Source organism: Schistocerca piceifrons, unplaced genomic scaffold (assembly GCF_021461385.2).
Source record: "Schistocerca piceifrons isolate TAMUIC-IGC-003096 unplaced genomic scaffold, iqSchPice1.1 HiC_scaffold_2510, whole genome shotgun sequence".
NCBI lineage: Eukaryota > Metazoa > Arthropoda > Insecta > Orthoptera > Acrididae > Schistocerca > Schistocerca piceifrons.
The window spans coordinates 1,219,910-1,291,998 of NW_025728455.1; the positions used below are offsets into that span (position 1 = coordinate 1,219,910).

Genomic DNA, 72,089 nt, shown 5'->3' on the forward strand with positions numbered 1-72,089 from the left:
AATTAATTACGAAAATCGCAAGATGGACGCTAGACGCATAGAAATTGTTTCCGCGGACGAGCTTAGTGAAAGTGACACATTGCAAAACATGTCCGACAGTCAAATGAATATTGAACTTAATTGTGAGGATGTTCAAGACATAATTTTACCGGATCGATAAAGACAACAACCCGTATATTTAAACAGATATACAGGTGAATGGACAGTGAGTATTATGCGACAAAACGTGACATTGACAACGTCAACTTCAGAACCAGACATCAATCAGACACGACAAAATGACGAAACTAAGACACAGGACTCTGTCTGACATGCTCAACCAGATTCTGAAGTTACTTGGTGACCAAAACAGAAAATTTGACAAAAGATTTGACGCTTTAGACTAGAAAAATGACAATTTAAAACGTGACATTGGGAAATTTGACACTAAATTCGATGAACTGACACGGGACATAAAACAAAATTTTGAAAAACAATCGAGACAAATTTGGACTTGACAGAAACCACCAGTAGTCTTGGAAAGAAATTTACTGACTTATCAGACAAGGTTACAAGACAAGAAAAGGTATTTGTGGAATTGAGTGACGAGACAAAAACTGACTTACAACGATGTAATGAGAAATTGTTAACAGTAGTTTTTGAACAGCAGAAAACCAGTACCCAAGTTGACGAATTACGACAGTCACACAATTCCGTAAAAACAAACCAAGAACACTTAGACCTGACGATTACAGACCTTTCAGACAGATTAATTGATGTAACATTGGAGCAGAAATCCTTACAGGAAAAGTTAGAAAAACTTGAAGACAGAGCAGATATAGCATCTTTAAAGAATGACACAACTCTAGCAGAGAAACTTGTACATGAATGCAAATTATGTGATGATTATTTAGATGAGAAGTTTGAGACAGTGACACAGATCATTTTAGATAAGACAAAGGAACAAGTAAAGGGAGAAACAGATAATATTCAGAAAGAGGTACGTAAATTTAAAGAAAATGTAATACCAAGTTTGTCAGTGATACCAAAACCCATAACAGGCAACCAAAACACAAATGAGAATTATAATAATGCTAGACCCAGCACACAGCCGAAAATAGAATTACCAATGAGTGATACAGATCCCAATGAACCATTTTCAATGCTACCACAAGATTAAAATTACTATCAGACATCACCACATACTATGCACAGTTTGACACAAAATGCAGGACCCATAATACCATTGGGAGTAGCTGATGAAACATTAGTACGACATGGATACTTTCAGACATTTTCATGTGATGAGAAAGACAAAGTGCATCCGATTGTTTTCATCCGCTCTTTTGATGGTATTTTCCCGAGACATTGGTTAGAAGCCGATAAAATTCGATATGTTACAAATTTGTTACGTGGAAGAGCAGCTAAGTGGGGAGCAGCAATGAAAAGACGATGTTTAACATTTGAACAGTTTGAACAAGCATTTCTTGAGGAATTCTGGTCGATCACAGAACAGCAAAGTTTAAAACGAGAGGTATACAATCCAGAAATTTACAACCCGAAGAAAGAGACTTTACGTCAATACTTTGAACGCTACCTAGACAAAACATTATATTGGACAAAACCAGCTGATTTACCAGACGTAATTAGAACACTTAAAAGCCACTTACCATTTCCTTACCGTGACAAATTAATAGGAGTGTCCGAGAACAACATAAAGAGTTTTTTCAGTTATGTTGATGAGATAGATGTTGTTTACAGAGATGAGATCAGAAATTTCAATCAATTTTATCCGATCCATCCAAGCAATTCGCGTATGCACAACAGAAATGACAGAGGCTATTGGAATCCGCCTCCGACACCGCAACAAAACACTCAAACAATTCGCACTACAGTGGGACAAATCCATTCATTATTAGGAGAAACAACTCGCAGCATTGGCAAGGAAACAGTAATTATTACTATAATGGTTATCCGAACAGTAAATACAATCAGAACAATAACAGTTATATTCCAAATAACAACAACAGAAGAAGGAACCGAAATCATAGAGATCAAAGAAGAGAGAATAACAGGTACCATCCAGGATATTTTCAGAGAAACAACATCCAACAACATCCAAACATGTATTGCAGGAATAACAGTAATGACAATACCAGTTACAGTCATGGGTGAAATAAAGTATGAGGAAATCACAATGGACCACCGCCACGACACATGCAATACAGCAGCCCTCAATTCCTACCTAACGGAACTCCCAATGCGACGCGAGGTAATGTCAACAACCAAACAGCTGATACTTGGGTGACACGCGACAGAAATGTAAATATTATTGAGTTGGGCAATGACCCCAACCCGCAGCAACACCCGAATTTGCCGGAAAACGAACGACGACCGAGCTAAGCGCTCGAGTTACGGTCGATAGGGAGCAGAGCGCAACGGAACCGACGATTTGTTTTCTCCGACATGATGACAGTAAAAAAATAGAAAAAGAATTATATCAGGATGTAGTTTTTAATAGTACCAGTAAAACAAAGAAGATTATTCAGGCTATAACACGAGTTATGATCGGTAGTTATGAAGTGGAAGTAATGTTAGATACAGGAGCACCAGCAAGTGTCATTTCAATGTCCTTACATAATGAACTCAAACAAATAATGAACATACAAACATTGCCAGTACAGAATTGTCACATTATAAGTGCCACCGGTAACAAATCCAAGAATGTGAAATTTCAAGCGCTAATTAACTTCACATTTTCAAATATACCACTCAATTACAGTTTTCTGGTAGTAGACAAATTAGTTATGCATTGCATATTAGGAATTGACTTTTTGAATGAATATCAAGCAATCATAGATTTAGGAAAAGGGAAATGTCATTTAACCGTAAACCAACAACAACTGACAATAGAGTTAACACAGGGTAAAAACTTAAACAGTAAACAAGGTAAGTTTGAAGAGTTACATTTTGTGTATCCACCAGCAACAAACGTATGCAATTTAACTTTTAATGAAGCTGTATCTCAGGGAGTTAAACCTAATGATGTATATGACAAATGCACAGAATCTGAATATCTGACGAAGGAACAACAACTTGAATTACTTGACGTTTTGCAGCAATTTGCTGAGGTATTTGTGGAGGAACCTGGAATTATTACAGGCTATACTTATGAGATGGATGTTAAACCACACAAAACATACTGTAGAACATATTATAATATTCCTTGATCAAAGAAACCCGCAGTTTTGAAAGAGATTGAAAAAATGCAAGCTTGGGGTATCATTGAAAGGTCACATTCACCATATTGCAGTCCGATACTAGCAGTTAATATAGAGGATGGTAGTGTAAGGTTAGTGCTGGACGCATGAGAAATTAACAAAGTTATAATCCCAATCAACACACGAACTATAAATTTGGAAGAACGACTTTTAAAATTTCATAATGTACAGTATTTAACCAATATCAGCCTCTGCTCATCATTTTGGCAGGTGAACCTCCATAAAAACAGTCGTAAATACACTGCATTTCAATGTGAGGGACGTAGTTTTCAATTTTGTGTTCCACCCTTTGGTCTACGAGTGAGTGCTGGAGTATTTATTGCAGCCTTAGATGCTGTTCTTGGACCACAATTGTTATCGCAAATCACAGTTTATGTTGACGACATTGTCATTGCCACCACTACTTGGGAAGAACATGTTAAACTTTTGAAGCAACTTCTGACTAAATTTTCTGATGCAGGTGTCACTATCAGTTTATCAAAGACTTAATTAGGGAGGAGAGAAATCAAATTCCTTGGTCACATCATATCAATTGAAGGCATTTATCCACACTCAAGAAAAATTGATGCAATAAAGAATTTTCCATCCCCACGGAATCATAAACAACTCAAAGCCTTTCTTGGTCTATCTTTATTCTTCGGGAAATTTGTACCCTACCACCTTCTTAACAGTCCACATCTTCTATCTTTACTCAAAAGAAATAATATTTGGAAATGGACAGAGTTCTGTCAGACAGATTTTGAAGCGATTAAGAATGCTTTAATAAATGCACCGTTGTTATGTCATCCTGACATGACGTCAGACTTTTGCCTAGTAACAGATGCAGGTTCCTATGGGCTCGGAGCATTTTTATTCCAAATTCATGTAGAAAATGAACAAACAGTCATCAAACCTATAAGTTTTGCTAGCCGCACGCTCACTGAATGCGAAAAGTCATATTCTGTGACCGAGCGCAAAACACTTGCCATAGTATGGGCATTTCGCAAGTTTCGCTACTTTCTATGGGGAAATCAAGCTCAAGTTATTACATTCACGTCTTGCACGCTGGTGTGCATCACTACAAGAATATGATTTTGATATTATATACATAAAAGGAGAATCCAACATTATAGCCGATGCTCTATCTCGTTTGCCACAAGGTCTACAAGAATTTTCAGATGTGACAGAACAAACATCAGATTTCAAAATTTTACTCATGTATGATGGTACATTTGCACCTTACTACAAAAGCATGTGCAGGAAGTTAGCCATATTGCAGGACAATGATCCCAGGTGGATCCAGATAAAGAATAAATTACGTGCAGGAACAGACCCACATCTTGAAAAATATTACACATTACACAAAGAAGTATTATTTCGCTGACGAAACCCTGAATCACAGCATTGGTGTGTTTGCTTACTTGAAGCTCATGTTGATGATTTTATTTTATTTACACACAGAACTTGGGGACGCTATGGTGTAACCAAATGTACAGATAAGATTATGCAATATTGCTATTTTCCAAATTTAAGGCGAAGAGTATTGAGTAATATTAGGAAATGCATCACATGTCAGAAAGCCAAATATTCTAATCGCACAATCATGGATGAATTGCACCCAATCGTACCTAAGAGACCATTACAGCTAATTTCTTTAGATATTGCAGGACCCTATCCACAAGCACGTGGAGGAATTAAATACATCCTTGCTGTGTTAAATGTTTTCACAGAGTATTTAAAATTATATGCTTTACATTCAGTTTCTACCACTGCTATTACCAGACGTCTATTAACAGATTATTTTGTAAGAATAGGAAAACCTGAAGTTATGATCACAGATAATGCAGCATATTTTACCAGTTTAAAATGGAAGACTTTTATTGAAGAACAGAATGTTAAACATATTTTAATTTCAAGATTTCACGTGGCAGAAAACCCAGTAGAAAGAACATTTCGAGAATTTGGACAGTTTATGAGAACACACATACCAGAAAAACACACAAAATGGGTAGAATACCTAGCACCATTTGAACAAATAGTGAACAATTTAACTCACATTTCTACTGGATACACACCAACTGAATTAATTATGGATAAAACAGAAAGAAATGAATGGACAGACCCTCTACCTAAATTTACAGCAACAACAAATCATGTTAGTTTAGAAGAAAAGGTAAGACAAGCTTACAAAACATTATGTGACAAAGCTAAGGAAAGAAAGCAGAAATATGACAGAGGTGGCAGGAAAGCAAAAACATTTCAAGTTGATGAGTTAGTTTTACTAAGAACACATCCTAAACCCACAAAACTGAAACATTTAAACAGGAAATGGCAGATCTTATACTCTGGACCATACCGAATTGCAAATATTCCACACCCTGGCTGTTATTCATTAGAATATCCATTAACACATAAACCCAGAGGTGTACATCCACACAGACATTTGAAAAAATACATACAGTAGAATGTTTGTTAATGAGAAGAAGATAATTAATATGATATACAGTTATGATGAGCCTACATTTAAGTGATACATATACTTACAATCTAATGAATGCAGGTAAGTCTAGAAAGCAATGTGAACCATCCAAAGCTAATAAGATATTTGGTTATAAGAGGAGTTGCTATTGAGGCATATACACATTAGAGAAGGCATATACACATTAGAGGAGGCAGAGAACTGAAGAGAATTATTTTCTTTAGGAGGCATGTGATAATAGTAATGTTGATATGAGTGATGTGAGTGACTGAAAGTGATGAGTGAATATAATTTTAGTTTAATAAGAGGATAAATAGTAATATGAAGAGAGGTAAATGGAATATAAGATGAGAAAAGGGTATTATTATTATTACTATTGTTGAAGTAAAAAAAGTACATGATGATGAATAAGAGGAATATATATATATATATATATATATATATATATATATATATATATATACACATAATGCTGAGGAATAAGTGTATGTTATTTTGTGAAGAATGAATAATGGATAGGTGAGAATGTTATGAGTAACTGAGAATTTTTGAGAGGAGAGAAACTAGATTTGAACGCTATATCACATGTACTCATGGAATACAGAATGAAAGTAGTGGAAAGATTATTATTTATTGAAAGATTGGTATGCCTGAGATAAAAACTTATGTGATGTCTCATATATTCTTATAACTAAAGGTGAAAGTATAGATTTATGTGGAAAGAATTATTTACAACAGCCACTGTTGGAAATATACCAGAAGATTTAAATCTATAACACTTTAACACTAATCTAATGGGAACTTGTAATGAAATTTTTGGAGTTATGTAGGCTTGACACTTCAGATTGGAAGAATTATTTAAGAGAACATATTTAGCAGTCATCTAATGACATAATTAAAGGTCATCTACTGAACTGAACTAATGCACCATTAAATAGAAAGGAGAATAAGGAGAAAACAAAACGTCGGTCCTCTGTTGCGGCTCATACTTTCATCCATCCAATAGAAAAATTTATACATGTTGATGAAATATTTGACATTATATAATTCATGATTATCTGACAGTATGGAGAGACATACACACATTTATTTATGAATAGAATTTTACAGGTACCATAAGGTAAATACAGAATGGATATACAGCATGGAACGCAGCAGCAATTATCTAAGAAGATTTATTCATTTATTAAGTAAAACATTTATTTATATTGCTTGATACTCATGAAAGGAAGGAGATGAACTACACAAACTTTATAGGAACTTGATTGACTTGAACTAGATATATACATATATATATATATATATATATATATATATATATATATATATACACTTACCACACTGATGTACGTGCTTGTAGGATCCTAAGATGTTTAGAGGGTCACCGCTCTTAGAAACGGTAATAGAGGGGTACCACTCTTAGAAACAGCAATAGTGGGGACACCCACACTTAGAAACGGTATTAGGTATAGGAACTTTTACATTATATTAAGTTAACATGTATTTTATTCATCATATTTTATTTTGTGTAGTCCACTGTAGGAGATGACTTTACTAGTATTTATGAAGTAGTTAGCAACCATCCCATGAACCTATCCTCCTACAGAGGGCTGTCTTGAAGCTTGAAATACGCGTAAATTTTATTCCAGGAGGCAAGATGAATTTTAAGTTGAATATTCTGGCGAGTTGCCACAATTATCTTCAAATGTTGCAAGTGTAACGAAATGGAAAGAAACAAAATAAGAAAAGAAAAGAAAAAAAGAATGAGCTAACAAATAAAATGTATATTTCAATCTGAATGTAATGTAATTCACATGTCAGCACAATGATATTGAATGTAACGTAAAAATTTACTATATTTTTCATTTAATTCTGTATATGTACTATATGACAACAATGTAACTATCTTATGTAATGATTAATTGTAAATATTTGTATATTTATGTACTTACTATATCATGAAATGTATTTTAAAGAGATATTAATGAACTGCAAAGGACTTGTGCATGTAGCACATGATTCATATAAATGGAACTGAAAATGCAAAGAACAAACCAACATGATGGAACACTTGTCAAGAAATATTTACGTAGTGTCAATATGCCTTGAAGTGTATGGTGTAGTGGAACCAGGCAGGTCTTCAGGTTGGTGTAAAAGACAAGCTGATCACCTGTCGTAGGCAGTGAGGTGTTTCCTGCGCCCTCATTGACCATTTATACCCCAGTAGACACCACCAAAATTCGACTGCTGGAGATCACAATTTCATGTTGACACATTGAACAAACTTCGGATTTTCTTCCATTGTAAACATGAATCATGTGAACTGAATTCAAACGCTGTGCTAAGCATCGATAATACGTTGCAATTCTAAGACATTAATGTTACAACTCCTAAAGAAGATACACACCAAAAAGACTGTATACAAAGACTGATATGCAAAGAGCATTTTGCTCAGAAATGTTTTCTGTAATATGTAAATTTCTTATTTTCTCATATATATGTATCTATATAAATTTTCTATACTGCCACGCTCTCTTGCAGAGCGTGTCAGTAGAGGAGGCATTGTAATGGTACTTTTAACTTCCGCGCCTCCGCCAATACAAAGATATAATTTACGATCGCACATGGAGAAGAGCGCAGCGCCAGCGACCGATTTTTATAAATAATTTTGTTCGTCTTTATATTTTTGCGTAGGTTTTTTGTTTTTAACAACTAATTGATTACACTCTCTCTCTCTTGTCTTCATACGAAAGACGTATAATTTTCGGCGATGTGTTGAATGTGCTTTTTGGGTGGAAATTAAAATTACATTACAAAGTGAGGATGTTTCAATAGTGATTCGAGGTGGTTATCGCCAAATTTGTAAATTGATCATGACAGTGACAACTTGAAGAAGTTTTTCAACAGACGGACAAAAGTGAAAGACGAGTCGTCCTACAAGAGAAATTATGAGGACAGCCATGAAGACTATATTGTAATTAATACTGCGTATTTAACAAGATTATAAGGTAAATTTCAATTAGTTTTCTGATGCTATTTCCGTACAGTCGCTTTTTGTAGTGTTGCCGACCCAGTCTGCCATGCACAGTCAAATTACAGCATGATCTCAATCAATAATAAGTCCGCCTTATCCGTAACTGAAACCACCAAAATTCAAGACATCAATCAGATTTTCTATTTTATATTTTTCACGGCAGAGCCCCGAGGATGAAAGGGAACACTACATTGTGAATCACCTCCACTGGGTGTAGTCTGTGTTTTCTGTCAACTATTGGAGGGATCTTCGACATATTATAGTTAAAACAGAGGCTAACTCTCCGAAATTTTGTATAGAATTGGGTAGGGATTCCAACGGGTTCTGGAGCCTTCCTCATCTTAGAACACCTCGAACACTAATATCTGTATGATTCATCTTTGCAATGTGTAACGTGACATCCTTCTCTAGCTTTACTTTTCCTCCATAGCAGTTGTCGATATGAATACTATTTTTCGAATTTTGAACGTGTCAGGTTTATATGAGTTGCTTTTCTGAAAACTTTCACATAATTTCATACAGAGTATTTTATATTTCAAGCTAAAATGTATGAAAATGAATTACTTTATAGAATGTTTTACTCTATGTTATAACCCATAAGTACTAGTTCTGAGAGCACAGTTAATTTATTTTTTAGAAGCATTTGCAATCACGAAGTATTGGCATACTTAAAATTTATATTATTAACTATGTAATACTGTACTGGCTATTATGTTTATTTCTGGATTCATTTATGAAATAATTATTGAAAGTAATGATGTAACAGAAATTAGTAGAAATGCATTTATTATGAAAACTTGTAAACCCTTTGTACTATAGTTATTTTCCACAGAGTGTGCGAGCCGTAAGCATGCCTCTGATACGATTGGACGTATTTTTGTATTTTGTGTGAACAATGTAATTTCGGCTTTGTCAATGTGACCAAAAGGCTGTGTGATAAACCAAAATGTGAGGAAATAGATTTACATAAAAATAAAAATTCTGCAACAAAAATCTTCAAATTTATTTACATCAATCGAACCGTGAGGACCCAAAATGTGATATTTTCAGCTTCAGAAATCAGACCCCACCCCATAGACAAGACGAATAGGAGCCAACTCTATATGACAAGCTAAGAAAACAGAAAGTTTTTAGTATTCTTCGACCCTTTCAGATTTTTCATAGAAGACTACGCTTATTTTGGACAATTGCTGCAAGTAAGATAGAGGGGCGTAGATTAGAAGTGGAGTGAGAATTAAACTGGATTTTCATTTGCAAATGAACATCTGAAAGAGAAATATTTCTTCTTTTATTTCGCTACTCTCAATTTCAGCCTCTTTATCGTGTATGAGTGGTTGGAGAGTAAGTTTGGTGCCATTAACAGTCTTTACATGTATGACCAAAATTTTTTTGGGTTTTGTGAGAGATCTCTTTCAACGTTCCTCTTCAGTAGGCGTTGAAAGCGTCATGCATTGCCCTCTCGGCAAAAATGTGTTTAATTTAGCAACTCTATCTCTAGACCGAATCTTTGTTTAACGTTTATTATGCAGTAGTCTGTTTCTTTAGACGTTTTTTGCTGGGGTTGTATGCTGTGGAGTGCGTTTCCCACGATGAAACGTTATACTAGGTACATATCTATCGAACACATGGTCAAGTAATCTTATAAACGTGAGCCAGAGTGCTTCAACATGCTTAGAATTCCTAATTGAGATACAACGTTGCTATCCCACCAACTGCCAGAGATCGAAAAAGGACCTGAGTACTCAGGTGTTAAACTCCAAAGAAGTCTGCCCTGAATGTGGTGTGACAGTGTTCATGACTCTAACTCTCCAGAGGACCTCAAACACTAACTGGTGGAAAAGAAATGTCACAGTGTTGAAGAGTACTTCCCACATTAAATTTGTGTATATTGTTATTAGTAATCATTGATGTTAGAGCATAGGGAAAAAGGTAAGGAAGTACATGATAATGAATGTTTTCTTTTGTGACATAGGCTATATTACGTATACACCTTGTAATCCTACAGGATAAAATAAAATTCGATACAATTCAGTCCCCCTCCATGAACCATGGACCTTGCCGCTGGTGGGGAGGCTTGCGAGCCTCAGTGATACAGATGGCTGTACCATAGGTGCAACCACAACAGAGGGGTATCTGTTGAGAGGCCAGACAAACGTGTGCTTCCTGAAGAGGGGCAGCAGCCTTTTCAGTAGTTCCAGGGTCAACAGTCTGGATGATTGACTGATATGGCCTTGTAACAATAACCAAAACGGCCTTGCTGTGCTGGTATACCGAACAGCTGAAAGCAAGGGGAAACTACAGCCGTAACTTTTCCCGAGGGCATGCAGCTTTACTGTATGGTTAAATGACGATGGCATCCTCTTGGGTAAAGTATTCCAGAGATAAAATAGTCCCCCATTCGGATCTACGGGCGGGGACTACTCAGGAGGACGTTGTTATCAGGAGGAAGAAAACTGGCGTTCTACGGATCGGAGCGTGGAATGTCAGATTCCTTAATCGAGGAGGTAGGTTAGAAAATTTAAAAAGGGAAATGGATAGGTTAAAGTTAGATAGAGTGGGAATTAGTAAAGTTCGGTGGCAGGAGGAACAAGACTTTTTCTCAGGTGAATACAGGGTTATAAATACAAAATCAAATATGGGTAATGCAGGAGTAGGTATAATAATGAATAAAAAAAATTGGAGTGTGGGTAAGCTACTACAAACAGCATAGTGAACACATTATTGTAGCCAAGATAGACACAAACGCCAAGCCTACTGCAGTAGCACAAGTTTATATGCCAAGTAGCTCTGCAGATGATGAAGAAATTGATGAAATGTATGATGAGATAAAAGAAATTATTCAGGTAGTGAAGGAAGACGAAAATTTAATAGTCATGGGTGACTGGAATTTGAGAGTAGGAAAAGAGAGAGAAGGAAACATAGTAGGTGAATACGGGTTGGGGGTAAGATATGAAAGAGGAAGCCATCTGGCTGAATTTTGCACAGAGCATAAATTAATCATAGCTAACACTTGGTTCAAGAATCATGAAAGAAGGTTGTATACATGGAAGAACCCTGGATATAATAAAAGGTATCAGCTAGATTACATAATGGTAAGACAGAGATTTAGGAACCAGGTTTTAAATTGTAAGACATTTCCAGGGGCAGATGTGGACTCTGAAAACAATCTATTGGTTATGAATTGTAGATTAAAACTGAAGAAACTGCAGAAAGGTGGGAATTTAAGGAGATGGGACCTGCATAAACCGACTAAACCAGACGTTGCAGAGAGTTTCAGGGAGAGCATAAGGGAACAATTGACAGGAATGGGGGAAAGAAATACAGTAGAAGAAGAATGGGTAGCTCTGAGGGATGAAGTAGTGAAGGCAACAGAGGATCAAGTAGGTAAAAAGACGAGGGCTGTTAGAAATCCTTGGGTAACAGAAGAATTATTGAATTTAACTGATGAAAGGAGAAAATATAAAAATGAAGTAAATGAAGCAGGCAAAAAGGAATGCAAAAGTCTCAAAAATGAGATCGACAAAACTGCTAAGCAGGGATGGCTAGAGGACAAGTGTAAGGATGTAGAGGCTTGTCTCACTAGTGGTAAGATAGATACTGCCTACAGGAAAATGACAGAGACCTTAGGAGAAAAGAGAACCACTTGTATGAATATCAAGAGCTCGGATGGAAACCCAGTCCTAACCAAAGAAGGGAAAGCAGAATGTAGGAAGGAGTGTATAGAAGGTATATACAAGGGCGATGTACTTGAGGACAATATTATAGGAGTGGAAGAGAATGCAGATGAAGATGAAATGGGAGATACGATACTGCGTGAAGAGTTTTACAGAGCGCTGAAAGACCTGAGCCGAAACAAGGCCCCGGGAGTAGACAACATTCCATTAGAACTACTGACAGCCTTGGGCGAGCCAGTCCTGACAAAACTCTACCATCTGCTGAGCAAGATGTATGAGACAGGCGAAGCACCCTCAGACTACAGGAAGTATATAATAATTCGACTCAGCTCAATTCAGTTCAGATTCATCTCTGCTCAGTTCAGATTCATCTCAGCTCAGTTCAGATTCATCTCAGCTCAGTTCAGATTCATCTCAGCTCAGTTCAGATTCATCTCAGCTCAGTTCAGATCCATCTCAGTTCAGTTCAGATCCATCTCAGCTCAGTTCAGATCCACCTCAGCTCAGTTCAGATCCATCTCAGCTCAGTTCAGATCCATCTCAGCTCAGTTCAGATCCATCTCACCTCAGTTCAAATCCATCTCAGCTCAGTTCAGTTTCATCTCAGCTCAGTTCAGATCCATCTCAGCTCAGTTCAGATCCATCTCAGCTCAGTTCAGATCCATCTCAGCTCGGTTCAGATCCATCTCAGCTCAGTTCAGATCCATCTCAGCTCAGTTCAGATCCATCTCAGCTCAGTTCAGATTCATATCAGCTCAGTTCAGATCCATGTCAGCTCAGTTCAGATCCAGTTCAGAAATATACAGCTTCTCTTTCCCTAAATTTAAAAGATTCCTAGCCCAACTGACTGTAGTTGAAACAGTTAAGCCTTTGACATTACAATTGAAACAATTTAACCCACTGCAATTACCTTAAGTTCAGAACCCAAGAGCTCATTTCTCCAAAGTTTTAAATGGTGAGATGATTCAAATTTCACTTGTTCTAAAATTATAATGGTGAGAAATTCACTTATCCTAAGTGTAATATGACAGAGAGCCCTCTGGTTGTCAGACCTAGATCGCTTATACCATACTGTATAGCTCTCTGGTGTAGCTAGTACAGTTGGCACATGAGACACTATGTTTGGGATGGGGATAGGAGAGGTAGGCACTCACGCCTTTATTTAGACAGCAGGAAGGGCCTCCAGGTCGCAGTCTCAGGATGCATCAGAAACCACGCTGTGTCCTGTGTGCCCACTGAGCCGTGCTGCTCCACTGTTGGAACCTCCCTGACTGTCAAAGGCAGCACATGCTGCACACCCACCTGTGAGAGGCACCACTCAGGCCAGCTGCCTCTGTGCAACTCAGAGCTGCTGCTGCCATACAGAACCTCCAACATGCTCTGCATTGCTTCTCATAGTCTACTGGCCAACAGGCAGGAAGGAGTCCTGTGCTAACAGGAGTATCTCTGCACGCTGCAATGTAGGTAAACAGCTGTTTGGGGACAGGCTGAGTATAGTGCCACAGTAGACTACACAACTCAGAATTTCAGATCCAGACAGTTTCTCACCTCTTTTTCCTCTGGAATGCATCGCTTTCAGACAAACTTTTTCTGATGTCTCAACCAAGTCTCAGTTTTACAAGTAGTGTGCAACCAGAATTGACGATTATGGCTGCACACTACAGAGCTGCAGCCAAAGAGAGAATCTTCAGCGCTCAAGTGGGTCACATGTCAAGTCGCATAACAATATATCATCTAGGTGACTCACAGTGCCCACATTAGTACACCTATTGTGATGAAGTGGCACCACACACTAACTCTAGGTGCATGCCATGCTCTTAATCCAACTACTTGTCCTTCTGACAGAAACTGTATTAACCTCAAAGAGATTGATTTCAAGTTAGTTTTACATTTTATTTCATACGTTATACTGTCCACCAGCGTTCCATATGAATATTCCAGAAGAATTTGAATATGTTAATACACTTTAGCAACGACTTTCAAGCAGCTATAAACCATGATTTTCGATTGTGAGGCTAGCTCTCCTTCACTCATTCTTTCCATACACCATTCTTGAATGGATCAAAAGAGAGTGTGGGGGCAGTAGCCACCCTACGTCAGCCTATGCTGACTCTCCCATATGCTGACTCTTCCATCACTACCTTTTCTTCAGTACTACACAATGCCATAGTGCCACTGCACTGCACCTGCTTGTATTACTGGAGTTTCTGCCTCTCAATCTATTGTAGACACCCCTTTACAAGATAGGCTGTGCCATCATCTCCTAAGTATTTCTCTTTCCCTGAACAGTCCCTAGACCCTATGCTAGCCTCAATGTTTGACAGTGTGAGAAAACGTCATCGTTCCGATGGCCTGACAGTGAAATTAATCATACTTTGCTCTCATTTCCCAGTATGTAGATGAAAAGAACACATTGAAGGCCTCTATGAGGGGTAGGGGTTGTTGGCTGATTAGGTGATAGAAGAAGAAGAAGCAGGAGTTGATATAGAAGAGAGGGGTGATACAATATTAGAATCAGAATTTAAAAGAGCTTTGGAAGATATCTCTAAAATCACTGGGGGAAGTGGCAACAAATCGACTGTTCACACTGGTATGTAGAATGTGTAATACTCACGATATACTGTCTGACATTCAGAAACCGGTATCCACACCATTTCGAATTTCGCAAGAGTCAGTAACTCCGAGAATTCACCTTAACAGCTCATGTGTCCAAGTTCTCGACAGGAATAGTATACAGAAGATTGGAAAAGAAAATTGAGGATCTGTTAGATGGTTTATTTTTAGGAAGGATAAAGGCACAAGGGAGGCAGTTCTGATGTTGCAGTTGATAAGGGAAGTGATACCGAAGAAAATCGAGACATTTTCATAGGATATGTTGGCCTAGAACAGGTATTCGACAATGTAAAATGGTGCAACATACTCTCAATTCTGCCAAAGATATGGACAAGCTACATAGAATAACAGGTAATATACAATACGTACAAGAACCAAGATGAAGGCTAAGTCTGGAAGACCTAGAATGACGAAGTACACAAATTAAAAAGGATGTAAGACAGGGGTCTAGTATTTCATCGTTGCCGTTCAATTCATAAATTGAAGAAGCAGTGATGAAATAAAAGAAAGGTTAAAGAGTGGGACTAGAATTCAAAGTGTAAGGATATTGATAATATTTGCTAATAGTAGCTCTATCCTCAGTGAAACTGAAGAAGAATGACAGGATCTGCTGAATGGAATAAACAATCTACTGGACTACAAGATATGAATTGAGACTAAATCGAAGAAACGCGAATACAATGAGAAGTAGCACAGATGACAATAGCAAGAATAGGTTATCACAAAATACATGAAGTCTAGGAATCTACCATCTAGTCAGCAAAATAACCAATTATGGACATAGCAAGGAGGACATAATAAACAGACCGGCACAGATAAAAAAAGACATTCCTGGACAAGAGAAGTCTGCTAGTATCAAACATAGATCTTAGTTTGAGGAAGATTTATGAGAACGTACAATTCGAGCACGGCATTAAATGGTAGTGAGACATGGACCGTTGGAAAACTAGAACAGGACAGGATCAAAGCATTTGAGATGTGGTGCTACAGAAGAATGTTGAAAATCAGGTGGACTGATAAGGAATGAGGTGGTCATCCCCAGAAAATACAAGCAAAGGAATGTATGAAAAACACTGACAAGATGAAGGGAAAGGATGATAGGACATCTGTCAAGATATCTGGAAGTAATTTTCATGATACTGGAGGGAGCTGCAGAGAGTAAAAACTGTAGAGAAAGGCAGACCTGACTAATCCAGTAGGTTGCGGTTTCTACCTAGTAGGTCACAGGTTTGATATGGGTACCACTCAGTAAGGGTGTGCAGTTTGAGTGAAGCAAATCAACATTTGTGTCTTACTATGTGGAAATTTTTCCGACAGCTTGCTTCAGTTATCTAGTAAACGAAGATTTCATGTGTAGGACACGCTTACAGCAAACAGTCAACATAATGCAACTTAGGGACACAAATATTTCAGTTAGTTATTTTACAGTATTTGAGGGAGTGACACTGCACGTCGCCATAGACCAGAAAGCAGATTTGTGGAATGTAGAGGTGAGCGTGTACAAATAGAGAAAAATTAAACCATCCCACCTAGTCAGATGTTAGCTCTGACATGCCTTACATGCCCATAGCGTTCTTGTTGCACATGAAATGCCTCCATCATGGGGATAAAACTATTGTTCATGTAGACTGCCAACAAAACTGTGCCAAGTGATGACTAAACCACCTAGTGCTTCCATCATTCGTTTGACGTTCATTTCCTACCCCGCCCATTACTTTGGTTCATATTAGTTCCTCAAAGTGAATTCTATTAGGCGAGTGTCACAACTGCCCACCCTAACGGACCCCATACAAGCTGAGCTCTCACTAGCAGGGTCCAAGAATCTATCACTGGATAGACTGTTGTAGCTCCTTCGTCACTTAGCACGGTTTTATGAGCAGTCTAAGTGAACAATGCTTTTACCCACATGATGGAGAAATTGCAGGTGTTCAATCGAAAATCCATTCAATCGAAAATTCATTTTAAGACCACATTTAATAAGGAGTCACCATATTACACCCTGGGATGGTTGTAACAAAGCTTTGCTTTCTTAATGAGTCATGAGTTTTGACACTTTAGACGTTCACTTTAGGCTCTAGAATTCAGAGTTAAGCTAATCTGATAACATTTCCATTGGTTATACAATTGATCAGTTTACAACTTCAATGTTGGTATATCCTACATCGTCTCTAGCCTTATGCAGTGTAATTATCACTGTACATTAGACCTATAATGGTGGTTGTGTTGTCTAATAAAAGAACCTCTATACAGCTAATATGACCCTGAGGCATTTTCATCCCTTCTCAGAACAAAATTTTAATCGATTTTTAAAATTTTGGAGAATTTCTGTAAATTTCTTTACACTAACAATGTACGAGTGTAGCTAAAGCTGTTGTTGCTCCGACTACAAAATATTACGACTCTTCAATATTTGACTGAATGTCCAATGGCCGACTACATGAAGGACATCAGTTCGCAGAAATGAGGAAACAATATGGTCGGCAGTCTTGTTTTCTGCAAACTGATTCATTAATTCAGCGCCTAGATACTGATATCATGACAGCATAATACACACATCAAAAAATGTTTTGCATCACCCCAGTTTCCAGAACTCCTTTTGTTTTCTGCAAACTGCCAAGTTCTATCTATCTGCATAGCTATTCCATAAAATGTAACAAGTACAATTTTCTTCCTTCTTTAGGATTGGGGTGGCATATGTATCTATCGTGAAGTGCTCCTTTTCGTGACCTAGTTGTCTACAGAAGTACGATACGTTCTGGTATCGGCTGTAGAATTCCTGCAATCTGTAGTTACAAAGACTGCCAACTGGGGCAGTGTGGGTGCTGTCAGCAATGGCGCCTGTCTGTCCAGAGTTGCTACAAGCGCTCATCTGACGATATCTGGATAGGGGAATGCACAGAAGGTTGAAAGAAGGGAAATGTGTAAAGTAGTGAGATCTGCCAAGGCATCCCATACGTGGTGGTATTCAACACTGTCTGTCAGATCGTAACATGTTTCATGTCAGCAGCATTACAGCCAGATGAAGATCATGAGATTTGAGATTGAGCTTTGCTTCTCTGTAGTTAAACAAGAACTGCTTTTACAATTACAGATGACCAGCACATAAGGTAATGCGAATTATGCTACCAGTATGACACAATAATAAAATATATGAACTATTCCATTATTGCAGCAGACGCAGAAATAGATACCGTCTTATATCATAGAAACATATTCTTATCTTTTAATCTGGAAATTTGGCTGTGTCCTTTTCTTTTATAAGAATTTAACTGATTTTTATTCTATTGACGATGATGCTTCAGCTGCATTATGACATAGGACCATGAACAATTATCATTATAACAGTTGTAAGATTGTGCTGTATAGAATTGCTTGTCTAATCATTTGTGTGTCAAGTCTGTGTGGCAGGCACCTTGCATGAATGGCTGCTTAACCCCAATTGCCTCGCACACCACAGAATACGAAGTCTCTGATAATGAGACCACTGTATTTGAGTCCTACTTAAAGGTGAGTACAAATGATGGACTGCAGTATTCACCTTTGCATTCTTTATTTAGAACAATATCAGACAGATGCAGAGAGTCATTTCAGCATTATTGCAGAGATGTTTGTTGAACTGAATCCTTCACGATAGCATCTCCACGAGTTGCTGCTTGCCGTTCTGCCTGGCGATGACACAGGGTTCGTGCCCGTGTGCGTCCCTGGCCTCAGTGTCAGCTCCTGCATCGAGCAGCACGGCCGCCACCTTTGTGTGGCCGCATCTTGCTGCACAGTGCAGCCCAGTGCAGCGGCGTGTTCTGCCTGCTGTCCCCGATATCCACCTCTGCTCCACCTTCCAACAGACATGTTACTGCTTCCAGTTGTCCCCTCTCAGCTGCCCAGTGCAGAGCAGTTCACATGTCCTCGTCCCTCGCCCCCACTTTCGCCCCTGTCGCAAGAAGCACCCTGAGCTCCTCCACCGCCCCCTCCTTAGCTGCCTGGATCAGTCCTCGGCTAATCTTCTTTCCAGGAAGGCTCCTGCACAAAACATAAAAATTCTCACACCTTCCTGAAAACATACACTTAATAAAGAAAACATACAACCAAAAATGTATACATATGTCCAACAACGACCCTACTATATTCCCCTTCTATGATACGAAACTCGTATATTAAGGTATAGTGGTTCTGTCTTCAACCACTATCCATTAAAAGTTTGTTTATGCAACCTCTCAAGATTTTCATCTGTCAAATTCCGACACGCTGATTGCTGTAACTAATTTTCTTTCAACTTGGGGTGCTGTTTCTTAGCAGTCATTATATCCGCTACAATAGATGCTTCAGGAAGCTTACACTAGTTCTCAGTGAAACTATCAAAGATTACACACAAAACAATTGACATTTACATGTTAAAGACTTTCCTGACGTTAAAGCAAAATCCTTCAAACCTCTTATTGGTATATTTGGTGGCCTTTATCAGCAAATTTCGCCAGCTTCTGTTTCACATAAAAGAAATTCATCGAAACGTTTTACATGTAACAATGGCACCTAATCTACTACTTCTCCATCGTGTGTGTGTCTGTGTGTGTGTGTGTGTGTGTGTGTGTGTGTGTGTGTGTGTGTGTGTGTGTGTGTACAACTGAAGCCTGTAACAGTGTACAGTCTTCTACATGAACATATTTGAAAAAACGGGGAAACACCGACACACACACACAAAGTGTCACTTGTATCTGACAAGTTCACTACAGTCATCCTAGAAAAGAATACATATTGTAAAATACGTGTGACATGCGCTGGTAACTAAAATGTGGCAACTTCTGGACAAACAAAGCAAATAAATGATATGTACTTTTCTTATTCTGCAAAGAGATTTATTACAACTTATCAACATAATATTCATCTTCCATATGCCCAGATCCATTCTGATAAAATATCAGATGCGCACTAAAATGGTAATACGACTGTTCCAGTTAAAATAAATCCATGAAATGGAATGAAAAATTAATGAACTCTTACATACATCATGTACTCTCGATGAATAAGTTTTTTTGAAAATTTATGTAACATTCCATAACCTGTCCTATTGAATAATGAGGTAGAGAATGTGAATCATGAAAAAGTCTACAATATTTAACAGCCTGCAAATCGTGTTGACCCCCATAGTGCTTTACTAGGTCCACCAATGGTTGTGCTGGTTGTGCTGGTGGTGGTGGTGGTGGTGGTGCTTGTGCTCTACTGCCTACCTCTATTGTGTCCACTGGTTTACAGGGAACAACAGTGACATTTACTACATAGTAGCAATGTTGCTACTTCATTTTAGAACACAGAGTGCACAGAGATACCAAAATCAAGTTAAAGCATCATGGGACTGTGAATGAATAGACCCTGTTGTTTGGAATCCGAGGCTATGGTAAAGAGCAACTAAGTCGCTTCATCTATGTCTATATGTATACCATAAAATGACATGTCATGAGTAAAGACAAAACGACTCATTTTTGCCTGATCAACTGACGTAATAAAACCATTTAAAATATTTACAAATACATTGCAATAGCACTACTAATATCATAAAAGAGCTTGGATCCCAATTCCTACCAAATTTTTGCAGTTTCTTAAAATATTTGTCCGAAAGACTACATGCCCGTCATGGGATAAATAAGCCATGGAAAGGGCCATCAGTATAGTAAACAAGAATGAAATCGGCTGATTGAGAGCAGCCAGACAATTTGGTGTATCACAGGTGACTTTCAGAACGCATGCCACAAACGAAGGGTCAGAGGTTTCAGACTACATTTGACGAGGGGTTTATGCAGGATATAGTGTCCCAAAGGAACTAGCTTACTAAGCCGCAAAACAAAATAGTATCTCTCAAAAATGTAATAAGGACTGACTGACTGACTGACTGAATGGATTTATGCCACACAATCCTGATTTATCTTTAAGGGAGCTGGAAGCTGCTACTTTGGCTCATGCAATGGTATTTAATAGAGTTCAGGTTAACAGATTTTACACGCTATATGAATGTCCTCAATAAAGAAGGAATTTCACCAGCATGAATTTATCTGTACTTTCATGTGTGGACATGAGGCAAAAAATTTTTGCAATGACTGGAGAAACAAGTGGGGGTACTTACAATTGTTGAAAGGAGGTTGCACATTACAACATTAGCGTGCATGAATTCTGCTGCTAACTTTATACCTCCAGCTTTACTCTACCCCTGAAAAAACCGAAAGAGCAATTAACTGATGGAGTACCTATAAGAACTCTAGAAATAGGGCCAGAAAGTGGATGAATGGCTGGAGAAATTTTTCTAGTTTCATTAAGGTAAGCAAAGAGAATAAAGTGTTTATCACTGATGATGATTGCTGGAATCTCAAACATGTTCAAGTGCTGAAATGTGCCAATGAAAATGGAGTTTCTCTATTTTGCCTACTATCCCACTGTAATTGCCAACTTCAGCCAATACACGTTTGCATTTTTGGGCCCAGGAAGACCCATTATAATGAAAGTTTCAAACCTCCTAGAAACACACCCAACATCACCCAGTGCCAAATGCGTTAGCTCTTTGCCACTGCATAAGGTATAGAAGCATGTGTGGTTAATACTAAGAGTGGATTTCCTAAGGTTGCTTGACTCACTCCAGGTCACACTGTTGCTGCCCTCTCGTTCGCCTGCATCACTTAGCTAGCTGAAATGTCCACACGCAAAAAGGGAGGCTAAGTCAAGGGAAAGTGAAAGTACCACTCAAGCAGGGCTGGGCTTCAGCTCCTAGTCAGCAGAATCCACCCTCTTTTGCGCAAGGCTAAGTATGCAGAGCCTGTGGGTGCCTGGGCACCATTGTACCTCGCCGCCATCACTGAGTACCTAGCAGCTGAGTGCTTGAGCTGAATGGAATCGTAGCCTGCAACAATAAGACATATGTCACCCTGCACCACTTGGACCTGCAATCTGCAACAATAAGATGCGCAACAAGCTGCCCTCTGACATCACCACAGAGGCTTTTGTCCTGCCCAACATCCAAGCAATCCTGTTGCCAAAGGAAAGTGAGAAGAAGGCATAAACGGCGGCCGCCTCTCTGGCTCATGGGACACACAGTGCTGCATGCTCCCTGTATGCAATGGGCTCGGCCGGCAGCTTGGACGAAAACAATCTTCGCCTGTACATAGTGACCAAAATTCACATCCACCTAAGTGTGACAACAAATATCCCAATTTTCCTGCATGTTCACATGTTTTACAGAATATTTCACCATCTGAAGAGGAATACTTCCACAAACAGCTTTGAGACTTGTAAAAGATAGCTCTAGATGACTCAAGGCACCATTTGATGAAGTATTTCCAGTTTGTGCTGCAGTACAATGCGCATTAAAGAAACGTAAAATAACTCTGGTTTCTTCTGGCTTTCTGAGTAGCTGTACCAACAACAAGCTTCTAGAAGAGAAAGTGCACCAGTGAAAATTAACTGAGGATTGACAGATATTTCGACAAGCTTGCAAAAGAATATAGTTAAGCAGATAACTCTATAACTCAGATCTCAGTGCAGATGATGACTGTGTTTGTATGTACTGCACTATCTTCTTCCATTCAAGACCAGGGGAATCGTGCATTAAATATACTATATGTAAGGTATGGGCTCACAGTATGCTGATATCCCAAGTACAGTTATGAATTTTTTCAGACCTTAGAAACATATGCATTGATATGTATTAAACCCTCAAGAGGTTTTGGCTTAGGGTGTTTACTTTTTCTGAAAATTGTGCACTATCTTTTGGTCCCTATTGTAAGTATAAAATGACACATGAGCATAGTTTCTTGTCTTAATTTTTCTTAGTATTGTAGTTTCATGTTTAATGATTTCTAATAATTTTTGTGGACGTCCTGGATTTTGAAGTGTTTACATAATAAAAAATGATTAAATTTTTGAATAAAAACAAAACATTAAAATAGTGTGTCATTTCTGGAACTGTTCCCTACAGCATTACAGGTCACTAAGGAACCAATGAAAAAGGAAGTTCTGGAAAAACAAAGCAAAATGGTTGCTGGAAAAGTGTGAGCATTCAAGATCAAGAGTAAGAAAGGAATTCTGTTGTTAAAAGCAGAGCAGAGCAAGGTTGGAAACAGTATAGTGAAGACCTCTATGAGTGAAAGGAACTATCAGATGACATGACCCAAGAAAAAAATGGTCATCAAATAACAAAACATAGGGGACTCAGTATTAGAACTTAAGAAAAGCTTTGGAATACTTGCACACATACAAGACAATCTGGTTGGATAATATTACTTAGGAATTTCTATAACTTTTGGTGAAAGTGACACCCATACGACTGTTCACGTTGGTTGCACAACCTATGACAAGGGACATACAAGCAGACCTTCAGAAAAAAATGTCATGCAGATACTATAGAAGCAGGAAAAGGCCAATAAGTGAAGAGTTCCACACAATCAGCTTGACAACTCATGCATCCAAATTTATGACGAGAACAACATACAGTAGAATGATAGGGAAAGTTTAAGATCTATTATAGTCTGGTAAGTTTGGATTTAGGAAAGATAAAGGTCTCAGAGAGGCACTTGCACTTGGTAATGGAATCAATATTTACCAAAATTAAAGGAATGTTCATTGGATTAGTCTACCTTTAGGAAGCTTTAGCAGTGTAAAATGGTGCAACTCGTATAAAATCCTTAAAAATAGTTTAATAAATAGGGGAAATGCAGGTAACATGTAGTTATATACAATAATCGACAGGGAAAAATAGGAATGGAAGAAAGAGGAACTAATTCAAAATATGCCAGAAATGGTTCACCCTTATCGTTTAAAACGAAAATCGAGGTATCACTGCTGCAACTGAAGAGATTCATGAATAGAATTAAAATTCAGAATGAAAGGATTTCATGATAGGATTCGCTGATAGTATTGTTATCATTAGCAAAAGTGAGAAAGAATTACCAGAGCGGTTGAATGGAATGAACAGTCTAATGAATACAGCATTAGGATTTACAATCAAAAGAAAGATGAATGTATTGGGTAGTAGTATAAACAACATTGATAACAAAGTTATGAAAATTAAGGACCACACTAGCAACAAACATAGACATGAGGGACAATGAAAGTTGCTCCAGCAGGGTAATACGACATTCCCTAGAAAACAAGACTAGAAATACCAAACACAGGCCTTAATCTGTAGAAGAAGTATCTGAGAATGTACATCTGGAGCTGAGTAGTGAATGAAAATGAATCGTGCGCTGCGAGAAAAGCAAGAAAAGAGAATACCACATTCAGAATGGGAGGCTATAGAAAGATGTGAACTGATAAGAAAGGAACTGTGGAAGTTCTCTACAAAATAGGTGAGGATACTCATATGTGGGAAACTGACAAGAAGAAGGGACAGGGTAATAGTATGTGAATACATCAGGGAATACAGCCATGGTACTACAGGGAGCAGTATTGCTACTCTCATGTGAAGAAACTCACGTTCCTCCCCCCACCCCCATATCTCACATAAACGTAGGTGGTGCTATCAGCACTAAATTTCTTGGAAAAGCCAGAAAAGTAATCTATAACGGTTACAGTTTCTGCTCTGTATGTGTGTCAATGCTGGGACAGGCTGTTATGCAAAACTGCAACAGCGTGACCAAGGTGCTCCATATCTTGAGGAGCTCAGGCAGAAGAGGCCTTTCCCACTTTCTTCTGATTTGATTCTTTAAGATCGTGTTTATTGTTACCAGTAGGTATTTAATTCAGAATTCTAGGAAACTTTCTCCTCTCTCATTCTTTCCAATAATCTTATATTGTCTCTTAACTATGTCTTTTTACCTTCCCCTATTACAGCAACCTAATGATTATTAGATGTTTCTCTCTTTTTACATCCAGAGATACCTATTCACTATTGTTGTATACTCTCTTACTGTCAGTTGGTTTTCTGGGAGTGACAATGGCTTCCTAACCCGAATTATTGTTGCTATTGTTTTGCTAATTATGACACAAATAAATCACTGAACTCTTCAAAATTACTCCTGGGTTGCTATTCAGTGCTGACCTTTTCCTCAACTTCCTCATCCTGTTGATATCATCACATTCCTCTAACATGCCATCCTTCTTTCCATTTCATTTCGCTGGTCACGTTAAATCTAGATTCAGGCATCATATTTTCTTTTTCATATTTCCCAGCCTACCTACAATTCCCCCCTTTCCCCCTCACCACTCCAATCGAGGATCTTTGGGACTACCTCGAGTGTGCTGTTCATGCCATGGATTCTAAACTGAGAAGCCTAGTGCAGCTGGCCTGTCTGTACCTTCCAGAAACTCATTGACTCTCTTACCACATACGTTGTGCTGCCAAAGGAGCTTATTCAGGCCTTTGACAGGTTGTCACATTAATGCGATTAGATAGTGATGTGTTCCGAAAACAGCTTCTTTAAAGAAAATGTAGAGCAGTTTTAATATATTTCGTGTTTCAAACATGAATTTTCATGTCATGCTAACCAAACAAGAGAGAATCAGGCTGAATAATTAACAATAGGGGCTAGAAGTTAATTATCAATGATCTAGGGAGTGCAGCCAATTTAACCAAAAGAGAAAATTTCTAGTAAGTAAACAGCACAAAGTATTGCATAAATATTTAAGTCTAGCCAAAAATTTTATTAGCTATCAGAAATTCAGGGGAATATATAACTAAGTGGTGTGGAACAAATGGAAGTTAAATATCAGTGACTCTTCAATGTTCAGGTTATCGGAGAAGGTACAGCAGCAGCAATGGGTAGGGTAGGGAAGGCCGTCAGCAGCACCCTAACTGAATGAAATCCTGTGGTAGTCACTGGAGAGTTTTGTGAAGATACAGAAAACTTGAAAGACAGGCAGACAAATATGACGCCTTTTCATCAAGGATGCAAGCAAAGCATGTTGACCACTAAACCCCTTCTGTGGGAGTGAGTGTTGCATGTGCTCTGCATGATGGCTAAACAGAGAGAAACAATATGGGGACACTCCAAACTGTATGGGAGCACCCAGAGCTGCCGTTAGACCTGGGTTCTTATCCTCTGAGCTGGTCACAGGTTGCATGCATAATGGTCAACCTCACATGGGTGCACAGACGCTCACTTCACCTTTTCTGCGAATCATCTATACAAGCCATTAATGAGAAACAGTTTCATCTGCTGTGCCTTAAATGTAGTTAAAAAGTTTTCTTGTACCGTCTAAAGACAGTAAAGGATTGTGCTGAGAAAATTATTTTCAGATTGTAAACACCGAGTTGGGAATAGCAATTGCTCTGAGTATCTACTTTACACGAACTGATTTCCTCAGGTCTATATTAGCTACATCATCAATCGAAAACTGTAAATATATTGTTGCTCAACATGATCTGTGCTGCAGTAGGCTACTTTGTACCAGGTGTTGGTTATGAGTGACACACTTAGTCCTCATCTTTTCTTGTGTTTACGCAGCGTGACACTATTGCTAGGTATTTTACTGTGAGTAGCAGTTGCAGAAGACACACTGAACCGCTTTAAACTCTACTTTATGCAAACAGGATTTTAGTGACCTGCACAGTGCACAGAATGAGGCCTGAGGCACAGCTCATCTTGGCCCCAAACTAGACACATCACTGCTTCGGCTTATGTGCTCAGCAACGCATCTTTGCGCCCACAGCAAAATGACTGATGCTGTATACAAAGGGTTTGTACCTTTGTTGAGATACCTGATGCAGAAAGCTATAGGGCAACGTTTTGTACACATGCAATTTAACAGTGACAACAAATAACGAGGGACTGTTAAAAGGTCAAAATGTTTGAAGCTACGAAAACTTGGGCTATTTCATGACATGTGCTGGTAAACACTGTTAAATTTAGAGATATGTCTGAATGTGACAAAACTGCCTATTGGCTTCTGTCGCTGGTTCTTTGGCCGATGTTTGTCTGATGATTTTACTGATGTTACGGCAGCATGAGTGGCTGGCATTGTCAAAGCTTCACCCTCCATTGCCGGTGATGAACTGGAGCCGAGCTCACAGCCACAGACCATATGTATCTGTTGCACCAATGTCTGAGGGCTTTTCCGCGGTCATTTCCGGTGCAGTTGTACTCTTGCTACCTGCGACGGTCGTTCGCTGCATTACAGGAATCCAGGATCCGTTTACCTTAAGGCTTTCCGCTTTCTTGTTGAAGCCATTCACGTGTTTTTATATTTCTACAGCTTCTCTGAATAAGCGGCTGATTTCTCAAGCTGGCCCAACCTGCAACGTCTCTTATGTTCTTTCATCCTGGTAATGATTGATCGTCCAGTCATCCCGTCTGTGGCAGCGAGGTGGGCTCCAGTTCACCACTGGCAGTGGTGAAGCTTTGACAATGTCAGCCACTCGTGCTGGCGAAACGTCAGTAAAATCATCAGACGAACATCGGCCAAAGAACCCGAGATATAAGCCAGTAGGCAGTTTGCCAACAAGTGGCGACGAAAGCCTTAAGAATTCCCTTTCAATCTGCCAGGCAACAAAAGTATTCTGAGGTACCAGCAAATGGCTGTTGTAGGCATCAATGAAGCTGCATTTTACAGGACAGAGACATCTATACAAACTCAGTGGCAAACATTATAGCCTTGAACACACACACACACACACAGGTATGGGGACAGAGTTTCACACTTAACAATGGGAAATGCAGGTGATCATCTTGTGTCGCAGTTACCTGGTTTCTGTTAGTGGCCCACCGAGCAACTGACTCACTTTGACCACCTCATCAGGGTGGTTGAGGACCGCATCGGCCCAACCCGCTGTGGCAAACACCAGCGAGTTGGCTTTTATTAAGGCGACAGCGACCTCTGCGAGGCTGGGACAGGAGTGCCTCACTGCCAGCACCGCCGTGCGCGCCGCGTTCTCTGCTGACAGCTGACTGGCCAGCTGCTCCTCACACTGGACCTTCAGCCCCCACACGCCGTACCTGTCTGCAGCTGCCAGGAGTTGTGGGGCCATGCGGGGCACCTCGGGAGCACGGAGGGAGTACATGTAGGCCAGCAGCTGGTGCAGCACCGGGCCCTCCACGCCGGGGACTGTGACCACACTGCTGCTGGCCTCCGGCGTGTCCTGGCAGAGCATGGCGGCGAACACGGGGCTCCCGCCTGCCAGGACGGCCCTGTGCGCCTCCAGCCGCGTGTCCCCGGCCACCAGAGTCACCGTGGCCCCTTCCCCAGCACCCGTAGCAGCAGCCTCTTGCACCTCCTTGGCGGCTGCCATTGCGAATGTTTCTGAAACAAGGCATCACTGAACAGCCATTTGCCCTTACACAGCACCGTAAATTCATGTATTAGGCATACGTGATCTGTGCTCAGCAGCAGCGGGTAAATATCGCCTATTACATGTCAATCACAACTGCATGACATCCTTCCCTAGCCATAGGTGATAGCCACGTGTCTTCAACAATACAATAACAAACACCCGTATTTCTTACAAGAAGTCGACAGAAAGGGGTGATGACACTATTTCTGCAATTTCTAGTCGCAGTACAGTGTTACAAAACAATGAAGGTTTTAAATATGGAGATCAGGAACAATACAAACAAGACCTGGCGAATCTACAGCTCATAATCACTCCAGGTATTTAGGAAACTGCTAGTAATTACCATTCCTGTTCCACTCCCAAGTAGAGCGACAGTGAAACAAGTACTAAAATGTAGACTTTCACGGCCGGAAATATCATGTCCATTATAATTATCCGGGCTGTTATGCCGTGGTCGGTTGATGAATTCTGTGTCAATTCCCAACGTTTCGTCTCCGACTGTGGGAGACATCTTCAAGGGGGTCAGTAGCTCGATGGAAGGTCCAACACACCCACTACAGTCAGTAGCGAGCCAGTGTGTGTGTTGGACCTTGCATCGAGCTACAGACCCCATTGAAGATATCTCCCGCAGTCGGAGATGAAACGTTGGGAATCGACACAGAATTCATCAATCGACCACGGCATAACAGCCCGGATAATTATAATGGACAGTGAAACAAGTGTCTATATGCCTCCTTATGAGTCCTAATTCCTAGCATCTTATCTTTGGGTTCTTACGCTAAATGTACGTTGGTAGCAGCAGAATCGATCTGCTGTCAGCTGCCAAAGCCAATTCTCTACGTATTCTCAATGGTGTTCCTTGAAAGAACAACAGCTTCCCCCCAGGGATTGACATTTGAGTTTCCACAGCAGCTCTGTAACATTTTCTTCAAACCTATTGCTAGCAAATGTTAGAAGCCTGCCTCAATTTCTTTGATGCCCTTCCTTCAATCCGACCCAGTGACGATCAACACTCACGCAGTACCCAAGAATGAGTCGCATTACTGTTCCATAGACATCTACTTTACAGGTTATTTACACATTCCTAAAATGTACTGAGTACACGCCTTCCCTTCTACCCTACTTACGTGCTCGTTCTATTTCATATCGCTTTGCAGCGTTACTCCAGGATATTTAATCGACGTGACTGTCAAACAGCACACTTCTAATGCTGTAGTGGAGCACTACTGGGTAGTTTTTCCTAATCATCTGCCATAGCTTACATATTTCTACGTTTAAAGGTAGCTTTCATTCATTATACAAACAAGAAATTTCGTCTAAGTCACCTTGTACATTGCTAAGTCACTCAAAAACACCACCTTTCTGCACCTCAGGATCATCAGCAAATAGCTGCAGACTGCTGCTCACCCTGTATGCCAGCTCATTTATGTATGTGGAGGATCACAGGGGTCCTCTCACACCGCCCTGCCGATACCCCTGACACTGATGAATGCTCTTCATCAAGGACAGCATATTAGATTCTATTATTGAAGAAGACTTTCAGCCACTCACATATCTGGGAACCTTTTCTGTTGCTATCTCCATTAACTGGCTGCAGTGCGACAGCTGCAGATACTTTCCGGAAATCTAGCAGTATGGACTACCTTTTGCCCTTAAACCAGAGTTCGCAGTATAATCATGTCAAATAACAAAGCGAGATTCACACATGCAATGCTTTCTGAATTTGTGCTGATTTGCACACAGAAGCTCTTAAATAAAGGAAATTTATTTTCTTTGAACTGATAACATGTTCAAGGATTCTACAGCAGACGAATTTTGAGAACATTGATCTGTAATTTTGCAGATTCGTTTTTTTATTCTGGTTATATGGATGCACTTTTTTCCAGTCGCTTGGAGTTTAGTGCTACACAAGAGATTCGCGACAAATGAAAGCTAAATTAGGGGCCTATGCCGTATATCGGGTGTCACCAAACATTTTAGCCTAAGGGTCACACTGGCTGTTCTGCAAAATGCCAAGAGCAAGACCTGGCTAGAGCCTCTAAGTTTTCCTGAGGCCTGATACAAGTATTGCTCTGCTATCCTCGGTACAATTCAGTTTTTGTGACGCTTATCACTGTCGTCGTTCTTTACGAGCTGACAGTGGCACTGCAGTTGCCATGACGCAATGAACAGCTATTATTGCTTGAAATCCGGGAAGGAACAAAATGTGTAAGACTCTGTGAGTAATCACACTGAAGTCGGAAACGAAATATCAAGCAAAAATTGGAAACATTAACAGAAAGGTAGAAAAGCTGTTAAAAGTGTTAAAAACAATATAGCAAGTGGCCTTGGCTGGCTGACTGCAGTAATAAAAATGGATGAGCCAGACACTGCCACACACTAAAATCCCCAGCCTAAAAGCAAAAGGCAAGAGAAACACAAATGCTGAAAAGATGAATACCAAATCGAATACACAGCACCAGAGGGGGCGGGGATGAGTTAAAATACAGGTAGGGTGAACGGATGGAAGACAAGGCCACATGCCAACCCTTAGACTGAATGTTAAAATCCTCCTCTCAAACAAAGTTTCAAGCTAGATTGGCTGTTCAGGTCGTGCAGCGACACTTCTGCGTGCTCGTGGGGGCCCTATAAGAAATTCGGCAGGTTGTAAGGGAACAACTGTGTGAGGGGAAATGACAAGTTTAATGTCGCAATATTTCTCACCAAAATTACAGCTTTTCACACAGTTTTTAACTCGCCAACATAAAAACAGCGTAATGCATAACACATCTTGCAAACATCAAAAAGTGATATAAGATTACACACAACAATGTTAAATGTTAACTCTCTGAAAGCACATTAACCCTAAATACAATATTATGGAAGTTTAATTCGAAGTATCTTTACCTTAATCCCAAGCACTATAATATGAAAGTTTAATTTGACGTTTCTTTACAAAACTGCTCCTACACATACATTATGATGTTGGTCAGTAGTACGAAAATCGTCCGATTCCAGTTCAAAGTTCGGTACTATTTAGGATGACAATCAAGTCTACGATGGATGGTTAGTCAAGTGACAAATTTGAGCGCAAGATTACCCAAAGCCGCTCGAGTTTACAGTGGACGCAAGCTGGTGAACCGACAATGTTTACGCCTCTGCACGCAGCATTTACCTTAAGCTGCGACGTGCTGCTGTCTGCAAGGCCGCCCTCTCACAGTGAAATTCCTACAAAACTAATCTGGCCTTTGCTGAACTTTCCAGCAGAAACCTTCCCTATGTTTCTCGTTATGTGAGAAAACATGCACTCAGCCCTAGTCTTATTATGTGGCGATATACACGCACATGGTTGGAGCAGCATGCATATTATAGTGCACTCTCAGTTCTCGCTACTTGGCTGGTTCGTTTCTCCACAGTTGGAGACAAACGTTGCCACAGCTGATTCTTTAGCTGGAGTGCAGCCACTGTGAACGCAGCGTCCACACACATTTCTTCTCTGCATCGTACAGAGCGTCAAGTGCTCCGTTCTGCACTTGACACCAGATCAGACAACAGTCCCCCCAAAAAATTTCTCTCTTGTCCTACTCATGGCAGAACTGCATCCCTCCACTTGGGTTCCTTTTTCACGTCACGGCTTTTTTCAACCAATAGGAGCTTTCCTCTTATTTTGTACAAAAACCTTCTACCAATCACAATGTCCTTTCTATCAAACTGCGTCGAAACACTAGTATTTTTCTCCTTCCTAGCGTGTTTCCGCCAATCGGACGTTTTGTGCCCGTTCTAGATGCCTAAAGTACATTGACATTTCCATGTCTTGTACTCGCTGGACGAAAATGTGTCACTTGCTTTTGTTTGTATCCCATTAGAACTCCAAAAAGCAGTTTTCTAAGGCTTCTTCTATGCCCTTGAGCAGCTGCCTCGTGCCTCGCTACAGGCAGGCCTCTGGCTTGAATCACCTGTTCCGGGGTCGCTGCCCTCCTTCCTGCCACCCCTTTAAGTGGTTTCCAGCGTAACTCCAGCAGTGCAGCTTCACTACACCATTGTAGAGCTGGCTTTTCAAAACTAAAAGCGACTCGACTCGTGTTCCCTGTTCTACCTTCCGCTCAATGACACACATTGTATAGGAATTGTGTGTTAATTACAGTCGATTGGCTGTCATCCGTTTTTGCATTACATATTGATAGGCAAATGTTCTAATAACTGCCGATTTACGTTAGGTGTCATCTTCACCTTTTCATTGCGATTTGTAAAGGTCTTCTGTGAGGTGTGAATCTGACCATTTATTCTGCCACCTTACAAGGTGTAACAGTTTCACTAATAAGTTGATAGTCAGGGAAGAGTAACTGGTTCTCAGTACCTGAAACTGTTGAAAGGCAAGGTAACAAAGAAAGAGGAAAGTTTGTAAAAGTGGGCAAAAATAGATGTGCTAAGCAATATTGAGTTCGTAAGTAATTTTTCTGATTGAGACAACAATGAATTAGTGAAATTTGCTAGAAAACAGCGAATGGATTGAAAAGGTCACTTGGTAGAACTGAGTGATGAGGTTATTCATTTTAAAGCGTGCGTGAAGAGCAACAAAATTAAAACCTGCTCCCCAAGTCCTCTGTGCAGAGTGTTGCGTGAACACCCAGAGCTCTCTTTCTCACTCCTCAAAAGACTCGGCAGTTACTTGCGGTCGTCCATGTCACAGGGTTGAGTCGAGAGTGTTGCCATCCTCTCAGTGAACCCTGGCATAACACAGCAACCAGAATGTGAAGATGTGATCGACGAATTTGCTATAAACAAGGGACAAAATAGACAACTTTGCCTGACTTGAATGTGAAGAGTTCAGGAAGTATGTCTTTATTATATTATGATTATTAGCGGCAGCAGCAGTCGTAGTATTAAGTCACATGCAGATGTACGTTACAAGGTGGTGATTTTATGTCGAAATGAAGGGTGAAAATATTTTTCTCTGCCTAGGGACAGAAACTAGCAAAATTCACCCTTGCCATAGACTGACCGGCAGTTGGTGTTTTCATTTTAGCGACGCACTCCAGCAGAGCTATTGATTTTTTATGTTTTACTTGTACACAAGGTACATGATCAGTGAGATTTCGATTTATCCAATAGAATTATGATTTTATGGGTCAGAATATGAAAGGGTACTCATTGCAGTGAATTTCGTTTGTTTCGTATCGTTTGACAGTAATGTTTCACAATTACAAGAAAAATATTGCGGCGTAATGACAAGGGGGTACGCTAAACAAACTAGTCAGATAGAGTAATGTTTTCTTTATCTTTGAGAAATATTGCCACGCATTTTGGGATAGTTTGAGATTACGAGTTGAGTGTGTTGTTGTTGTTCGGATGTACCTCCATCAAGAGCAGTTCGTGGTCTGGCGAGCCCCGCCGCTCTCCCGTGGCCCCCTCGCCCTTTAAACATGGCGACACGTCCGTAAACGCACCCCTGCTGTCTGGTCGCCGTGTGCACGTGAGCAGCCGGCACTGAGCGGCAGAGAATCTCAGCAGGTGGGGGTAGGGCGTTAATTGACTCCCCTGTCCAGTTAAGACAGAGCTAACCTGTACAGTCCACATGTCACTGTACAGACGTGACGTGGTTTCGGCGTCACAGGTAGCTATCGAAGACCGCAGGAACTGCTATTACACTTGTCAGCGTCCCGGGGGGAGGGGGTGCTTCTAGACACCGTAGTGGACTTCGCATCCCAAATTACGTATTATAAAACTGTACCGTTTCAAGGTAACGGTACATTGAAGATTTGTAAAAACACGTCAGTTTCTTTCAGATTTGTTATAATTGAACGTCATGTAAGGATATATCGGCTGTTAAAGCCTTCATTAAAGTTTCGGTACGAAGGCTGAACTTGCAGCAGCACGTTCAGAGACCGTGAATAGTTACAATAGAAAGAAAACAGCCCTTGGTCATTATTTTTAACCTCAGCCCGTTTTGCAACCTGCACCACGCTAGTAACGAGCAACCCTTAGTGGCTCGCCATCACAGTTTTCTTTACCTTACATTTCTTTGTGACTAAAGCCCTTTTGGCATATTTATTATTTTATAAATGACATATAAGTACTGCCAGTCTTTCACAATGATTGCGTACCTATATTCTGTACCATACGTTTTTAGTCATAATTCTGTGACCATCTTATAGACCATTCTTTGATTTACATTCTGAGGAAGACGCTCCTAGCAATGTTGAAACCCGGTTTATTCGTTAAAAATAGTGACCGAGGGGTGTTTTCTTTCTATTGTTCCAGCAGTACATTGTCAGGCAGCGGTTATGAGCGCTGAGGTACTGAGCACACGCTAATTATGGAGATGATTCGCGTCCTGCCACATCCAAAAATTGTTCTTCACGCCTTCACGTTTGTAAAAAGTTCCTGGGACTTCTCTGTTAAGCTAATAGAAGTATGTTCTGTAATATTTGATGTTGTGTACATATAGCAGCTCTCTGTCTCTCTCTCTCTCTCTCTCTCAGCTGTGAGTTGTCATTGTCAGTAATTTACAAATTAAACGTGAAACTTGCAAATGCAAATGTACATTCACACACACATTGATCATCTCGCAAACCAAATCATTATTGAAAATATAAATTATAGAACCAACTCACTAATTTGCAACACAATTAAAAGATAATGTAATCTGTAATATATGAAATGTAACTATATATAAAGTGTATAAATTACAATTTACGAGCTAGTTCTTCTAGGCAGCTTCTTCCACATACAAACGTCTCCAATTAAAGTGCATTTTAAACCACGAATATTAAGTTTTTCATCATTTTATTACAACAAATTTTTACTAGTAGCGACTCGTTTTCTAGAGATCTTGATTGTGTTGGTGTTTTGAAACAGCATTTGCTCGTGGGACATCAGGTGAGTGAGCTGCTGCCTTACCTCGCCTGTTGGAGTGGCTGCCCGCCCTTCCTAACTACAGACAAACTCCTGACACTAGTTCTTAGAGTTTCTACAAACGAGTTTATCTTGTTGAGACACTGTAATGAAAAATCGAGAAAGTCGACAGACAACTCGTTTCGTCTTCCATACAGCCTGTGTCGTGAAAATGACATTCATTCATTCTTTATTTTTATTTTATGCAGTCAGATGGCGTGCTAATATTAGTCAGGGCCAACCAGTTACGAAACTTCGTAACCGGTCACACAGCTACTAAAATTATTGCATTTATTCATTAATAGTTTTAATTAAGACCCCATGCAGTATTACAACTATGAACAACTTGAATCTGAAAGAACACATAGAAAATGTTGTGGGGAAGGCTAACCAAAGGCTGCGTTTTATTGGCAGGACACTTAGAAAATGTAACAGACCTACTAAGGAGACAGCCTACACTACGCTTGTCCGTCCTCTTTTAGAATACTGCTGCACAGTGTGGGATCCTTACCAGGTAGGACTGACGGCGTACATCGAAAAAGTTCAAAGGAAGGCAGCACGTTTTGTGTTATTGCAAAATATGGGAGAGAGAGTCACAGAAATGATACAGAATTTGGGATGGAAATCATTAAAAGAAAGGCGTTTTTCGTTGCGACGGAATCTTCTCACGAAATTCCAATCACCAATTTTCTCCTCCGAATGCGAAAATATTTTGTTGACATCGACCTACATAGGGTGGAACGATGTCCAAGATGAAATAACGTAAATCAGAGCTTGTATGGAAAGATATAGGTGTTCATTCTTTCCGCACGCTATACGAGATTGGAATAATAGAGAATTGCGTAGGTGGTTCGATGACCGTAGCGGTCGCGCGGTTGCAGACTGTAGAACCGCTCGGCCATCCCGGCCGCGGCCGCCTGCAGAATATCCATGTAGATGCAGATGTAGGTGAGTTGCCAGCGGAAAACAAACACGAATACTACCAACATGTCTCTCCGGTACGGAAGCCTCGATGGTGCAGCTCCGTAGCTGGCAGCTCCTGGAGGCGAAGGCGACGTGGGCGTCGTAGCAGTGGCAACAGAGTGAGATACCGACTGCGGGAACGCGTTCGCTGCCGGCGTCTGGCCCAGGAAACTAACTCAGAGTGCCCTGGTCGGGCTCAGCCTGGGCACTGAGCTGAACACTGGTCAGGCGCCAGGACGCTGCAGGCGCTGCTTCCGGCCGCAGAGAAGGCGTGCGGGGCCGGCGAGCACTGGCCGGCTGCAGCCCGGCCGCCGCTCGCCTGCTGTCTGCGCAGCCGAGCTGTCCCCTGCGAGCCGCACGCCCGCATGACACAACTGTGTTGCCGGTTGCCGGATGAGTAGGCGCTAGGCTTGAGACGGCTGCTACACTTCCACGGGCAAACGTGGACTGTATCCCCAATGTAATGTTTGCGAAATGAAACTGTTTTACGCCTTTTTTTTAATTTTTCAGTTTCCGTGCTGTTGCAAACCATATTAGAAAATACTTAAAAGCTTTAGGGTGCTGTCGCAATTAAGTTTTCTTTCCATTCACTGCATTTATGATCCTATTCCATTTCTACATCTACATCCACGTCCATACTCCGCAAGCCACCTGACGGTGTGTGGCGGAGGGTACCATGAGTACCTCTATCGGTTCTCCCTTCTATTCCATTGTTCGTGGAAAGAAAACTGTCACTATGCCTCTGTGTGGGCTCTAGTTTCTCTGATTTTATCCTCATGGTCTCTTCGCGAGATATACGTAAAGGGGTGCAATATACTACGTGACTCCTAGGTGAACGTATGGTCTTGAAACTTCAACAAAAGCCTGCACCAAGCCACTGAGCGTCTCTCTTGCAGAGTCTTCCACTGGACTTTATCTGTCACCTCCGTAACTCTTTCGCGATTACTAAACGATTCTGAAACGAAGCGCGCTGCTCTCCGTTGGATCTTCTCTATCTCTTCTATCAACCCTATCTGGTACGGATCCCACACCGGTGAGCAGTATTCAAGCAGTGGGCGAACAAGTGTACTGTAACCTGCTTCCTTTGTTTTCGGACTGCATTCCCTTAGGATTCTTTCAATGAATCTCAGTCTGGCATCTGGCATCTGGTCATTCCATTTTAAATCGTTCCTAATGCGTACTCCCAGATACTTTATGGAATTAACTGCTTCCAGTTGCTGACCTGCTATATTGTAGCTTAATGATAAAGAAACCTTCTTTCTATCTATTCGCAATACATTACACTTGTCTACATTGAGATTCAATTGCCATTCCCTGCACCATGCATCAACTCGTTGCAGTTCCTCCTGCATTTCAGTACAATTTTCCATTGTTACAACCTCTCGATATACTACAGCATCATCCGAAAAAAGCCTCATGTTATCCGCAAGATGATTTATATATATTGTGAATAGCAACGGTCCTACGACACTCCCCTACGGCACACCTGAAATCACTCTTACTTAGGAAAACTTCTCTCCATTGAGAATGACATACTGCGGTCTGTTATCTAGGAACTCTTCAATCCAATCACACAATTGGTCTTATAGTCCATATTCTCTTACTTCGTTCACTAAACGACTGTGGGGAACTGTATAGAATGCCTCGTGGAAGTCAAGAAACACGGCATCTACCTGGGAACCCGTGTCTATGGCCCTCTGAGTCTCGCGAACGAATAGCGCGAGCAGTGTTTCACACGATCGTCTTTTTCGAAACCCATGCTGATTTCTACAGAGTAGATTTCTAGTCTCCATAAAAGTCATTACACTCGAACGTAATAGGTGTGCCAAAATTCTACAACATTTGTTGTTCTGCTTGCATTTTGTTTTTCAAACTTACTACTGAACTACTGCATCTGTCCACTTGTTCTACCTCTGCTCAAACCTGACCACACACCATATCTTCTGGTTCAACACGGTGTTGTTCTAGGGAGCGTAGCTTTAAATGCCAACATTATGTATGGAGGTCCAATAATGAGCTGTTTTACGGTACACAATTGATTGTACCTATTGGATGTTCACGTGACTCGGATGTGGGACGTTGCGACGTGCTGTAACAGTGGTGACAGTTGACGTGGCACCCGTCCTGTGGCAGCGCTGTGAGAGATCGGACGCCGTGTACCAAAAACATCGCTCACAGCAGACATGAGTAAACAACTTGCGATGGAGGAAAATTAACATCGACCTACACAAAAGCGTAAATAGTGGAAATCAGCAACGAAAGTCTACGAGCTGGTCTCTGTCCGAGCAAATTGCGTTATAAGAAAGACTGATACCATGTGGCGTGTCAAGGCTACACGCTCTCCCGGCAAACAGACATGTAAGCTACTAAATAGAATGTACCTGCGATAGATTTCGGTAACAAAACTGGCGACAATGCAGCGAATGTCTTACGATTGAGAACTGCTCAAAAACATGAGAGCACGTCAACCTGCATGATACTGAACCAAATCAAAACTAAAAAATTATGTATTTTTGAAGACAAATGTTGATGGTGTTAGGACAGCAACCAGCCACAAATTTACTTTCAGTTCCTTTATTCAGAGGGTACTGTTACCGGTTTCGAATCGTTGTGATTCATCCTCAGATGGTTTACACGCTATCTTTATGACATGTGGTGTGTTTTTTACAGATTAATTGTTTTAAAATATAAATAATACATAATTATAAACACGCCACACACAGATGGTTGCGTTACAGATTTTCGTTGCATATGACTTACGTGAAACGTCGGTTTGGAGTGCTTGTTTCCATAACATTCTTCCAATAGATGTAAATGCATTCCCACTGCATTCTTATTGTTGCACACGTAAGGGACTCTTGGAGGTATTTACATCATGGATTACGTTTTTTTTGTAATTTATTATTTGTGGAAAACTGATTGTGATATGTTTTACTGAACAAATATGAAATACGTAACTGCATAGCAATGAATCCCTCAGCACTAAAACTGTGTGCACAGCCAAAGGTTCATGAAAAGAAGTCCCATTCGCGAGTATGTTAACTCAAGAAACAGCCCTGCATACTTCATAAGCCGTAAATTAAAAGACCTCATTACCAAATACGATACATTTGAAAATAACTACACCATACATAACACACATGAACTCATAAACTTAATTAGACTTCCACATCCCACCAACAGCTAAATTAGCATCACTAGACATAGTCAACCTGTACATGAACATCCCTGTCAAAGAGACTATTAACATTATAAGAAACAATCTGCTTAAATATAAGAAAATTAGTGTTGCAGAGATCTGTGAACTCATAGAAATACTTTGACTTATTCTAGAGCATAATTACTTTAGCTTTAACAACAAACTGTACCAGCAATATGATGGTTTGGCAATGGGAAGTAGCTTAGCTGGGATATTGGCTGACATTTACATCAACCATATAGAACAAAAATTCTTCTCAACCAACCAGCACATCTCAAACAAAATAATCTACTACAGAAGATATGTTTATGATACAATCTTGCTTTTTGATGGTACCAGCAATGAAATAGATACGTTAGGAGAAGATCTAAGCAAAATGCACAAAAATATTAAATTCACAGTTGAACATGAAACTAATAAAAGCATTAACTTTCTTGACCTGAAAATTTGCAATAGTAACAATAAACATCAATTTAGTACTTGCAGAAAACCTACCACCACAGATGTCAGTATTGGCAACTCATCTTCCCACCCCCGCCAACAAAAAATAGCATATTTCAGAACGATGCTACACCGAATTGAAAAAGTACCAATGAGTGACACAGACCAACAAAATGAAATCAATATAATTAAAACAGTTGCTTATAGTAATGGATATAAACCCACAATAACAGAAAAACTCCACAGCAAAATGCAGACAAAAACCACAGATCCACTTCACAGCAGTCACTTCAAGCCAAATCAGTGTGCCACTGAAGCCAAACCTAAACATGCTACTCTGCCATACATAGCCCCACTTTGATACCAAATAGCTAACTTATTTAAAAAGAAGAAAAATATCACAATCAGCTTTCCCACAAATAATAAATTACAACAAAAAGTAATCCATTATGTAAATACCTCCAAGAGTCCCTACCGTAAATAAAGAATATACAAACTCAAATGTGACACATGCCCAAAATTCTACATTGGACAGACAGGCAGAAGTTTTGAAATTAGATACAAAGAACATATTGATGCTCTAAGACTTGGTAACTTGAACAAGTCAGCATTTGCAGCCCATATTGCTGAAGAAAACCATTCAGTGCGAAACATTGAGGACAACTTAAAGATTTTGCATCTAGCAGAAAAAAGAGCCAGTATGAATATATTACAAGAATTAGAAATACACACACACAAAAACAGCACCACAGACTATATTCTTAACGAACAAAGAGACTTAGCTGACACTCCTTTCCTGAAAAATTTCCAAAAATTACTTTCCAGCCTCCAAAGCAAATAATATTAGTACACCTATCTGCAGATCAAGTAGCAAATTTATATGTTACTATATTTCTCATGATGCTAAATGTAATTAAATAATATACTATTTTACCTATATAGTTCTATATACATATATAAAAACTTTTTAATCAATTTAACAATATCAACTCAAAAATTCAATGTCTCTGTACTAGTGTAAAAGGCGTTACAGTTGCGTAAATGAATATATGATCCTTTCCAAACATAGGACATCACCATCAAATGTTACGATATATCATAGCATCTGTGATACTCATATGATTGTAATCTCTTTGTATGTATCAAAACATTTGGTGCGTTGTAGAAATCTTCTGTGACAAATCCAAAGTGTATAGTGAGAACAATTTACGTGTGCAACAATAAGAATGCAATGGGAACACATTTACATCTATTGGAAAAAGTTATGGAAACAAACACTCCAAACCGACGTTTCACGTGTCACATGCAACGAAAATCTGTAACGAAATCATCTGTGTGTGGTGTCTTTGTAATTATGTGTTATTTATATTTTAGGACAATTAAACTGTAAAAAACACACCACATGTCATAAAGAAAGCGTGTAAACCGTCTGAGGATGAATCAAAACTATATTCTAAACCGGTAACATTACCCTTTGAATAAAGGATCTGAAAGTAAATTTGTGGCTGGTTGCTGTCCTAACACCATCAACATTTGTCTTCAAACTACAGCCACGGTCTCCATCATGTCATCATATGACAAAATTGCATTATGTATTTTTTCAATTTCAGTTTGCCAGGTCGTGTCTGCGATCTTAGTATCTGCTTAATATTATGCTGACAGTGCAATAAAGAGTTTCCTTGCGGTTAATAATGTGTTGCTGGTACTCCAGTTTGCGCAACGAAGATGTAATGGAGAACGTATAGGCAGGGGACGCTACGTGTTCATTAAAGAAATCCGTAGCATGGAAAACCGCAGTATATCTAAAGCTGTTCGACGATATTCCACCGAAATAAGTATAACACGCGGCAAAATTACCCTTAGAACCCGATTTTAGTTGCATTTCCGCCACACTATAGAAAGAGTATGTACAAAACATAATTGCCCGTTTTTGTAATTTTGCAGAAATATGCAGTACGGCGTTGCTCACGTCCAAGGACAGACTTTTGTGGTTGAGTGCTTTACATGAAGTGTACACAGATGTGTGAGCAACCTCTACATACGGTAAGATGGATGACACTCAGAGGTTCAGGACATACCACTCACTGTGGGCATGCTCTGTCACAGCTGGAGTCCAGAGGACTTCCAGCATGCAGTGAGGTAGCCACAGAACGTGATGCTGCTTTCGTTAAGACCACGCCTGGAAAAATACCTTCCTCCAAAATGTAGGCCACAATAGTTTTTCTGGTGCGACACAATACAAACACAGTATATTGCCTATGATTTTGCAGTGTTGTTAAGTGATTAGCAGAATAAAGCAGACTCACTGAAATATAATGTGTATGTAGTGTTAATGGTTATCTTAACTAGGTTGAGAACTCCTTTTTTTCCACGTGGCACCCATTTACCTCGACGCTTTTATAGGCTCGCCTCTATGCATAGGTCTGTTAATAAACTTTCATTCAGCACAAAAAAATTTTAAATGTAACTTTACCTGTTTATTGTCCGTCTTAGCTCTTCATAAAATTGGTGAATGCGCTCTGCAAGTGTGTAATACCTAAACTAAACTGAATATCGGTGGAACAGGCATTGAAGGTTTAACAGCACCGACCGACCGCCGTGTCATCCTCGGCGCACAGGCGCCACAGCACGCAGTTAAGGAGGGGCGCATCGCTCTCCAGGCCGCCGTCAGTTTGCGAGGCCGGAGCCGCCGCTGCTCGGGCGAGTGGCTCCTCAGCTCTGCCTCACAGCCGCTGGAGGCTCCCCGCTGGCCGACAGCAGCCGGCAGACCCGGGCGTCCAGGCAGCCGGCTTGCCAGCCGAGGCCGACAGTGCCTGCCCTCGGCGACCTGACGGGAACCGACGCCACCACTACGGCAAAACCGTTGGCAGGCCAGTAATACCGCTACTCCTAAATGTTCTCGATAGAACGTTGTTCACTATCTTCCAGTATACAGCTGCACAGGGCGTCTCATGGGAAATGGTGAAAAGTTTACGTGGTTGTTGTATAAACTAATTCGAATAAAACAATTTCATATAACATGTGTCCAATTTTCAATCGTTACAGAAACACTGATTCTTCATAGCGATAAATCTTTATTTCATGCACTCGCATTCAATTTGCTATGGGTTTTTTCGAGTGACGTCACGAGATTTTAGTAGCTTCAACGCATTAATGTAGAGGTTGGAAAGTTGCTTATACGTGAAGAATGGTTGTAAATGTAACAGTGTTCTGTAGCTAGTGTCTTTGTCTGTGACAGTGTTGTAGAAAAGGATGCAAACGTGCGCGCTTGACGCTTTGGAGCGAGATGCGGCAAGGAGTCTCCACGCGCCGGCAGCAAGGGTGGTACCGCCCCACCCAGCTGGCCACTGTTCGACGCAGCGAGGGCCGCAGGACAGTAAGTAGGTGATTGGTGACTGCAATGGTATCGTGAAATATTGGTTTCCGTATGGCTACTGGGTGTCAGAAGTTCCGTCCTACACGAGAGCCCTAGGCGAGAGTTGCTCTTTGAAAGTTCTACTTAGGCATAGCGTACAACAGTCACCCAGGGAAAGACAATTGATGGTTGATCTAGTCGGGATCGCAAATATCGTCGATCGGTTTGAACGAAGGATATTGATCTAGAGTTTGATCGAATTTTGGGTCACCAAGTTAGCGTGGCCGGTTTTTGTAGACCAGTTATGCAGTGTGTCTGCTTTGAGTTTATGCTGTTACATAGGACATGTTTAGGGTACGCTGAGGTCAATTAATTTGCGATTGTTCTAGTTGTAAGCCCAGCAAAGGTTTAGCTTCGACATCGGACTTGGTGAATGTGTTACTTGTCGCCGGGAGGGCGTAGGTATGGTTTATTGGTAGTCAGGGAGGTTGTAAGGTGGCAGGCTGCCGTGCTGAGGAAAAGTTTCGCTTGATTTGAGGAAGCAGCTGTGTTCCGTATTTGTACTCATTAGAGTGACAGTCAGTCGCGGAACTCGTCTGTTAGGGCGGTTAGTTGCTTTCCTGGTGAGCGCAAGGCTTCGAAAGTTGTGATTGCATTCTGTAGTGTTTCGACGAACGCGAATTCTAAAGTAATTGAGCGTTTGCGATAATTTTGTGGATGGTATACGTCGCACACTGTAAGGTAATTGATTGTTGAACAGTTTGCTGAAGTTTTAGTACGCTCTACTGCGATAGTAGTGTATCAAATGGTTCAAATGGCTCTGAGCACTATGGAACTTGACATCTGATGTCATCAGTTCCCTACAACTTAGAACTACTTAAACCTAACTAACCTAAGAACATCACACACATCCATGCCCGAGGCAGGATTCGAACCTGCGACCGTAGCAGTCGCGCGGTTCCGGACTGAAGCGCCTAGAACCGCTCGGCCACCGCGGCCGGCAGTGGTGTAACGTATGTGATTTATGTACCGTCGAGTTGAAGTCTCAATCGGTGTTTAATGAAAGCCAGGAACCAGAACCTGTTCGGTTTACACTGAGAGAGCACAGCCACTGTTCCCCATAAATGAGTGACTTTAAACAGCGGGGGTAAGTTTGTATCCTAGTGGAACGAACGCACGTAAAACGACAATATTCAATTGCCTCCTGGGTTGATGAGTGACAATTAATTTAAGGACTGTTAGCGGCAACACGAAAGCCAATAGCTGAAGAGGATGAGACTTGATTATAATTTTAAATTTAGTACCAGAGTGGTGGAGACACGTAGGGTTTTTGTTTTCATTTCTTTTGCCATTTCGTATTTGTTTGGTGTTTAGCTTTTGTGCCACTCATTTACAATGAAATATGAAAGTGATATTTAAAATAATTAATTGAACTAAATAAAGGAAGTGTCACACTTAATTCTTAAATTTGCGGTACCTGTTTCAGTTTAGTGGAAAGGACAGAAGTATATTTACACCAGTAGCGTAAACAGTGACAAGATATTATTTCGAGTTTCAGAGCATTCAAAAGTGACTGTCGGAAAGATTAGTCAGTTTTAACAGTATCAAAGATAAAGAAACAAAGAAAGCAGTTTGTCCTTCTTATAAGTCAATCAGGATCGTTGGTTAGCAACCGAATAAATAGGATTGCAATAGTTAATCTCCCAAATTTTTGCGAAAAAAGCAGAAAAATATTATTAGGACACATGCACGTCGAGTGTGTTAAATAAATACTGCGAGATCAAAACAATAAATATGGACTGTGGCCCATACGGCGGGGGAGGAGGTCTCCCGCCCGAAGTGGAGTCATACGACCGAAGAGACGAGCAGTCACCGTTCAACAGCACCAGCAACGAATAACGAAGGAGGTGAAGAATCCGATAGCACTCCACATACATATGTCTGACAGTTTTAATTTAAATGAAGTTTCAAGTTCCCTTCCCTGCAGCGGGACTTAGAGGACTGCACTGGGTGGTAACACATTCAGCACTCAACTTACACAAGCACAGAGTAATAAACCAAGGAAAAATCTTTCGCAAACAAACAGCCAATGTGTGATCGAAACAAAGGTAACAGATGTTTCAGTGATGCAGAAGGTCCATTTTATGTATTTGTTTCAGGGATTTAATAGTAATGTAGGTAAATACCAGCCCATGGCCTTTGGAAAGATACTATTTACCTCAGATTCTGATGTCAAGGTTGTGGGGAAAAACAAAATTCGGACTGATTCATCAACAAGAGAGGCTACGTACAAGTTTGTAGAAGAGAACCCGTTCCACCAAAAAAAGATGGTAGCATACATATCAAACCCCAGAACACATCAGCAAGGAGTTATTAGAAATGCAGATCCCGAATTAAGAGAGTTAGAGTTGAAAGACGCTTTTCAGTCTACGATTAAAGTCACCCACGCGTTCAGAATGATCAAGAGGATAATAAATTTAGAAGCAACGAACTAAATACCCCAGAAAATGTATGTGGTCGCATTTGCATCGCAGTTCTTACCAGAATATGTGACGATATATGGCGTGAAGAGTGATGTTGGACCATACATACCCCTATTCAGGCAATGTTTTAAACGCCTTCGGTATGGCCACCTTAGTAATCAATGTCAGTGACAGACTCGATGCAATCAATGTGGAGGGAACCATGAGACAGCTCAGTGCATACGTGAAATAACGTGCTGCGTCCACTGTAAAGGGAACCAAACACCGAGAGATTAAGTCTTGCCCAGTATTCCTCAAAAAACTACGGAAAAGAAAGTATCAGCTAGGCACAATATATATAATTCAAGGAAGCTGAAGATTATGTAAATCAAAGACCTTATGCTGCTGTGCCAGAGAACGCTGGCAGAAGTAAATTCGATTTTGAGAAAGAGTCCCCCCCTCCCCCCCCCCCCCCATAAAAAGTATTCAGCACAGATTCACAACAGCTGTTCATCACAGTAGGCTGAAACGAATAAAGACCACGCCAACTTCAAGTCCTCTTTTTGCAAATATAAATTTACCAATATCTCTTATTAAAAAGAATTCATATACACCACGACCATACACTCTCCTACCACAACAGGCACTTATATCCGATAATCGAACAGTTGGTGGCTGGAATAACGAACCTGATAACACAGTTCCATCACTGAACAAACATAGTCTGCATCAAGCTAATATACACGGTATGGTTGTTTCGATGGTATCAAAAAATGAAAATTGTTCACGACGGAAATAGGATATACTCACGGTCTACTCATATGAACAGAACAGCGAATTTTAAAGTTCTCCAGTGGAATGCCAGATCCTTACATGCTAAGAGAGAGTCGTTAATACATGAACTTTATACGAATGACTACTCTCACGCTGTTGTAAGGGAAACCTGGATTAAACTAAGTTTGTCTATTACATGACGAGGATATCAAACGAAATCGGATGGAAAAGGTAGAGTAGCCATATTGATTAGTAGAAAAGTCAACTATAAACCAATTACCATACCACTACCTATCCTTGACTTTCAAGCAGCAGCAGTAGAAGTAAGTACTAACAAATGCCAGTATCTATTGCATCTGTATATCGTCCCCCAACATGTATGAATTTTGAACAACACATGCACACAGTGTTGCAATATATGCCAAAACCCTTCGTAATACTTGGGGACTTCAATGCCCACCACACAGTGTGAGAGTGTCATAGGAATGATAAGGCAAGGGAATACATAATATCTAGCATTTATGATTACAGCATGATCATATACAATGATGGACCTGTAACATTAAACCAAGGCCCATGGATGAGAACAATGGCAGTGTATATAACATTAGCTTTTCCTAGTATGAACCAAATCACAGCATGGTTTGTTCTGCAGGATACCATGGTATCAGATCATTTCCCTATAACTATGAATATAAAGTGCGAGAAGAGCAAGTGAGGATATGTTGCCAACAAATTGACCTGGAACATGAACAATGCGGATTGGTATAAATATCACCAAATTCTTCAATTACAAGTAAAATCAATATTAAAAAAAAATCTTCACACAGAGCCTATACGCAGCTATAGAACAGCATATATCACGCAGCAAATAAATCCATCCCAAAACGACATTTATCAACAAAAGCAAGGTTACTGGGTAATCCATGGTAGAATGAAGACTGCAATAAAGACGTACAAGGCAGAAGAGTAGAGTTATGTGGATATGTTACACAGCCTAACGTGAACAGATTTTTGCTCTATAAACCAACAGCAGGGAGAACAAAAAAAAATACTGAAATCCATTAAGAAGAGTAGCTGGATAAAATACTGTAGCAGTTTGACCAACAATACTAAATCATCAGACATATGGCAGAAGGTCGACAGATTTAGGAATATCGCCCCTGCAGTCAATAATATATAATCATATGAGAGGATAGAAGAATTCTGTGACCTTATTGCCCCACCAAGTGTTCGCAATAAGCTCATCAGAAAACAAGTGGAAACTCTTGCAACTCAACATGTGCTAACTACACAGTTCAGTAATGCCGAGTTTACGTCAGTAATCAAAGAGAGCCGTAACACTGCCTGAGGAATGAATCAGACCACATATTCCATAACACAAAACAATGTTTGACAATGTCGTAGAATTACTGTACTTCTTCGAATCTATAATGGAATCTAGATGCATCAGGAATTGGTCCCAGAATGGAAGACACAGATCATAGTCCCTATATATGAAAAACGGAAAGATGCATTACTAGCCACTTCCAACAGACGAATTGCATTGTCTTTCATGTGTTGCTAAAATATAGTAGAAACTAACAAAGAGGCAATTCGAATCATGGGTAGAACCTTCGTCCTTACTGGCTGGGTCGCTGTTTGGGCTCCGTGAAGGAAGAAGTCACATGGAATACATGTCAAAATTTGTCTCCTCCGTATCGGCTGGTCCTGGTGAGAGCAAACATACAGCGGATATTGCGAAAGCATATGATAATACTCAGACAAGTATACTATTAGGTACGTTACTACTTTTAGAAGCTCCACCTCAGTTTGTAGAAGGTATGTCGTCATTAATCAGTGAACGAAGTACTTACGTTAGAAAGGATACTGGACTCAAGGTCCCACACTTGATGGACCACGGCTTACCACAACGACTGGTACTCAGCCCAGTACTGCGTGCATATATATCTATGAAATGGTAGCGCCAATAGCTCAACAAGCTCGATTTATACAGTTTCAAGGCGACAATAGTGTATTTACTTCCCAGGAGGTGATGAACAATCTTACATCATCGATACAGAACCCGAATGGATGGTTTTGTGAAAATGGCCTGATGATGACACCTGGGAAATCTTCAGTAGTCACGTTCACCAGGAATGGTTATATACCAAGAAACTGTTTAATACATGCACATTATAAAATAGTACAAGTTAAAGCACTTGTTCGGATCTTCGGAATGGCATTGGGCAGCAAGCTTACTTGGATGACACATATTAAAATCTTAAGTGAAATCAGTGAGCAAATGCTTAATGTTATTCGATCACTTACTACAGTTCCCACCAATTTGGACTTAAATCCAGATTGGATTACGGATGTATATACTACAAGTACACGACATGCAGAATGTTAGAGAAACTGGGCAGATTGCAGTGCCAGTGTGTACGCACCTGCTTAGGAGTAGTGAAATACACACCAACAAATGCACTCCTGGTGGAAGCGCAGGAGATGCCCCTCCATACAAGGAGGAAGACCTTCGTGGAACGTTATGTCGTAGAGAAATTGTAACGCTCACAGCATGCAATCGGTAAGATTTTACGACTGTACCGTCCTTCTCCAGGAAATTGGGGTAGAAAACCTATTGATTTCATTCCGGCTTATAATTATTTGGCAGATGACTGCAAAGCTATTGCCACAAGTGCATGGAGGCCTGTTTACCAATATCACTATTTCATAATCAGGGATCACATCTCATTCCATATGATAGAGGGAAAGTCTGACTTCTTGCAGACAATTACGGCACTGCAAAGACAAATAGAGGACAGAAGGCAATGGGTAATCCACACACATCCAGGTGGGTCAAAGACAGTGGTAGAGGACAACACAGGATGTGCTATATTTAATCCACAACTGCAGACGTTCCAAAAATATGAATTACCAGCAACAACTTCTACCCATATGGCTGAAGCAATCGCACTGTTAAAGGCTATACAGTGGTGATGAATGAGAAATACACATCCTATGGAATATTATCAGACTCGAAAAGTGTACTTCAAGCAATATCAAATATAAAAATCTCAAAAACCACCATTGAGTACCTACACCAAGCTCGTTTTTGTTATTATGAATGTCTGAGAAAGTGGAAACAAGTTGCCTTTATGTGGGTGTAAGCCCACTGTGGAATCCCAGGCAATGAAAAAACAGGTGAGTTAGCAAAGCAAATGAGTTAGAAAAGCAGGCTACGAGAAACTGAACAGCACTAAACATCAAGCTTCCCTGTAACGAGTGTGGACAACTTATTCGGAACAGGGCACTCCAGCCTTGGCAGGAAGAATGGACGCAGAGTTCGCGATACAAAGGAGGCGACTATGTGCAAATACAACCACGAATTACGAAACCACCTTGGTTTGAATACGTTTGTGGACCCCACTAAGCCACATCCACATTAAATAGAATAAGGCTTAACCATGAGATATTTTCAGAGCATTTATACCGACTGTATACAAACAAAACACCAGGTTGTGACTGTGACGATACTACACAGGGAGACAAACCAAACAACAAACAACTATAACTGAATTACGATTGATGTTCAGAAAATATTAGAAAAAGTTTTAATTAGAATTTCATTTGACATATAAAAAAGGAATAATAACGTTCATAATTAAAAGATTATTTTAAAGTTTTAAAAAGATAAACATAATAAAAGCGTAAGAAGAAAGTGAGATCAGAGATCATTGAAGTTAATATTATCGCAGAGGTACCTATCGCTATATCGATGGTTTATAGTAAAATTATAACTTTGATTGCTACGATCGGAATTCCCGTAAAGAGAGACGAGTTGGTATTTAAGTGATAAGGGATTTTATTACATCGATACTTACCATAAGTGAGATTAGGCGTAGCTACGGTAAATGTTGGGTACGTGAGTTGATGTGCCTTGCGCTTTTCCTACTAATTTCACGCGCTCGGCCGTAGAGCAAGTTACCCATCGATAGCTGTAGTTATGGTGGAGTTACTAAATGTCTTAGAGAGGTGGAAATAGGGTCAACTGAAGGATGGGATGCAACCTGTCGGCTTTGACCAATGACCTCACACTTAATTCACATATTAATGTACTTTCGAGCTGTAGATAATAAATCGATTATCTTCAGTGGCATAGCGTCATCATCGTACATTGAAGGAACTGAATGTGTTTTTAAAAGACAGGGGTAGGCACTGTATGATTTTTGTCGCTTGTATTAAATTATTTGTTCGTTCCAATTCATTCGATACTTATTTTCATTTTTAGTGAGCTTGAGATATTTTGGAAGAATTGTTTTTCATTTAGGACGACTTGAAACGAGGATATAAGATGAACATGAACAAAAACAAAACGAGGATAATGGAATAGTCGAATTAAATCGGGTGATGCTGAGGGAAGTAGATTAGGAAATGAGACACTTAAAGCAGTAAATAAGTTTTGCTATTTGGGGAGCAAAATAACTGATTATGGTCGAAGTAGAGAGGATATAAAATGTAGACTGGCAATGGCAAGGAAAGCGTTTCGGAAGAAGAGAAATTTGTTTACATCGAGTAAAGATTTAAGTGTCAGGAAGTCGTTTCTGAAAGTATTTGTATGGAGTGTAGCCACGTATGGAAGTGAAATATGAACGATAAATGGGTTAGGCAAGAAGAGAATAGAAGCTTTTGAAATGTGGTGCTACAGAAGAATGCTGAAAATTTGGTGGGTAGATCACATAACTAATGAGGAGGTACTGAATAGAATAGGGGAAAAGAGAGATTTGTGGCACAACTTGAGTAGAAAAAGGGATCAGTTGATAGGACATGTTCTGAGGCATCAACGGATCACCATTTAGTATTGGAGGGCAGTGTGGAGGGTAAAAATCGTAGAGGGAGGCCGAGACATGAATACACTGAGTAGATTCAGAAGGATCTAGGTTGCATTAGATACTGGGAGATGAAGAAGCTTGCAGAGGATAGAGTAGCATGGAGAGCTGCATCAAACCAGTCTCTGGACTGAAGACCACAAGAACAACACAGTAAAAAAACAATTTCAACACTAAAAAACCATTCAAATTATCATTAAAATAATAACAATTTAAAAAGTCGAGAGTGATGACGCGCTTCCAAAAGGCACGTAGCTGCATGAAGGTGCTTTATTCGCAACTACCGGTTTCATGTCAGTATAGACGCATATTCAGGTTTAAATAGTTATATTTTCATAATGTACATCGACAGTAACGGAGTCCCAGCATTCAGGGAGTTACCCACGTTACGAGTCAAACGACACTGTGCATTGTCGTAATAAGATTGGGCGCATCTCAAAAGATCGTTCTCAGAATGTACAAAGAATAACTGTTGAATGAACCAGGCCAGATAGTGTCCCGTAGATTATATTACATGGTTCGGTAGACACCAGCTGTATAAAAAGCAATGTAAGTAAAACTTAAAATCCTGTGGGGTGTGAGCAACCTGTGGAGGCCAGCAGTATGTATACTGCGTCTCTGACCTATGGTTTCCCTCCCCATACAGTTGTCTGTTACGGCTATTATAACCGTGAACCCATCTGTAGGAGCAAAACCGAAGGCCCCGGCCGACCTGACGAGAATATTCCTGTGCACTCGGTGAAGAGCCGATTACAGCCTGACCGGTCTGTGTGTCAGCGAACAGGTCATCGACATGAGCACGGTTGAGTACGATCCTCTGGATCTCGTGGACGAACGGATGAAGCCGAGATTAGCGAGTCCTCTGTTTACACTGTTCACCTCAGGGACGACCGGTAGGCAAGAGGAGCGCAGCCTGCACCTCGCCTAGCCTCGTCTGGCTGCCACACAGTCCTGCAGTGAAGGGAGGGTGGGGGTGAGGGGGGGGGGGGGAGGCAGGGCAGCGTGGCGTAGACTGCAGGGTCGCTAGAGGTGCAGGAGGGCCTCGGATTTGATAAGCTTTGAATGGAGATCTGCTGTCTCCTTTTCAAAGGAAGCATCGCAGCGTTCAAGTGATTTAAGAAAACCACGAACAGCGTATGTCTGGATGGCCAGATGGGGATCTCAACTGCCATCCTCGTGAACGTAAGTCCATTGGGCCCCCTCCCCTCTCCTCCCCTCCACACTCCCCTCCGACCACTCCCACCACACACGTGGTGGTCACAGCGCTGACAGAGGTGAGACACGCAGCTGGCAGGACGGTGCATGGGCTGGGAGGGGAGGAGTTGGTTCCACCTCCAGCTTTGACACAAGTGACGTCCAAGGAACGAGTCACTCGCTGCGACCACAAAGCTCTGTACCAGCTGGCCCAGAAAGCTCTGGGCTCTTCGAAATAGCAATATATTGGAAAACAAGCAGCCAAATATTTGTGGCAAGCAAGAATATGCACTGATGACCGAAAACTCCTCATGACAATCTGCTTAATTGCTTGTTTGTCCGTCTTTGGAACGAAATTCGTCAGTGATTCCGCATATCAGAGAACCAAGACTTTGTTCGTAGGTTTGTGAGGGTATGTGATATTAGATGACTTGACACAGGTCCTGTGATTCGGGTAAATAACGGGCCGCTGATGTGCGAACGCGGTGAGGGATATCGATAGCGACCCTGATGGATTTCATAGGATTTACATCAGGCGAATTTGGTCTCCAAGAAATCAGCCCCAGTTCACTACAAAGCTCCTGGCTCCGAGATACGGACAGCTACACTGCTGAAAGATGATAACGCCACTGGGCAACACTTCAAGCACGATGGGTTGCACGTGGATTGCAGCTGTCAGCGTGTCTTCGATCACTATCACAGGTCCCGTGCAAGCGCAGGAGAGAATGCCTCCCGTAGCATAATACTGCCCACACCAGCGACGCGCTGCACGTTCCGAGCCGCCGTCCACCTCGATGACGACGTTTGTGGAGACTACCAGCGGCCTAGTGTAGGAAAAGTGTGATCCACCCAAAGAGCTAACGGGTTTCCGTTGATCGACGACCGAATCGCGATTGTCCCGTGCCCACTGCAGTCATATTGACGATGTCGTCGGGTCAACATGCGAGCACGTAGAGGTTGTCTGCAGCGGACGTCCATGTTCGACAATGTACGATGGACTGCGTGCTCCGAAACACTTGTGCGTGCGCGAAGATTGCGCTCTTTTGTCGGAGATGCTGCAGATCACCATCTACCCTACTTTACAGAGCAGACAAGCCTCCGAGGTTTAAGTTCTGTGAAGTGTCGAGGACGTCCAACCATTTAGCGCCTAGTGCTAGTTTCACCATCCTTACACCTCTTTCCAGTAGATGCTCAGGACAGTAGCAGGTGAACATTCGATCAGCCTTACTCGTTCACAGGCTCTGCGTAATATTAATGTGCCCTTTGTCAGAGTCGCTTATCACAACGGATTTCCCCATCTGAGGCCCACGTCTTCGCTAGGACGATGCCCCCCCCTTGTCTGCTCTGCTGACATACGTTTGTTGCCCCGTCACGTTCCCACAACGCCGCCACGCGCCATCCATCGCCCCATTGTGCAGTGGTCGCAATGGTTAGGCTTGTCAGAGTAAATCACATCCTTGGAAGTCGCGATAAATTCAGAAACAGGCAAATGTTTGTCACAACTAAGAATGTAGTTGCCGTTGCTGCTAGTTTCACTCCCACCGATTTAATCTTTCGTTTTTTTAATCATACTAGTCACAAAATACACTCCTGGAAATTGAAATAAGAACACCGTGAATTCATTGTCCCAGGAAGGGGAAACTTTATTGACACATTCCTGGGGTCAGATACATCACATGATCACACTGACAGAACCACAGGCACATAGACACAGGCAACAGAGCATGCACAATGTCGGCACTAGTACAGTGTATATCCACCTTTCGCAGCAATGCAGGCTGCTATTCTCCCATGGAGACGATCGTAGAGATGCTGGATGTAGACCTGTGGAACGGCTTGCCATGCCATTTCCACCTGACGCCTCAGTTGGACCAGCGTTCGTGCTGGACATGCAGACCGCGTGAGACGACGCTTCATCCAGTCCCAAACATGCTCAATGGGGGACAGATCCGGAGATCTTGCTGGCCAGGGTAGTTGACTTACACCTTCTAGAGCACGTTGGGTGGCACGGGATACATGCGGACGTGCATTGTCCTGTTGGAACAGCAAATTCCCTTGCCGGTCTAGGAATGGTAGAACGATGCGTTCGATGACGGTTTGGATGTACCATGCACTATTCAGTGTCCCCTCGACGATCACCAGTGGTGTACGGCCAGTGTAGGAGATCGCTCCCCACACCATGATGCCGGGTGTTGGCCCTGTGTGCCTCGGTCGTATGCAGTCCTGATTGTGGCGCTCACCTGCACGGCGCCAAACACACATACGACCATCATTGGCACCAAGGCAGAAGCGACTCTCATCGCTGAAGACGACACGTCTCCATTCGTCCCTCCATTCACGCCTGTCGTGACACCACTGGAGGCGGGCTGCACGACGTTGGGGCGTGAGCGGAAGACGGCCTAACGGTGTGCGGGACCGTAGCCCAGCTTCATGGAGACGGTTGCGAATGGTCCTCGCCGATACCCCAGGAGCAACAGTGTCCCTAATTTGCTGGGAAGTGGCGGTGCGGTCCCCTACGGCACTGCGTAGGATCCTACGGTCTTGGCGTGCATCTGTGCGTCGCTGCGGTCCGGTCCCAGGTCGACGGGCACGTGCACCTTCCGCCGACCACTGGCGACAACATCGATGTACTGTGGAGACCTCACGCCCCACGTGTTGAGCAATTCGGCGGTACGTCCACCCGGCCTCCCGCATGCCCACTGTACGCCCTCGCTCAGTCCGTCAACTGCACATACGGTTCACGTCCACGCTGTCGCGGCATGCTACCAGTGTTAAAGACTGCGATGGAGCTCCGTATGCCACGGCAAACTGGCTGACACTGACGGCGGCAGTGCACAAATGCTGCGCAGCTAGCGCCATTCGACGGCCAACACCGCGGTTCCTGGTGTGTCCGCTGTGCCGTGCGTGTGATCATTGCTTGTACAGCCCTCTCGCAGTGTCCGGAGCAAGTATGGTGGGTCTGACACACCGGTGTCAATGTGTTCTTTTGTCCATTTCCAGGAGTGTATAAAAGAAGAACTTATTCCAGAGAGAGAAATGTCTTACGTGTAAGCAACAGCGAATATTGGAAACATACTTCAGTCACACGAGTAGGAAAGTTGCACATGGTGTTGGAAATGCGAATGTACTCCTTCAGACAGCATAACTTACGTCCGTAACCGCTACCCCACAGCGAAGACACAGAACTTGCAACAACAGTGTCATCCATATTAAGATATACTGAAGACTTTCACTATCGATGTGTAATTACTTCACGTTTAATTATAACAGAATATTATCAAGTATGATGTGTTTCCGCCAGATATTCAGATCACCATTCCCTGGAAACGGCATACTGTCCAAACACTCTACGACATGTGATGAAGTCTACGGTGTCTCTGCAGCTCTCCGTTTCTCGAGTACCGTGGCAGCCCTGAGCGAGGCGCCGTTTCGCCCCGACTGCCGCGCAGGCCGGGGATTGGCTGACAGCTCGCGCAGCCGCCTGTTTCCCTGAGCTTCGTCCGCTGGCGCCATGCGTGTGCTGACGCGGCACCTGCACCTACGTCTGCGTGGCTGCTCTGCCAATCACACGTAAGTGCCTGGCAGAGGGTTCATCGAACCGCCTTCACAGTAGTTCTCCATTATTCTACTCTCGAACAACGCGCGGAAAATACAACACCTGTATCTTTCTGTGCGAGCTCTGGTTTCCCTTCCCTTATTTTATTACGATCATCTTCACTACCTCTGTAGATCGGCGTCACCAAAAAAAAAAAAATTCGATTTCGGAGGAGGAAGTTTGAAATTTGGCGAGAAAATCTCGCCCAAACAGAAAACGGCTTTGTTTTAATGGTGTCTATCCCAAATCCAATATCATGTCTGTGACACTCTGTCTCCTATTTCGCGATAATACGAGGATGCTTTGAAAAGTTCTCGGAATTGAATAGAAAAAAAAGTAATTACATCACTGAAACTTTTTTTATTTTTCAGTGTAGTCTCCTTGTAGATTAATGTACTTGGTCCGACGATGTTCCAGTGGCTTGATCCCACCTCGAAAATGAGTTTCCTCCAGGCCTGCGAAACAGTTGTCAACTCTGGCCATCAAGTCTTCGTTTGAAGTGAATCTTCGCGTACCAAGAAAAATTTTCAGTTTTGGGAAGAGATGGAAGTCTGACGGAGCCATATCACGTGAGTAAGGCGGGTGTGGCAACTGTTGATGCCTTACGGTGCGTTCGAAATCAGCGGCGGCTGTTGTCAGTTGAGCGCAGTGGCCAGCGCGTGCTGGGCTGGCCGGCCTGCGGCACTGCTCAGACCGCCGGCTCACAGCACGCCACCCTCACACGCCTCACCGGCTGGCTCGCCGCCTCCTTGATGAACTGCGTAGCACTTCGTTAATGCTCCCAGTTATTGCGATATTTCGATATTAGTAAACTACTGCAAGAAACTCAAGTTTGCAGTGGAAAGTAAGAGCCGCTACGAATTTGCGTTGCGTGCATGTAACTTCATATGGTTGCTTCGTACGAAACGTAGAAAACATACTGAATTATTCTTTAAACTGGAGGGGATCCGTCTGCTGTCTCGAGAAAATGGAAAGTACCTAAACCACTCCGTCATGAAAGCACGCGCCAGCGAAAAAGCCAGAAAGAAAGTCAAAAATCCCAAATATCTCATAAATCGTTCCGGGTAGCGAATCAAGATTTTGGCAAATGATCGCTCGTTCTTGTGGGATTCCATTGCTAACATAGCGCACGCAATTTACAGCATGATCAACAACGCCAACATCTTGGCAATAATCTGCATTGAAACTGAAAGATTTCGCTGTCTGGATTTGTTTGGCGATCTCTTCTTTAACTTGAAGTACACATATATTTATTAATTTATTTATAATGAGTTTTGACCTAAAGTAATATGACTATCTCTACCCTTACGTTTTCCTTACTTTTTTCTTTTCTTTTTGCTTTCAATAACTGCCTCGAACATGTGGATTTTGGGGAGTGGATCTTACTTCAACTACATATAGAAACCCACAAAGGAATTGCAGGTATTGTCTGCGAGTGTGCAATGATTTAAATCAATGTGGAATGTTGGAAATTTGTGCCGGACGGAGATTCGAACCCAAGTCTGCTGCTTGCCGGAACATATCGTCCTTTAGAACAGACACCACATGTTCGCAGTTAAGGCGAAAACGGCCAGGGATCTCTTCAGTTCGAATGCACACCAGCCTCGAACTCATACGGTAGTCTGCAAGATGTGTAGCCCCTCTCGCATTTTCGTCGGTTGTAGGTGACATATTTTAATCTGACTTTATTATTTTCTTAGCAATTAAAAGAAACATTTAGTTTCATTACTATTTAAATACAAAGTGATCTCTAAGAGTAGCAAGTAAAGGGAAAAAAAAGAATGTTGTTTTGTAGATTGTTTCGGTCTACACAAGCTGCTGTACGACATTGTTAGCTCTCTTCTGTTTCTCGCTTGCTCCTTGTTGCTTTTGTTGCCATTTACGGTTACTGATTTGATTTCTGCCGTTTTTATTGAGATTGCAGTAAAATTTTTATTAATTTGTGCTGTGTAAAAGAAGTATTAAAAATACAACAAACTTTAATTTAAACAGTGTAAGTCCTATAACCAGAGATAGCCCTGCGGCAAGTCGGTGCTAATTACATCCTACGAAATAATTATTTCTTAATTCTGAAACTTGGATAGAGGGAGAGAAATATTAACTGTTCCTTAAATGAGAATTCATTAAGAAGTGACTTTTTACTAAATAGGCTGCGAGATTTTTAAAAGTGATTTTAATCATAAATTTTTTGAGTGAACAGTTTGCTACGAACCACAAAGATATTAACAGTGTCAGTCGTATGTTATCTTTAAACTTCAATAGGACGCAGAGGATAAAATCTCCGGTCTAGCCGGAACTTTTTCTTGTAATTAGTTAAATCACATTTTTGGCCCCTGCATGTTAGGAAAGATTAGAAAGTTAACATAACAAAATTATTTAACTGTACCTTAACACAGGTCGTCTTAAATAATCGAGGTAGTCCGTTACATTGCGTGTGAATAAACAGTGCATTATTTACGTATCCCACGTAGTGCGTATTAAAAGCTATTTAAAAAATATATAATAAGGAACTGTATTGCTCTGGGGCAGATTGTGTATCTTGTCAATGTCTAAATACGACCAGAGAAAAATATTTCCAAGTCAGCATCGTCGTTACCAAGTGGGTCGTAAGCCAGGGGGCGGGCAGAGTACGGGGGCCGCGCAGGCTGGGACCCGGCTGCCAAACGCCACCCCCACTACATGGCCAGTCCGACCCTGATTATGCACATACGCACATTGCTTCTGTCCCTCGTTGCCTTCGGCTATGCATGAGTGTCCCATAGAAGTGCACCAAGATTTCAGTTATTCGAAATGTAGCTACAAACAAAACGATTTCTCAAGTTCTCCAGTACAACGAAGAGGTGCTGGAACTTGAGGGATTATCACACTATGTCACCTAGTTGAAAGTGACTTGTAAGTTCGTGGCGCCCTCCATTGGTAATGCTGGCATTCAGTACGGTGTTGGCCCACCCTTAGCCTTGATGACAGCTACCACTCCCCCAGGCATACCTTCAGTTAGGTGCTGGAACGTTTTTTGGCGAATGGTACCCCATTCTTCATGGAGTGCTCCACTGAAGGGAGGTGTCGATGTCGGTCGGTGAGTCCTGGCACGAAGTCGGCGTTTCAAAACATCCCAAAGTTGCTGTTGGTGCAGGCCAGTCCATTACAGGGATGTTACGGTCGTGTACCCACTCCGCCACAGCCGTGCATTATGAAAAGGTGGTCGATCGTATTGAAAGAGGCAGTCGCCATCCCCAAATTGCTCTTCAACAGTGGGAGGCAAGAAGATGCTTAAAACATCAATGTGGGCTTGTGATAATGCCACCCATGGAAAACACGACCACACCGCAACACCACCGCCTCCGAATTTTACTTTTGCCACTACAGACGCTCTCAGATGACGTTCTCCGGGCATTCGCCGTATCTACACCCAGCCACCGGATCGTTATGTTGTGTACCGTGATTCGTCACTCCACACAACGTTTCTCCACCGTTCAATCGTGCAACGTCTACGCTCCTTACACTGAGCGAAGCGTCGATTGGCATTTAATAGCGTGATGTGTGGCTCAGGAGCAGCTGCTCGACCATGAAATTCAAGTTTTCTCACCTTCCGCCTAACTGTCATAGCGCTTGCAGAGTTTGGAATCGCTGTGAGATGGCCTGGATTCATGTCTGCCTATACAGATTACGACGCTCTTAGTTGGCGGTGTGTGTCAGTCAACAAACGAGGTCGGCCTGTACGCTTTTGTGCTGTACCTGTCCGTTCACTTTTCCACTTCACTGTCACATCGAAAACAATGGACCTAGGGATGTTTATGAGTGTGAAAATCTCGCGTACCGACGTATTACACAAGTGACACCGAATCACCTGACCACGTTCGAAGTCCGTTAGTTCCGCGGAGCGCTCCATTCTGTTCTCTCACTATGTCTAATGACTACTGAGGTCGCTGACATGGAGTACCTGGCAGTAGGTGGCAGTACAATGGACCTAATATGAAAAACCGTATGTTCTTGGGGATGTGCAGATACTTTTGTTCACATAGTGCATATCGATCATATATAGTGCGGGAATATGAAAAGATATTGAAAGGTTGTTGGTTGTTATTAACTACAATGGTGAATATCGATGTAGAAAAAATGAAATCGTTCTCGTCTCCCTGAAATGAAATAAAACACACTTTTTCTTCCTGTACCGTTTTCGTTGCTTGCAAGACATCGAAGTATGTGAATTATCTTTCATTAGTTCTGCCGATAGTTGGATACAGACATGGTTTTGCACGAGACTGTTGTTTCCTATTACGTGATTTACATATGTAACCATATACATTCCTGGAAATGTAAAAAAGAACACATTGACACCGGTGTGTCAGACCCACCATACTTGCTCCGGACACTGCGAGAGGGCTGTACAAGCAATGATCACACGCACGGCACAGCGGACACACCAGGAACCGCGGTGTTGGCCGCCGAATGGCGCTAGCTGCGCAGCATTTGTGCACCGCCGCCGTCAGTGTCAGCCAGTTTGCCGTGGCATACGGAGCTCCATCGCAGTCTTTAACACTGGTAGCATGCCGCGACAGCGTGGACGTGAACCGTATGTGCAGTTGACGGACTTTGAGCGAGGGCGTATAGTGGGCATGCGGGAGGCCGGGTGGACGTACCGCCGAAATGCTCAACACGTGGGGCGTGAGGTCTCCACAGTACAGCGATGTTGTCGCCAGTGGTCGGCGGAAGGTGCACGTGCCCGCCGACCTGGGACCGGACCGCAGCGACGCACGGATGCACGCCAAGACCGTAGGATCCTACGCAGTGCCGTAGGGGACCGCACCGCCACTTCCCAGCAAATTAGGGACACTGTTGCTCCTGGGGTATCGGCGAGGACCATTCGCAACCGTCCCGCACACCGTTAGGCCGTCTTCCGCTCACGCCCCAACATCGTGCAGCCCGCCTCCAGTGGCGTCGCGACAGGCGTGAATGGAGGGACGAATGGAGACATGTCGTCTTCCGCGATGAGAGTCGCTTCTGCCTTGGTGCCAATGATGGTCGTATGCGTGTTTGGCGCCGTGCAGGTGAGCGCCACAATCAGGACTGCATACGACCGAGGCACACAGGGCCAACACCCGGCATCATGGTGTGGGGAGCGATCTCCTACACTGGCCGTACACCACTGGTGATCGTCGAGGGGACACTGAATAGTGCACGGTACATCCAAACCGTCATCGAACCCATCGTTCTACCATTCCTAGACCGGCAAGGGAACTTGCTGTTCCAACAGGACAATGCACGTCTGCATGTATCCCGTGCCACCCAACGTGCTCTAGAAGGTGTAAGTCAACTACCCTGGCCAGCAAGATCTCCGGATCTGTCCCCCATTGAGCATGTTTGGGACCGGATGAAGCGTCGTCTCACGCGGTCTGCACGTCCAGCACGAACGCTGGTCCAACTGAGGCGCCAGGTGGAAATGGCATGACAAGCCGTTCAACAGGACTACATCCAGCATCTCTACGATCGTCTTCATGGGAGAATAGCAGCCTGCATTGCTGCGAAAGGTGGATATACACTGTACTAGTGCCGACATTGTGCATGCTCTGTTGCCTGTGTCTATGTGCCTGTGGTTCTGTCAGAGTGATCATGTGATATATCTGACCCCAGGAATGTGTCAATAAAGTTTCCCCTTCCTGGGACAATGAATTCACGGTGTTCTTATTTCAATTTCCAGGAGTGTATTAATGGCGTTCGCTTTGCGCTATTAAAACACAATGCAAGCGTCCCTTTAGCGGGACTTATGAAATCCATTTCCTGTGGCAGCTGATTGGCGGCTGCGTTCCACCTCGCAAAGTGACCCCATTGTGCGTCCCGCGCACAGCCTGGCAAGAGCACTGCAGCCGATTTCTTTATTGTGGCCGTCATTCGCTGCTGATGTATATAAAGTGTAGTAGTTTATAAGGTGTTTCTCCTTGTTACATACTGCTTATAGACTTAAAACAGCTCACGGAAATTTTTCTGCTGAGCGAGTGTTTTGTAAGCCACCTTTCTCGTGGGTGAATTATATTTTCTCCTTATTTTTATCCCACTCAGCCTGGTAACTGTTTTCGCCGCAGACTCTTTTATGTCGTAATTCCACCTGAGATTTATCCGGACGGTTGCTCCAGGCTACAGATAAGACTTGGGACAGCGTGCTGGACAGCGGTCAGTCGGTGAGCGCGAGGGGCGCCGTCTGCGTCAGTGTCGTTACCGCCGGCGGGGCAACACGTCGCCTCTGCCGCCGACACGCCTCGCTCACAGCCGCGTGAGACTGACTGCTCTGGCCAGTTCACTTAATAGCTGTGCGACAGTTTCAAATGAATTGTGTGTACGATTTTGTTATTTATTCCCCACTCGCAATTCATGTCCTTTGTGCCAGTTGTTAACTCCGTTCATTGGTGTTTGTACGACGTAGAGAAGAAAATTCAGGTGAAAGGGGGAGGGTGTGACTGGTTTGGACGCCAGCAAGTAGCGAAGAGTTGTCCCACTGGAACGTCGTACCTCGGTGACGATGCGGGAACACAATCTGAATGGGCATTATTCGTGCAGTCCACTTCAAAATTTTCGCATCTTGCCCGGAACTAAGGGAAACTGGCCAGCTCGAAGGCTAGTTCCCATCGGCGTTCTGGTAGCACAACCTGAATCGGCGTTATTCGTGCAGTCCACTTCAGTTTCTCCTCAGCGCAAGCAGAGCTCTTCTTAGGCGACACTCCTCACAACACAGTGTCAGAGGGCGGTCACGGGTCAAGCCGGAGGGAAGCTGAGGCAGACAGGAAGTGGCCCAGCTGGATAATAACATGAGTGAGGCACGGGGATTTGCCCAGTTGGAAGATAATGACCTAGTGGTTTTCTATCACTTTAATATTTCATCAAGAAGGCCAAATATTATTCTAGAGCACTACTACTCAGATCTGGACATCTAATGACAGCTGGCAGACCAGTTCACACTGATGTTTTGGCAACGGAGTCTGAATGGGAATTACTCGAGCTACCCACTTCAGTACTCCCACAACACACCCAGAGGTCATCTTAGGCCATGTCGCGTGCAACGTGATACCAGAAGGTGGCCTCGCATGTCACTACAGGGGACCTGCGAAAGATAAGGAATGGCTGAACTGAATAACTGCTTAAGGAACGGGTCCCTGTCCAGCTACAAGATTATGACCTAAAAATGTTGTGTACTGTGTGAACGAAACACAAACAAGACTTAATCGTGCTACTCACATTAATGGTCCCTTAAAAATCCCGTATGTTATTTTACAGCACTTCCCTCTCAAAATAATACCACAAGGCCACCTTCTATGTGACTCTACGTAGCCTCTGAAAGCTAAGGAATGGCCCTGCTAAATGTGTCTGTAAGTTAGGGAAGTGATTTTGTCTACCTCTTATACTGCGTCTGATAACGTGCAGGAGCGGAATCTGAATAAGCGGTATTCAGCCTGCTCACTTCAATGTTACCTCGCAATATCCAAGTAAACATTTTACACTACCATTACTTACAACATGATTCAGAAAGGAGATCCAGTATGTCACCCCTAGAGAACTGAAGAACACAGGGAAATGATCTGGTGGGTAACGTAGTAGGGGAGGAAGAATGTGTTCTGCAGCTGGAAAACTGATTCCCACTGATGTCGTAGGAGTGATATCACTCATGCTGTCCACATCAATATTCTCTCAACACATCCAGATCATTCTTGGCCACTTTACTTACAACATGATCCCAGAAAGTGACCTTCCGTTTTACTGCAGATAAGCAGAAGATAAGCTGAAGGGGATGCGGAATGAGTGAGCTCAATCAATTTTTCTCGACTCCTTGTGTTGCCATTGTCCGGTATCTACGCGGGGTCGGCGCGGCTATTCTTGGGAAGCGGCCTTGTTGATCTGACTGGTGGCCGGATGCCTTTGCTGTCGCCACCTCGTTCTCCCCCCAAAGGGGCACCTGCGTACCCAGCTGCCTGCACGAGGTGCTACGCACGTTAGAAAGTAAACGAATGTTCCTTACATAGCGTTAACTTGGGTATCGTCCTGGCATTCACCCAGTCGGATGTGGAAAACCGCCTAAAAACTATATCCAGGCTGGCCAGAAAGCCGACCCCCTTCGTTAATCCTCCAGGCTGATTCGAACTGGGGCCAATGCACACTCCATCCTGGAAGCGGTCACAGCTATTTGGGCAGGCAACGGTTGAGGTGAATTAACTTACAAAACGATTTGGGTAAAATCCGGCTGGAAGATCACGTCTCGATAATATTGTAGGAATGGAATCTCAATGGACCATTCTCCACGCTGCAGTTTTCAACGTTCTCCCAACAACCCCAGAAGTTATTAGGTTGGCGCGTCGGTTCGTAGTGTTTTTGTTTTGCGTGTTTGTATTCCAGTTGCTATGGGCTTATTTCACGATTTGCAGCTTTTATTTGTAGTTCACTTTTGGTATTCGAATTTACATACTGTCATTTTTTGTAATTTGGAGATAGTGACTGGAGCTGTGGCCGCTACGGAATATAAAGTCGGAACATATCCGACATATTCTTCTGTTTGAGTCCAACAGAAGGGTGAGGGCAGGGGAGGCGGCCAGAAACATTTGCGCCGTGTCTGCGTATGGCCATACCGGACAGAGCACGGCAATAAAATGGTTGTCTCGTTCCAAGGAGGATCGTTTCGACATTAGTGACACTCCATATCCAGGAAGATCTTCGGGGTTTGATGAAAGTAGTTTAAACGCATTAATCCAAATGATCAACGCCATTGCACTCGAGAACTGGTTGTTTTGACTTTCCTGACTGCTAAACCAGTCATTCCGACAATTGTATTGTTTCCGATTTCTTTGCACATTTTCATAGTCATTTAGTCTTGGTCTCTTTGCGCCTCCTATGTACTGCATTCCAAAACGACTTCTATTGCTGTATTCCTGTCCTTTCCTGAACAGTTTTGTAGTTTCTTCTTTCGTCGCTCATTAGAAATAATTCTTGTATTTCATGCCTTTGTACATAAAGAGCCATGATTACGTCTGTCGCCTTTACTTTAGGCACAGAAAGTCTCCAGAGACACCACCCATATATCAAGTAACAGTTTAGTGTTGTATTTACTAGCGTGGTGCTACTATTTGCTTTATTTGCAAATAGTATTTGTTTTTGGTTCAAGTTAGTATCGAAAACCTTGGATTACTGATTTGTTATGTCACCTTGACAGGGCATGGGGGGCATGAGGGGTGTGGGGGGTGTGGGGGGCGTGGGGGGCATGGGGGCGTGGGGGCTGTGAGGGGTGTGGCGGGCGTGGGGGCGCGGGGGGCGTGAGGGGCATGTGGGGCGTGGGGGGCGTGGGGGGCATGGGGGCGTGGGGGGCGTGGGGGCTGTGAGGGGTGTGGGGGGCCGTGGGGGGCGCGAGGGGCGTGGGGGGCGTGTGGGGCGCCGCCCCTGGACCGACCCCCATCCTGATGCCTTCCTCCCGGATTTTGCCCCAACATCGAAATTAACGAGACTGGCTAAAGAGTCCAGAATGTTACCTGGGTGAGCCCATTCCTGTTCTGAACAAGAAATAAACTTTCTTTTAGGACCTTATAATTGAAAGGCCCCCAAAGAATGGCCACACAGACTCTATCCTGTCTAGCTCCCTTCTCCATCCGTACTGAATTAACTTCATCTTTATTTTGAAGTAGCACTGAATTACTGCATACGTGCTATTCAGTTTCGTGTCGTTCGTACATCTTTGTGGTATGCTTCTCAGTTTCTTACCACTGTCCAAGATGTTCCTCAGCTTTTATGGTTTGTAACCTCCCCACAAAATTGTACATAAGTATTCTTATTCAAATGCTAATGGACATAGAGCCAAGTGTAACCTCCCAGCAATGGAATTTAATCACAATGACAATAAATGAAAAATAGCAATCTGAGCCATGTGTAAGCTCCCCACAAAAATGAAAGTCAATTCAATAAAAATGAAATCTCAGTGACAATGAAAACGCAAATAGACCGAAATGTCGATCTTAGGCCCTGTTCTTACCTCAGTAAAATTGCATCTGCTCTTATTTTTCGCCATAGCTTGGAGGAAATGCATCGCAAAAATTCTTTGAACTTGAGTAAATTTTTTCTTTAAGGAAATGCATGGGAAATTTTCTTTCAATAAAATGTTTGTTTTGTTAAAATGCTTGGTTTGAAAACAAAATTATTATTGGGGGCAATTCTTGAACAAATTAATTACAGTTATGATACATTACATTATCAGATGTGCGCAATGCTGCTTCATTACCTTATTTAAAAATATACCTCGTCCTGAATCCTGACCAGAGCGCCATGTCGACGCCCGCCGACTCCTCACACACAAAAGCGACTGTCTCGCGCGCACTACTAGCGCTGACGAACTACATACTCCCGCGACTCGCTACGTACAACAACTGTCTCGCAACGATAAATAACTGTCTGGTCAGAGATTCTGTCATGCCTCGCCATCGCTGCCACTGAATACATACGTGTTTCAGGTTCTGATGTACAATACTAAGATATGTCTTTACCATGTGATGGTGAATGTGAGAGCATGCATAATACACTCAAGCCATTTCGGTATTGTTCTGACGACATTATCAGAACATATCTTCCAGCAGGACAACGCTCTGTTACTGCGCCATTAGGCTCCTCTCCTTTTACAGTGGCGCACCGGAACAGCTTCAGTTATGGTATGGTGGCGAACTGAATTGTAAAATAAACAGTGTGTGCCGAGTGGGTGGCTATGGCAGACTCGTGGCTGCAGGGAACGCGTTCCCCGCTCTGCAGCCGACCCGTCGTAAGGGCGGGATTTCTTTGAAACGGACATCGCCTCACTCGTCACTACAGCACTGCTTCCTGTGGCGCTCGCGCAGACACTTTGCGTCTGCCGGACAGGGTAACCGTGCGGAGCTGCCACAGCAGTGTCCAGGGGTCGTCCAACACGGTCTGCCACCTCGTGTACAGCACGACAGGTGTTGGACCTCAGGGTGGAGGCAGAGTGTCGTTACTCACCACGAGTGTTACACAGCGCCATCCCTCCATGAGGAGCCCGGCTTCGTTATCAGCAGCATACTGAACGTTACCCATTTTGTCGTTCATGTTTAGGATAAACTGAAATGTGGAGGATGTACCCAACCCAGTCTTCTATTGCCTCTGCAACTCTGTAATCACGCACACTGTCTTATACAGCCCCACTACCACTGACGTACCTCACCTCACCTCACCTAGCCGTGACACACAGGGGCACACTGCTATGTCACGTTGTGTCAAACTGCAGCCCAAGACACCCCCACCTGTTTCGAAATGGAGCAATAGAACTTTGTAGATAATTCAGCTGGAAAGTGCCTGGCAGAGAGTTCATTGAACCACATTCACACTAATTCTCTATTACTCCACTCTCGAACAGAACGCCGAAAAAACTATCACTTATATCTCTCCGTGCGATCTCTGATTTCCCTTATTTTATTATGATGATCGTTTCTTCGTAAGTAGGTCCGCGTCAACATAATATTTTCCTATTCGGCGTACAAAGTTGGAGAATGAAATTTCGTGAGAAGGTCTCGCAGCAACGAGAAACGCCCTTTGTTTTAATGACGTCCACTCAAAATCCTGTGTCACTTGCACCACACTCTTTGCCCTTTCTCTCGGCAGTACAAAACGTACTGCTGTCCTCTGAACTTCCTCTACGTCCTCCGTTAATCCTACCTGCTAACGGTCCCACATTGAGCAGCACTACTCCAAAAGAGGACGCACAAGCGTAGTGTGGGCAATCTCTTTAGTAGATCTGTTGCATCTTCCGTATTCTGCCAATAAAACACACTATTTGGTGTGCCTTCCCCACAACGTTTTTGTGTGTTCTTTCCAATTTAAGTTGTTCGTAACTGTAAGTCCTACGTATTTAGTTGAATTTACGGGCTTCACATCTTAGACTGAAGATCGTGCTAAATTTCGAGCTTCTGCAAAATATCGCCAATCTTGGCAATTTTGCGTTCCTTTAAATATGGCCTGCTGTTTTCGTTGTTTCTGCGACAGTTTTCAAATGGTTCAAATGGCTCTGAGCACTATGGGACTTAACATCTGTGGTCATCAGTCCCCTAGAACTTAGAACCACTTAAACCTAACTAACCTAATGACATCACACACATCCATGCCCGAGGCAGGATTCGAACCTGCGACCGTAGCAGTCGTGCGGTTCCGGACTGAGCGCCTAGAACCGCTAGACCACCGCGGCCGGCGCGACAGTTTTCCGAACTGTTTTGCGTACCTTTGGCGATCCCAGTTCCGCATTTTGTTAATTTATTTCGTACAAATCTCTCAATTTCTGGCTACACTATTTCTATGAATTCAAGCCACATCTGATCTACACTTGCAATATTAATTTGGAACAATGGAGATTGTCTCTGAGGAAGGCGTCAAGCAGAATAGATATGTTTTCCGTTTATTTTGGGGGATTTCGGAGCTACGATATTCAGTGTTGCTATGACAACCTTCTGTTACCTAATCCCTGTGTCGGTTTTGATGCTCATTAATATCTCCGGATTATTTGTTGCTAAGAGGCCAAGTGTGTTTGCACAACTGTTTACCATTAGAGTGGGCGTATGAACTAATTGTTCGAATTAATTTTAAGACAACGCGTTTAGCACAATATCGGGTGATGCTCTGTGTTTACCTCCGGATTTAAACATGTACTTTCGTCAACATATCTAGGGTAAATTGAAGTCACTACCAACTACAGTCGTGTGGTTAGGGTACGTGTTTTCCAGCAGAACACTGCTCCTTTATTCACTTTCCTCGTTAAACATCGTGAAATGGCCAGACGCTGCTCAGCTTGCAGGGCAGTGACAGCACCCACGTACAGTCTTAGCCTAAACGTTACTGCCCTTGGGGATCTGTACAGTGAGCAGAATACACCCACTTCTCCTGAGGCCGCCAGCACTACATGAACTTGGCGTGTTCTCCCAGGTGGACAACGCCCACTCCGTCTCTGGCCGGGTTACACAGCGCCACACTCTTACGCACGCCCCAGTTCTCCTGTGCAGCGACAAGCATCACCAGTTGGGTACCATGTTTCGGCGAAGCGTAAGCTGTGGAAATATCTGGTGTTTGATGAGGCAACGGTGAACGTGGAAAATTTATCCTGCTGTTTCTGCAGCGCTTCTCAGAAGTTCAATGGGACATGTTCTTCTGTTCTTCCAGCACGGCAATGCACCTTAATGCATTACTGTGTCACACAGATGCAGAAACCCAGAAGCACTTCAGCGGCATAAACTGCCGACATAGGACATCACGTCGTGGGGAACCGTACACTCTGTTTTTAATTGTTAGCACCCCCTTGGCAGCCCCTCTCAGAGGTCCAAATGCAGAACTAATGTGGAACTACATGTCGACACAGATATGGGCGTGACGCTTTTTCAATTATTCGTTCTTTGTTCGGAGGGCTTCAGTGTCTTACTCATCTCTGATGACAGTAAAAGCAGTAAGCGGTGAGACATTTGCAGTTTAAAGGCTCACACTGTTTTCTTGCTCACCACTGGACCACCTCTACTGTTCTAGTGCCTCTCGCAAGAGGAGTGTTGGGTGGTGTTTTGTACGCAGCATCTTCGTGTCCCAGAAGACTACCTCCGCAAGATCGCTTCGGAAGTGGCCACACCCCGAGTCCACGTCATCGTCCTGCAGTGTGTTTTGTGTTAAGATATCTGCCATATTTCTGCTGTACGTGAACAAGTAAACAAGATATAAAATCCATCAGTATGAAGATCCATAGCGATTAACACCTTGATCTCGGGCCTGACATGTTATCGTTTAGTACTCGAGATACAAGATTAAACTGAAACACAGTTGGGTAATCAGTTATGGCGAGGTGGTGCAGTAGAGAGGGTGCTGTTGACGCAGCCACGTTACAACAGCAGCGTCAATTCATTTATTCTCATTTCGTGTAAACATCCCCTCGACACCAGAGCGGCAGAGAGTCTTCGTCACCGCGAGCTGCTGGATGCCTGTCTGGACACAGCCACAGGGGCAGAGGGCCGCAGCTTAGGTGGACACGTAGTGTACGTACAGGGAGAAAGAACCACCTGGGACTGAACCACGTACACTGTCTTCAGCTCCAAATAAAGGCGTTCCATCCAGTTTTCTCCGATAACGTTCATCATTAAAATTCTGCAACTAGCATCACTCCATAAACTCCAAAACATGAGCGACTAATTGTTTGCATATTACTTTAGAACTGAGTTTTGACATGGGATACCATTTAAAGCACACAAAAAATAGTGAAAATCATGTTAATGCTGGAAAACATGGAAAATACCGAGGCCAGTGGCACGGTAAGGTCAGTAAGCCCCTGGACACAGTAGTATGGTTTCCGCAGCTCTCAGAAGATGGTGTCAGCACTAAATGTGAAGGCCTTGTCATGCAGATGACAGTACATTCACGTCACGGGGTGGCAGTCTGACGTCATGAGTGGCCTTCATGTTCTTCGTGGATGTCACGCTCTCAACAGCGAACTTCTGGAAGCGATTTAGGTCACTTCATGAAGCTGGCGGCATGTCGACCAGAATGATTCCCGTCAAACCAGTAAGGTGACACTCCTCATTGCTGTGTAGGCCGTGCTCTCCGAAAAAACTTTATTTGACGCCGAATAGCGTTATCATTTGCTAAGCCACCTTCAAATGTCATAAGTTTCGCGGCTAAAATTATTTGATGGACATAAACAGTCTTAGAAATAAACGTCGGAAACACAAGTTATTCTTTGGGCTAATGAAATCTTCTATTAAAAATATGGCGATGCTTTCGTCTCAAGTTTACATAAATGCTTATATTTCCAGACATATCCTACGACTATTTTTACTGCGGATTTGTTCATAGAAAATAGCAGTTTCTGTGGCGGGAGGATTTGGTACTGTTTCCTGCTGTCTTTCATGCAATTGTTAAAAATGGTTGAAATGGCTCTCAGCACTATGGGACTTGACAACTGAGGTCATCAGTCCCCAAGAACTTAGAACTACTTAAACCTAACTAACCTAAGAACATCAAACACATCGATGCCCGAGGCAGGATTCGAACCTGCGACCGTAGCGGTAACGCGGTTCCAGACTGAAGCGCCTGGAACCGCTCGGCCACAACGCAACTGTCAAATCTTCTAGCGGAGCGTCAGTTTGTCGTTGTGGCCGTACAGCTGACACAGTTCGTAGTTTCTCTCCTAATGCTTACACTCGTACGGTACCGGTCAGATGTCACGTGGCCACTGAGTGGCTCTCGATGTCGCACCATTCTCTGCAGACTATCGACAAAACGCGAGTGTCGTGTCTGGCCAGCCCTACTGTCCAGTCTCGAACTCCCTCTCAGTAGATGTCGGCCACCTGCCACCAGACTTCAGAGTACCCGTGGTACACCAGCACAGCTGTGCGGCAGTCTGTCGCCGCAGTTCTCCGTTTGTCCATTCAGCACGTCGTCAAACCGCCTGCTCTGGTTCGCAATCTTTAATTCCTCCTACATCTCCTCCCTTGAATCTGTCAAAGTTTTTTTCGGTGCCTCGGAGAGGATGACCTATTTTGTACGCGTGTTTAGCGACGTATGACTTGTCACAGTTAGAGAGCTCCTTGAAGCTTGTCGTGCATGTTTTAAAAGGTTCTCCCAGGCTCTGGAACGTACTCAGCATCGAATTTTAATATTACTGACATTTAAAAAAGAATGCAATATTAAATTTATTGCTTTTACTGGTGGAAAGCTTCTAAAATGATAAAATGGTGCATAGAAAATTTTTACTTGTGGATAGCGAAATTATACATTCCGCCAACCAGCATCAGACCGACGAGAACGTAGGCCGACGGCATTGTTTAGAGGCCACTGATAGATCTAAAAATTACGCAGTCTGCGTAATTACACTGCTCGGATACTGATAGGAAAGACCGGTAAAAGAGATCTCAGGGACGCTGAAATAAAAATTTTCTAAAGTAGTTGCCGACTGAACACAGATTTCTAAAATGTGGCATAATAATTTGATAAGTGGAATTAATGATAAAGGAAAGTACAGTCTTAATTAAAACACGGCTTTTGAAATTAAATTAGCGTAATTATTTGCCAAACGCTACAGAGCGACACTTA

General features: G+C 42.4%; 2 protein-coding genes across 2 annotated transcripts; one reads left to right on the forward strand and one right to left on the reverse strand.

The window, feature by feature from the left end:
• The first annotated feature begins 5,750 nt into the window (after positions 1-5,750).
• Positions 5,751-13,264, forward strand: LOC124743678 (protein SON-like). Its single transcript, XM_047248854.1, has 2 exons — positions 5,751-5,799; positions 12,792-13,264. The coding sequence occupies exons 1-2, from the start codon at positions 5,751-5,753 to the stop codon at positions 13,262-13,264; spliced, it is 522 nt and encodes a 173-aa protein (XP_047104810.1).
• A 5,668-nt stretch (positions 13,265-18,932) lies between these two features.
• On the reverse strand, positions 18,933-28,385 carry LOC124743679 (speckle-type POZ protein-like). The gene is made up of 2 exons (XM_047248855.1): positions 27,696-28,385; positions 18,933-19,056 (listed from the first exon to the last, which is right to left on the reverse strand). Exons 1-2 carry the CDS (start codon positions 28,238-28,240, stop codon positions 18,933-18,935), a joined length of 669 nt encoding a protein of 222 aa, XP_047104811.1. The 5' UTR covers positions 28,241-28,385.
• Positions 28,386-72,089: the final 43,704 nt, after the last annotated feature.

What these genes read in the sequence shown, in the direction of transcription:
- LOC124743678 (XM_047248854.1), top strand. Translation starts at nt 5,751, where the DNA reads ATGAGCCTACATTTAAGTGATACATATACTTACAATCTAATGAATGCA. An exon ending in TTACAATCTAATGAATGCAG is followed by an intron (nt 5,800 to 12,791) that starts GTAAGTCTAGAA and finishes TGCTCAGTTCAG; the next exon opens with ATTCATCTCAGCTCAGTTCA.
- LOC124743679 (XM_047248855.1), bottom strand. Translation starts at nt 28,240, where the DNA reads ATGGCAGCCGCCAAGGAGGTGCAAGAGGCTGCTGCTACGGGTGCTGGG. An exon ending in GGGCCACTAACAGAAACCAG is followed by an intron (nt 19,057 to 27,695) that starts GTAACTGCGACA and finishes TGTTTTGTGCAG; the next exon opens with GAGCCTTCCTGGAAAGAAGA.